The 72,089-nt window shown below is 43.8% G+C and overlaps 1 protein-coding gene across 1 annotated transcript; it reads right to left on the bottom strand.

The window, feature by feature from the left end:
- Positions 1 to 39,887: 39,887 nt before the first annotated feature.
- LOC308317542 (intermediate filament protein ON3-like) lies at positions 39,888 to 43,683 on the bottom strand. The gene is made up of 9 exons (XM_080766629.1): positions 43,282 to 43,683; positions 41,941 to 42,149; positions 41,771 to 41,831; positions 41,552 to 41,647; positions 41,251 to 41,415; positions 40,988 to 41,113; positions 40,641 to 40,861; positions 40,349 to 40,401; positions 39,888 to 40,229 (listed from the first exon to the last, which is right to left on the bottom strand). The coding sequence occupies exons 1-9, from the start codon at positions 43,609 to 43,611 to the stop codon at positions 40,081 to 40,083; spliced, it is 1,410 nt and encodes a 469-aa protein (XP_080622755.1). The 5' UTR covers positions 43,612 to 43,683; the 3' UTR covers positions 39,888 to 40,080.
- Between the last annotated feature and the right edge of the window lie 28,406 nt (positions 43,684 to 72,089).

Raw genomic sequence — 72,089 nt, 5'->3', positions numbered from 1 at the left:
AATGGTATCCGTCTTTTATACTTTACCATTTTGGAATTGCCTTAAATGTCTTGTTTGGATGTGCATGTAACTTGTAACTATCAACGCTAATGCTGCTGCGGCTGCTGTTTGCCTGTGTTTATCAGTTAATTTATGCTCATTTGGGTTGATTTTTTTTTTAAATAAACAGCAGGGAGTCTGTTTTGTTTATAACTAGAAATCCTTTAACTGTTGAATTTAATTGTAACCCCACATGATGCAAACTAATCATTGGTGTTTATTTAGCCCTCAGGACTTTTTGTGTTATCATTTTATGTGACTGCACCTCGTGCTGTTTACATTTCTGCTTAATACAGTATTAAATAAACCAATCATACATTCAGTGTGTATCCAACTCTGTATGTACAACCAAAATTAGCCTTACATTTTTAACAGAGGTATGAATCCCTTTGAAATAAGATTCAATGGGCACATAATCTGTTTCATATAGATAGACAAGTAGGCTATGATGTTTCTCATTTTAGGTCTGCAAGCTTACATATACTTTATTAGCGATTTATATATTTTTAGTGTATTTATTTTATATATAATTTTTTTTGATAGACATCAATCCTCAGTGGATATCCATCATTATACTAAGTTACTGACTTGATCAAAGCTCTTAATTTAAACCATTTACATGTATATCATTATTAATTATTTTGCTCATTTCAGGGTATGGAATTCACAAAATCCCTTGCCCACCTGCCACAAATGCGGTTCAATGATGTTGAAAGGCTTGCTGCTCAATTTTCAGACACACCATCTTCCAAATGGGAAAAGGGGTTCTTCATTGAACAGTATCTGTTTGATTATGAAGGTAAAGTACTTTTTTCTTTGTTAGTAAAACATCAGCACAACATATTCTTTTGATACGTAACGTATTAGCCACATAAATGTGTGTGGACCCCTATCTGAATAGGTTTTGTGCCAGAGACCCTGCAGAGGAAAAGATTTGTGTAAACTTTTGTCATAATTAAAAATTGTTCACTATTGTAAGAGTTGAATTATTCTTTTTTTAAATAGCAGATCTACAAGCTCACCGCACTGAGATGAGGTTTATAGCAGATTTGAATGCTATATTCATTATTTTGGGGACAACCCAGTCAAGGACCCCACTTTGAGAAGTACATAATCTCATTCTGTATCATGAAATATAATAATTCATTAATATGCATGGTTAATCTTGCACACTTCTTCCCAAACAATGAAACACAGTGTCTAACGTAGTTGCTCATGCTGTGACGGTGAGAGGACGAAGTCACCGTTCAATGAGGAAAAATGAGGAGGCTCACTACCTTCAGGTTTCTCAAAATGAATAGTTGTAATGCGGTTCATCCTGCGGTTGCAGTCGGATGGTTTTCCTGCGGTTGCAGATGACTACAGTGTGCAGTTCCCACAAAGTTACATCTACTTCAGTGTGTTTCTCAGTCTGTCAGTGATTTCTGTAGTGAAACTCCAAAAACCTACGTATGTTACAGTGTCAGAGTGACATATCTTTAAAAACAAAATATTGTTTTTTTTGTGGACAAAATGAAAGACTGAGAAAGACTCTGTTTGATCAAAATACATTTGACCATGTTGGCTTAGTGGTCCGGGCACCCTAGGCTCTAAATTAGCCTGACAGTGCATTTGAGTTTGAGTCCTTTTTATACTGCATGTCTCTCTAAAGGCAGAAAATCTCTCTCTCTCTCTCTCTCTCTCTCTCTCTCTCTCTCTCTCTCTCTCTCTCTCTCTCTCTCTCTCTCTCTCTCTCTCTTTCTGTGGACACTGGCATGCATCCACTTGAGATTGAACTGTTTTTATTTTCCTTTGCTGTTTGTAGAAGTGTAAATGTAACGTTTTACAGCAAACACGCTCATTGCTTTTTTCCTATTAACAGATTACACTTCATTCAGAAAAGGTTCCTGTGGAACTGCAGAGCACTTCATGCTCATGTGCTGCTGGGAAGGCATTATGTAACCATATAGTGGCACTTCTCTTTCAAACCGCACACTACAGGTACGTCACAAAGGATAATGGTAAAGTTATTTTTTTTCCTGTAATGCATGTAGGTAGGTTTAATTACGTGGAGAAAAACATTTCCACAATATATTTTGATTTACCTATGTAGTACCTTACGAGCCACATCGGTACCGTTACCTCTGGCCTGTACCAGCTCTCTGGAAACCTGGCACCGGCCGAGGACACAGGTCAGATATTAATGTTTTTTATTAATGTTTTTTATGTTGAACAAGTTCAACAATTCTATTGTTTTGTGTCTTGTCAATTCATTATTCATCTTTATTTTACCACAGGGGATTGCACCAGAGGCAACTAATGAAGGAAGTGGTGGTGCGTAAACCAGTGCCAAAGAAGAAAGATAGGGTCAGGACTGGTGTTAAGTGCACACTGTACCATGCATTTACTGGTATGTATGACCGCTAACCAACATACATTAGATACCCATTTCTTTGGGACTTTATGATTACACTCACAAACAAGTCCTTCTGAACTTCTTAGGTATTATACTGTATCATACGTAGGCAACTAGCGGCACGGGGGCCACATACGGGGCCGTATGTGCCCCTCGGGCCGCCACCGTCACTTAATGTGGCCCACAGGTTAATATCAGAATACTGATATTTTATTGATTTCAGCTGTTATAATTCCAAACATGCAAACATGACCCGATTGAATTACTTCTAGTTATAATTACTTCCTCAGTCTATATTAGTAACTTAATGACTAGTATTACAATGTAATTGTCTTTTTCTATGTCCAATGTTTTGTATTTAGTTCATAAAGTTGACATAAGTATAACTAAATGCATTTGAAATTAAATAAAAATGTGTTGCACTGCGACGCGTTTTGAGCTTGTAGATCGGCAATTTCTGCCAGACAGACCTTGCTATTTGTTAGATATCAAGATCTGTGCCATGATATAGATAGAGGGTATGCGCATGTCAATGGAAAATCGAGTGGCAAAGTGAGTTTAACGTTGTTTAAAGCAATCAGATAGGACTTTTCGGTTTGTATGGGTGGCCAAGGCCAGAAAGTAGTTTTTTGCCACTCGGTAGGCGTTTCTGCATTATTTCCGGGTATGATGTCACATGCATGCCCTCTATATTATTAAAATGGTCATGGTGTGTTTGTGAGTGCTGTTGGCCTTTCTCCTTTAACAGTCTTCATTACGGACCTGTACATGGAGGTGATAAGTGTTGGTGTCTGCTTTATCGTGAAAAGGCAGGTGTCATAATTAAATCAAAATTTGACAGTTCTCCTATTTTTTTCCTGTCAGGGCCTCTTCCAGATCCACACGTCATGGCGAGCGGGGAGAAATTAAAACATCTGCGTCCACAACTGGGAATTTGTAAAGTGCTGCATGATCTAAAGGACTTAAAGATGGTGGACTCAAAGTTTGGCCAAGTGCCATTTGGGTCTGTCCTGTCCTATCAGTGCCCTCCTGAAATTAGTAGAGACATCATTAAACACCCTGATGGTCCCAAGTTTCCACAGTTGCCTGTACAGGGTTACCGTTTCACCAACACATCTCCAATTGCTTTTCAGCCCAGTTATAAGCAACAATGTCACTTGGATAGCTTGCAGGTGTCATGGGATCTGTCTGCTGCTATTGAAGAAGAAACCCGCCAGCAGTCCGAATGCCAGCTGTGGACCGACATACGCAAACCTCGACTTACAGCCAGCAGATTCAGAGAAGCCACCCATGTTCGTGGGGAATCTTCCGCCAAAGCCTTGGCAGCCCGCATTCTCAAAGGAACTCCTCAGACAGCCGCAATGAAAAGAGGTCTGGATCTGGAGCCAGAAACACTGAGGAGATATGCAGACTGCTTTGATGTGTCTGTGACACAATGTGGCATCATAATCCACCCTGATGCACCTCACCTTGGAGCTAGCCCTGATGGTAAAGCCATCGATCCACAGGGAACACCACCATTTGGGCTGGTTGAGGTAAAAAGTTGTGCTGTTGAAGACCAGACACAAGTTAAACACCTCAACACAGTAAACGGAAAGCTGTACCTTAAGAAGAGTCATAAATACTACCATCAAGTTCAGGGTCAGCTAGCCTTAAGTGGTCTTCAGTGGTGTGACTTCATCACAGACACTCTTACTGACTATGCAGTTGAAAGGATTTACAGAGATGAAGAAATTATCCAATCAATAAGAGAGAAACTTGATCATTTTTACTTCAATGTGTACATGGATGTGTTCTTAAGCCGGTAAAAAAGAGATTGATTGATTGAAATATGTATTAACAGTTTGCAGAATTGCAGTACATTGCAAGCACAAACTCAATACAAAGTAGGGATGCGCAGTTTGTAGCCGTCGACAGTACTTGCGTGCTCTGCTTGTGCACTTGTGTGCAACAAGCAAGTAGGCACTCGACAGAGTGCAGTTCTAGTTTTATATATTTACATATGCTTGCAGTTCCGCTTAATGATTATTTGTCTTTTCAGATCTCAGAACTGAAAGGTTTTTCAGACGCATGTTCTGTGTGATGAGCTTTATGTAATGAACACACAAAAGATGTGTAGCTGTCAACCCTTTATTTGAAAAAGAAGAAATTTACAGAGTAAATTCTGTTACAATTATGAAGACAGCATAATACATATAATCTAAACATAATCAAACTAAGTAATTGAAATACACTATGATAATATGTTAGTCCAAACAACACATGTCAACACAGAGACAAGTTACAATTGCACCACTAGTCCGTGGATATTAATGTGACATTGTAATTGCTGAAGAATGTCGGAAAACACTGCTTCTCATATTGTTATATCAATATCAGCAGGTCATTATGCAAGTTGAAAATTGATTAAAATAATTGATAGTCCATCATGTTTAATGCAGTGAGCCGGTGGAATTTTAGATGTGTTTTGGTTTATTGTATTTGCTGTGTTTTATGATTTTGTTTTGTTAAGTGAGATTATTGTCGAGTGATTTTACTTTATTATTTTGCTTATTTTATTTCTGTTTGAACTGCATGATTTGTTATAACTTTATTTTTCCACTGACTGGCTACCATAACTCACTAAGGACCTGCAGCTGAGTGACTGACTTGCACCTGGGAATGGGCGTGGCCAGCAATCATGAGCCCTATATATTGAGGCTGGCAAATGGAACAGGAAGAGAGAAACAGAGGAAGGAGAAGGCTGTGTTGGGAGAAGGAGGAATGGGGGCAGCTCCATGGGCTGGGGCCAGGGCACTCCAGCTGGGGGCCAGCGGTAGCCATGATTGTCGACCACAGATGGGCTGTAAGTGCCATGAGAGCCAGGCCTTCGACACTGTAAGCGCCACGACCGCGGCCCCTGGCTGGTGTGTGCCCGTCTTGGCCTTGCCCATGGGGGGCTGTTCGGAGAACATGAGACACACAGAATGCAGCAGGGGATGGAGAGAGAGACGACCCAGACGGACGAGGCTGGAGAGAGGGAGCAAGTGCTGCTTACGTGTCAGCGTAGGTGGCCGGTTCTGATGCCGGCCGCCGCTGTAAGTAACCTTCTGATGCAGTACTCGCTCACATACCTGTCTACCAGAGACGTTTGATAATAGAAGATGTTGGAACCGTTGTACTGGCCTACCTGTGTATGTGATTACAGGAGCTGTTTGTGAAGTGGAAGAGTGACAAGGATATTCCAGACTATACTCTTCCAGAGAACCTCCCCTCCCTACCTCTGAGCAATTTGCACATGTTTTAATAAGGACGTTTTAAGAGTTGTTTATTTTAGTGTAATAAAAGTATTTGTTTGTTCATTCAATCGGCCTCTGTTTTAAGTTTGCCTTTTATATTTGAAGTTGTCCACGAACCTGTGTTGCCTTGTTTTTATAGTCATAGGACCAGACCTCTCACAAAGGTGGCGTAGTTGGCTACATTTTTAATTTAGTTTTTAAGCTAAGCACCTCTGCACTTTACAATTGTCACTGTAATTTATTGGTAAATTTATAAGTATATATGTTTTTAGTGCATTGGTGTTTTTAGCTCGGACCACACATATAGCTGGACTAAACTGAATAATTTACATTACGTGTCAACATAATGCCTTATTTGAAGAACAATCATTTAACAGCTTTTTCCTCTTTATGACACTGTGTTTTTAGATTGCAATTCTGATTAAAGCCTTTTTCACAAACTGTACACGTAAATGGTTTTTCCCCTGTATGAGTCATGTGTATTTTTAATGCCACATTATGAATACAGCCCTTGCCACAAACTGTACACCTAAAGGGGGTTTCCCCTGTATGAGTCCTCATGTGTACTTTTAGACTACCCTTTTGACTGCAGCCCTTGCCACAAACTGTACATGTAAAGGGCCTTTCCCCTGTATGAGTCATCATGTGTTTTTAGATTACACTTGACACTAAATCAACTGTAGATTTAGTCTACTACAATATTATGATATTTGGTCAACTAAAACTAGACCAACAATAAAACATTCCAGGTGACTAAAATGTGACTAAAACAAATGAAAACTATTCAAGACACTGACTTAAAACTAAAATCAAAATTTGCTGCCAAAAACACTGTGTAGGAGTAGGCTATATGCACTCTACTTATCATACTAAAAAGGATCACATGCAAATTGTTTGGCCCATCCATTCATTCATCAATAGGGTTACACACCCTAACGGTTAGGGTGTGTAACCCTATTGATGAATGAATGGAAGGAGGCTTCAGACTGGTTTGTCCCCTTCGACATCCAGAGGCCCCATGTAGTTGGACATGATGCAACAGATACTCCACAGCTGATTGACTGAACCGGTCATAGCCAGAGGAACGAGTCCATCCCAGATGTGGTACTCCTTCACTCTGCGTATGGCCCTTTCTACCAAAATCCTTGGACGGGCTATCTGCTGGGTCTTACGTGTGTCCTCCGCGCTGAGCTGAGCAGATTTCTTCAGAGGAGGAATGATGAGTGTTGCCCCCACATCAGAGAGCATGTTCTCTATTAGAAATCCCTTGTCTGCCATTACTGCATCTCCAGGTTCAAGTAACTGTAACAGCTGAGATTTACGAGTTATTTCGATGTCTGAGATGGAGCCTGTATACAGTTTGGAAACGAAAGTGACTACCCCACATGGAGAGATTCCAATCAGACCTTTAAAAGTGGTGTGGTTTTTGTAGTTGGAAAACATTTCTGACTGTAGTGACAGGGCGTATGGAGTTTCACAGCGTATTTCTGTGCAGTCTATTATGACTCTGACTTTAGGGCAGTAGATCTTGAACTTGTCAGGCATTGTAGCTTCTACTTGCTGTCTGGTCATCCACAATGGTAGTGAGCCCAGAACAAGAAAAAGGTAGCTAGTCCACGTTAAGATGTTGCAACTAACAGTGGATTGGCTGACCTTGAATATGGTGGACAAAGTTCTCTCATGAAGCCCGGCTGCAACTTGACAGAGGAACATGAAAAACTGATCAAGGAGTGGGAGTTTGCAACGAGGGCTACAGGTAGGTAGATCTTGTGCCGTTCGCTGTGCCTTTGTCCAGTACACTAGTTTTGAAGCCGAGGGCTTAATTGACTCCCAAAACACAGTGAAAACCTCCTTCGAGATTAATCTGGTGTAAAAACGGTAGTCTTCATCTGTAACACAATACTGGTAAATAAGGGGCTGCACATCAACCTTCATCTGAGCAAGCTCCATCTCCAGCATTATGACCTTGAGCTCCAAGTCTCGTATTCTTCCAGAGGCAGTGTCCAGTTTAGCTTAAGAAGAAGGACAAAAAAAGGACACATGATCTATGCATTTTCCAATCTAATTCACTAAAACAGTCTTGGAGCAGACATTAAAGATAAATCACCGGCACACTGTCTTCAGTTGTTCAATAAAGAAAACGTTATTATTAAAAAGTTAACTTTTTGGTCAAGGACTTGTCAGATGTCCTTGACTATAATCTTAAAGATTATAGTTTTGTTTATTGAGTAAGTGAAGACGCCATGCTGTCAATACTTGTATCTTTTCTGTAAGAAGACAGTACATTTTGTATACTAACCAGGAGATGGACGGGCATCATAATCGTGATCTTTGGAGACTGCACCTGCAGTGTACTGCCTCGTTTGTACTGTCCCCAGTTCACCGTCCTCAGTCCTCTGTGATGTTGTCCTCTGTCCACCAGACATGGAATGCTGGAATGTCCCGTCTGCTGGTCTGTTCCTCCATGTCCTCTGTAGTCGGTGCTTCCCCCTGGGGCTAAGGGTCGGCGATATGGAAAATATATGACTATCTTTTCATTCAGGATACATGATATTACCACAATATTTTTTTCATGCGTTTTTTAGGGTTATTATTCAAGTTACTTAACCGTACAACCTACAACAAGGCATAACGTGGAGACATTTTATCACAATACGATATTTATCGCCCACCCCTACCTGGGGCAGACATCTCCGCACAGTCATCCAAGACAGCAGCACACAGGCTCTTCTGTGCTCGCTCGTACACCGACTCCCGTGTTCTTGAACCTATCCCAGTAGTGTAAAAAATAAATCCCAAAACATATCACCAAAGTTTCAGGTTCATGGGTAAATGCACATACATATTTTTTTTTATTTTTTCAAATGAATAGAATTTGGAGTTTAAAAAAAAACCTATATTGTTGAAAGGTTAATTATTATATATTCTGGTGGTAATAATTTCTGTTCAGTAATAAAACAGAAAATACAGTTGCAGGTAGGTAGCGAATTTCAACAAATCGGGAGAGTACCTATTTGTCAACTTAAAATGTCAGGGGACACAGTACAGTAGTGTTACATTAAAAGAGTCCATTTCAGTGGCCATCAGTAAGTATTTAGCTGCAAGTCTCTAAATTGCAGGTACTACGGTAAAGAATAACTACTTGGTCTCGTCTCTTCAGGTGTTAAATAGACTGGGGTTGATGATAGGTTCCTGACAATAACGGGTACTTCACAGATGTTTTAGACATTATGTAAAAGTAGGTGTATCTGGACTAATGAGCATCGATATATAATGATGGTTGTATTAAAAAGTCTTATAAAAAAGGTTTTAATTCTGACTTATCTCCCTTTTATCTACATATTGACAAAATTGATAGGCCTATCCTGATCTGAAAATGGATTTACTGTTTACTAAAGAGCTGGAGAGACAGGTACACAACTGTATAGGTTTACATCGTCATGTGATAATTACCCCAGTCATTCCAGAGGAATCTTGACGGCACTGTTCCTCGTTTAATGCGAGTACGTCCACCACTGGTTTTGCTTGACTTCAGTATGTCCTCTGGATTGAAATGTTCACTGCACACGTGGGTGCTTCCACGAGTAATTATAAAACGTGGTCCCTCATCTCTCTTGATTGCTGTCACCCATTTGGCACGACCATGCCCAACTATGAGCCTCGCGCACGAAGCCACCGTGGGCAAACGCTCACGCACGGACCGCCGTGCCCAACTATGAGCCTCGCGCACAAGGCCACAACCGTGGGCAAACGCTCACGCACCACGCTCAATGCCTTTTGGATAAGTGTTAGATTTTATTCTGCTGCTGTTTAACATTTATGTCCAATAAATAAATGCTATTCCTATGACTAAGTGTTTGACTTTATTATGCTGCATGTTTTTACATTTCTGTCCAGCAAATACATATCATGCGTTGGTGCCATAGACTGAGAGCGATGAGACGCACGGGGGCTGCTGCAGAGCAGAAATGTGCACGGAGCGCACGCTGCGCACAGAATGCTATCCCTTAAAATAAATGTTTCACTGTATTCTAGGCTGTTTTTACATTTCTGCAACAAACTATTCATTCGTGCGTTGGTGCATGATCGCACTCCACTAGGCAACCTGTAGCCTATACATTTAAACATGAACAGCTCGCTGTCGTGTCGACAGCAAATCGTCTATAGTCAATAGTCAGACAGGCTTCAGATGATGAGAACATCCCCAAATTCGACAGTGTGCGCTCCAAACTGGCCAGGAAACGCGCTTCGCTGTTGCCTCCAACCACACCTTGCAGTGTTGATAAACTTTGTATTGAACATGAGTGGGCTGAAACATGGTATGGGTGACTTTCTATCTCACAAAGCAACAGGAAAGACATTTATTTATAGGCCAACAGTTGAATAACCATTTGTTTTATAGTTTGATTTCAATGCATGCAAACCGGGCCTATATCCTACTGTTCTGGCCTGATGTATAGGCCATACCTGTTTTTCTGTTTTTCTGTTAATAAATGTGAGATATAATTTTGCAAATGATGATTGCTACTTATTTTCTAATTTATTGGACATTGGTTTGCGCTAATACACTACTACTAGGCTACTACTACTACTAGCCTAATAATAATAATAATATTTGCATTAACAATATAAACAATAATGCTATAAATTAAGCTAACAATAAACAGTAAAGCGTATCTGCTAGGCTATTTGTTCCAACGGAGTTGACAGGCCTATAATTGGCCTACCGGTATATTGATTGATTGAATACTCGAAAAATATGTGTTGAATACAAGGTCTGCTAAGAGGAATTAACACCCAAGAATTGTTGTCTATACTGTTTTGTCAAGTAGTATTTTGAAGTAAATAAAATGCTCAATATCCTATTTTTGTGTAGGTGCCTTGTTGAAATGTGACAACGGTAATAGAGCATGCACATCCACTCTAGTCCAGGTGCTGAAGGACAAATGGCAGTACAAGGGATAGAAGTGGCGTCTGCAACACTGTCAAGGAATAACTCAGCTCCACTGGTTCATTGATTCAACTTTTTCGATTACTGGGATCTTCTTCAGGAATAGTGTGACAGGGAATGGGTGTCCACCTTTATACAGGAAGGTACAGCTGATTAATTATAACCCATTTAGACCCGAGGATGATTCTACAAATATCTTCTAAATCCTGACAGTTTTCTGAAAAACCTATGTTTCTATGTCAGTGGTTCTCAAACTATTTCAGGTCAAGGAGCCCCAGAATTATATGTAATTGGTCGCCAACCCCCATCTGAAAATATATTGTTCCAGGGACCCTCCCAGAAACAAAGACTTGAGTTAAAAAGAACATCTTTGAAGTATTCAAAGATGTGCGCCACATTTTCATGATTTCTCAAAAATAGCAGATCTACAAGCTCGTAGCTATGAGCTTGTAGATCTGCTTTTTTTCAATAGCTAAAGCATAACATAATGCTTAAAACACCAAAAGGGGTTCCCGCCTAGAATGAGATAAAGATGAGAGGTGACTACTGCCACCTGAGCCCAAACCAATTAATTATCCAATATCACAATAATAATAAACATGACATAAAGGGTAAGACCACTTTTTTAGAGGTTTGGGTTGTTTTCTTACTATTATTATTATTATGGGCAAACTATTCCATTCCATGAGTTTTTTCGCTCCGCTGTGTTGTTTATTACTAGCAATTTAAGAAAAGAATATAGGGTCCATTGACTTCCATAACAGCTCTCAAAGTCACTCTTTTAGGACATGAACCAACGCAACAAAAGCTGATTCTGACAGTTTATGACATCAGGAAAACTCATGCGGTTTTATTTTGTATAAGAAATGTCGACTTTGTCTTGTTTTGACTAATTTGTGTAGAAAGAAGATCCAGTAGCTATGCCTACGCCGACCGAATCACTGCTGTTTGCCTTGAGTAAAAAAACGATCTGATTGGACCAAAACTGTACACCACTTCCTTATTGGAAACGACGGGGCCCGGGGATGTAAATAAATTGATTTGATCTCGTCACTAAAAACATACACAATGAGGGGTACGGTGGCACAGTTGGTAGTGCTGTCGCCTCACAGCTAGAAGGTCCAGGGTTCGATTCCCGCTGGGGACGCTGTGGGCACTGGCGGCGTGTTCCCTCCTCTGCGTCATCAGTGCCCATACCCGAGGCGGGGGTTGGCGATAGGGCCTTTCTGTGTGGAGTTTGCATGTTCTCCCCGTGTCCCCTAGGGTAGATACCCTCACAAAAACATGCTGTAATCCTGGTCTCTAAAACTACCTCCCCCTGGCCAGCCGGGGCGCCTGATGGAGGGGAAAGGAACTGGTCGGAATAACGTGTCCCTTCCACGCGCTACGTCCGGCCGGGGAAATTCCCCTCTGTCAGGTGAAAAGAAGCAGCTTGGACTCCTCATGCATAGAAGGAGGCATGAGGTCAGTCTGCTGCCCCCCCAGGTTGGCAGAGGAAGTGTAGCGCCCAGGATTACATTAGATAATTGGCACTGGGTGATAAGAAAAACTGGGTTACAAAATCGTGGGATAAAAATTAAGAAAAAAAAAAAAAAAACATACACAATGGACTTGTTTGAGGGAGACACTTTAGAAGAAGTGTCTGTGTCTGGGATTGCTCATATATGCGAGGCTGCAGCTGGGTGCATCTCAAACAGCGTGGAGACTTCTGTTTACAAACGAAACCTCACAAGACGTCCCCGCGAGAGTTGGGAACGCCGCAATACTGCTTCAGTCAATCTCCGACTAAAATAGTAACTTTATAAATCTGGGAGGCATACTATGATCCGACGGACCATTGCTCCGAAGGAGCATTGGTCCGAGGTGCGCTGGGGGTCGGGAGAGGGTTGGGGTTAGGTTTAGGTGTGCTGCCCCGGGGGAGGTTAGGGTTAGGGTGAGGGTTTGAGGTAGGTTGTCGATCGGACCAAAGTATAGTAACCTATAAATCTATCTTAAAAGACGAAAATAAAACCGCATGAGTTTTCCTGATGTCATAAACTGTCAGAATCAGCATTTGTTGCGTTGGTTCATGTGCTAAAAGAGTGACTTTGAGAGCGACTTTTTTATTTCTTAAATTGCTAATAAACAACACAACGGCAAAATAACTCATGGAATGGACTATAGTTTGCCCATAATAAGGTAAGAAAACAACCCAAACCTCTCAAAAAGTGGTCTTACCCTTTAAATATATCCATACATTTAAACAAGGTACAGAATGTATACACAGTATTATAAGCACAATAATACACAGACTGAATTCAGTATAGGACACAAATAAATTGTCATGGATAGCAGTATCCTAATTTCAAATTCCAGATTAAAAAAATAACCGAGTCATCTATTAAAGGACCACTTCACCACTTTTCAACCTATCTTCATATTATAGATCCTCACTAATAATCATGATAAAATGGCTCGATTTTTTTAGTCTGTGTCTCATAGGATGGCTGTGGGCAGTTTAGAAACCGTCCTCCAGTGATATCATCATTAGGCAGATTTCTTTTCACGAAAGTGTTTAGATTTTCATTATCGTGGGAACGATGGCTTCCATTTTCGCATTGCAACTTTTCAGGTCTAGAAAGCCTGCAGTTTCTATTGTATTCCCCATTGATGATGTCACTGGAGGACGGTTTCTGAACTACCCAGCCCTCCTATGAGACACAGACCGAGTAGAAAAAAAGTTGCACCGTTTTTCATGATTATTGTGGAGCTATTCACAATGTTTACCTTTATAGGAAGGCTAGCATGCATTCGTTTAGCTCCCCAGGGGAGCTGCTCATACAATGTATAGGCTAGCAGTACTTCTAGCTCCCTAGTTTAAGCCCGCCTCTTAGGAGTGATGAGCCGGAAGCCAGGGCATTTCTGACTCTTTTCTGTGACAACCTACTGAAGAACACATGTGATGAGACCAGGCTTTAGTTTAGGCCTACTGAATAACACATGTGATGAGACCAGGCTTTAGTTTAGGCCTACTGAATAACACATGTGATGAGACCAGACTTTAGTTTAGGCCTACTGAAAAACACATGTGATGAGACCGGGCTTTAGTTTAGGCCTACTGAAGAACACATGTGATGAGACCAGGCTTTAGTTTAGGCCTACTGAATAACACATGTGATGAGACCAGGCTTTAGTTTAGGCCTACTGAATAACACATGTGATGAGACCAGGCTTTAGTTTAGGCCTACTGAATAACACATGTGATGAGACCAGGCTTTAGTTTAGGCCTACTGGAGAACACATGTGATGAGAGTCTATTATATCGCTAGAATTAAGCTCCAAAGCTTTCATATGTTGAACGAGAGGCATATTGAAGTCAGAAATGAAGCGCGTACTGTAGTATATCCATCATATCAAAACCACGGAGAGCACCCTATTAGGAGAGACGAGGCATTCTTTCTGCCGCGCTAACAGCGAATCGAACGGTAAGCTAATATGAAGGCAGAGCGAAGCTACGGGTGCCTGGCTTAGAGTCTGTTGCCTATATCTGTTGTATAATGACTCACTCCCACTGTAGGTCTGCACAAACCTTAAAGACATAGGGGAAATGAAAAATATGTTTTTCACACTTTTAGAGCATATGGTCATTATATGGGCATACCTAACAATCTATCCCAAAACGGCGTCATACCTATGTTCCCTCAGCCCTATGTTCCCTCAGCCCTATGTTCCCTCAGAAGGAGCATTGGTCCGAGGTGCGCTGGGGGTCGGGAGAGGGTGGGTGGTTAGGTTTAGGTGTCTGCCCTGGGGGAGGTTAGGGTTAGGGTGAGGGTTTGAGGTAGGTTGTCGATCGGACCGTCGGCATATTGACGTGGACCCGAGGGAACATAGGGCTGAGGGAACATAGGTACGGTCCCGCCAAAACAATGGGAACATATCAATTTCTGTGTATTTATATCAAAAGTCTATGCTTTTGTTTTCCTGTGTGTAACAAAGTGTATAGTTGACTAAATCAACTGTAGATTTAGTCAACAAAAAATATTATATTTAGTCAACTAAAACTACACCAAATCTAAAACATTTCAGATGACTCAAACTAAATGGAATTGTATTTAAAAGACTGTGACTAAATTAAACTAAATCAATATGTTACACTGGTGTAAATACAAGACACTGCCGCCATCTGGTGGTTGACATCCAACAGTGCATGGTGATGTTTGACAAAGCATCATTCAGAACACCTTGGGAGCATAAACAAAGATTTTTAATATACAAAGGAATTGGAGAAATGGACTACAAATCCTACAAATGGTCTCCTAAGTAGGCGTATTTTTTACAGCCTACTGTTGTGAAAAGGTTTGGCATTGTTATATATTTAGTCAATCAAACTTTATTTTTTCACAGGTGTTGTTAGCACAGTGCACACTAGTGTCAAATGCAAAATGCCACGATTCAGAATCAGCCCAGAATCAACCAAGACCATACATGTGAAACTAACTGATGGCCCGGGGGCCACATGAGGCCCCCACCATCACTTAATGATGGTGTGTGCATGCGTGTGTGTGTTTGTGTGTACACTGTACACACACAAACACACGCGTGCATGCACGCACACACACACACACACACGCAGCAAAGTGACACGCTTCGAGCTTGTAGATCTGCTATACTTTCGATACTTTTTAAGTTGAATTCTGACAGTTTTGGACATGTGAGGTTTTTCCACATGACAGATGACGAGATGATATTTGACAGCAGTCCGGACTATAGATGTATATGAGCTGTATGAACTTCTAAGATGTGTGTCATAAATGTATATGAGCTGTATGAACTTCTAAGATGTGTGTCATACATTGATTGATTCTCTTTATTTCAACCTAATGAAACAACGACGACAGGGAACATAATTATATTGTGTGCAGACATTCCATGTTTTCCTTCATTTGATCATTTTTAGATCCAGCACCGTATTGAAAAACTGTGGGATGTGCATATCTTTTTCCTTCTTCACATACAGTACATTGATTGAGCCTGGGCAGGGGCTTTTGTGGCGGTTCTGGACAACCGTGGGTCCGACCGACTCGGCACCGGGCACTGCACTCCCTGTGGTGGTGTGGAACGTGTGTGTGTGTTGAATTTGAAGTCATGTGGATTTCAGACGTACACACAGAGACGTGGTGTATTTATAGATAGACAAAGCGACAATTCAATATTTCAAATTGACGGGTAGTGTGACGAGGAATTTCCATCATCAAAGCTCATTTGAAGCTCATTGAATACACTAGGTTCGTCTAGACAACCTAACATCCTGTGAGAGCAACAGGACCCTGAGGACAGTCAGCTCTGTTGTCCAGAAGCCTCTTCTCACCTGTACCCCCCCCCCCCCCCCCCTCTTCCTGTGTCTGCTAGCAGATGGTCACGGGCTTGGGTTGACTTCTACGTCCTGCCCCCCCCCCCCCTCCTTCCCCCTCACACCTTCCACTGTCTGTAAGCAAGACTCTTCTTCTGGTCCACCTTGTGGGTGGGACTAAGACTGTATATAAAGTATACCTCTGTGATTGAATTGTTATGCTTACTTGGGAGAGACCGGCCTGTGAGCCAGTAGCGTCCGTGTATGCTGGAGTGCACGTTAAATAAAGATCTACAAAGGGAACTTGGTCTCACGCGTTTAGTGTCAGAAATCCTGCCATATCAAGTGGCAACCCTGGTTGTGATTGTGACTGGCCTGAGAGCTATACCAAACATCACATCAGCCCTGGTTGTGACTGGCCTGAGAGCTATACTAAACATCACATAAGCCCTGGTTGTGACTGGCCTGAGAGCCACTAAACATCACATCAGCCCTGGTTGTGACCGGCTACAGAGCTGCTGCTACTAAACATCACATCGGCACATGACCTTCCATGGTAGGAGGGCCGGATTCTTTCAGCCTTTAAGCCACTGCTATTCCCACCAACTCCCAGACACACACTCACGCACACACGTGTGCACGTGTGTGTGTATACAAGCACGCACGCATGCACAAGCGAATGCGAGCAATGCTTCGTACCCCGAGGATTCTATTGTTACTTCAGGAAACCCCATATTTCATAGGTTTCGTTTTCAGAGCAAACCTCATCCCATCACCTCCTGTCCATCCATGCTGCATGTGAATGATTGACCTGTATCTGTATGCCTCTAAGTTAAAGCTGCAGTCGTGGACTTATTTCAATGAACTAGACCAGCCCGATTCGTCTGACACGCTTCTCTACAGTTACATGTAGTCGGTCTAGTCGATAAAAGGAAAGAAAAACAGTAGCTAAATGGATAGAATTATATAATGTAAAATTATATAATTAAAATATAATTATTTTTTCTGTTGCAACTGTTACACACTTGGATTGAAATGATGATTTTCCAGTGTGCAGGAATTAAAGGTTTATTTATCTGTAAACACACAGACAAAAGGCACACAAGCAACACTGCTCACGTTGTTGCAAACTCTGGTCCTAACTTAGTATATTACAAAGATCACAATATCAGTCAATAAGGTGCATTCAGTTGGTATACATGAAATAGCAGTAATACTCTTGTATTTTGTTTAGTGTACAGAAACCACGAAATGACTTCTCTTGTTATCCAAAATAACGCAAGTTACGAATGTAACTATGGTTATGTGAATTCCTGGATGACTGCCAGTAGGCAGTAAACAATAGTGAATATGCCCTCTCGCACTCCGCGCAGGTCGAGTCTTAATATAAACAAAGTCATGTGTAGGCTGCCCGTGCGTCCCGGTAGGCTATATAAGCACGTGACAGCCCACACCCGGCCTCTTAAGAATCTTCTCGCCCTGAAAGATTCCGAGTGACCGTTATTACTGGCAATTCACATAACCATAGTTACATTCGTAACTTGCGTTATGTTTCATTCCTTACTGACTGCCAGTAGGCAGTAAACAATAGTGGATGACTCATACCAGAAGTGTCACGAGGAATTGAACCTACCTACTAAACTGCCGTAGCAGCCAGTGGCAGGATCGCCAACGTCAGTGAGGATCCGGAGGCCACATCAAGGCGATAGAACCTCGAGAACGTGCAAGGGGCTGTCCAAGACGCCGCCGCACAGACGTCCGCCAGTGACACCCCTCTCATCGCCGCCCAGGACGTGGCAATGCCCCTGGTAGAATGGCAGATGACCTCGGAGAGGGCAGGTTTACCAGATGCTTAATAAGCCTTTTTAATCGCATCCACTACCCAGTGGGATAGCCGCTGTTTAGACAGCGCGCCTCCTCTATTCTTTCCGCCGTAGCACACAAACAGTTGCTCTGAGCGTCTAATATCCCGTGTTGCCTGAATGTACAGTTGCAACGCACGGACTGGACACAGTAAGTGGGCCCTTTCCTCCGCCTCGGATGTAAACGGGGGAGGATGGAATCCCGCCAACTCTATGGCCTGGTTAACATAATCGGGGGGCAGAACCTTAGGCAAAAATGACACATTTGGCCAAAGTGTGACCCCAGTGCCACCAGCCTTCCCCGGAAGGCATGCGGGGCTAATAGAAAGTGCGTGGAGCTCACTCACACGCTTAGCTGTCGTAACCGCTAACAGAAAGGCGGTCTTAATCGATAAAGAGCTCAAGGACATAGGCTCAAAGGGTGCCTTGCTCAATGCCTGCAGGACCAGAGGCAGGTCCCAAGTTGCAGTATGCCTCACCCTAGGGGGGCGTAACCTCTTGGCACCACGCAGAAACTGTGTCACCCAGTAATGCGCACCAACTGACCTGCCCTCAATATGGCTATGATTGAAGGATATAGCGGCCATGTGCACCTTCAAGGTGGAGGCTGCACGGCCGGCATCAAGTAGACACTGTAAATAATAGTATGTGTTGTATAGGGCAAGAGACCGGGTCCAGACCCCTGTCGCTGCACCATGATGAGAAAGCAGCCCAGCAATTCGAGTACACAAACCTTGTGGAAGGGGCCCTTGCATTCCGCAGGGTCTCACATATTGAGGGGCCTAGCTAGCCCACTCAAGAGTGACTGATCCCTTTCAGTGGCCATACCCAAAGCTGAAGGAGGCTCTGCGATGGATGCCAAACCTTCCCGTCCAGCTGGGACAGGAGGTCTATCCTCGCTGGAAGCTGCCATGGATCCCCGTCCAACAGACTGAGGAGCGTTGAATACCATGTTCTCGAGGGCCACCTGGGGGCTACCAAGAGAACTCTGTGATCTGACGATCTCACCCTGTGAAGCACAGGCAACAACAGGGGGATCGGGGGAAATGCATAAAGGAGCGCTCTCGGCCAAGTGCTGGCGAGAGCGTCCATCCCGAGTGGGGCACTGGTCTCTGCCAGGCTGAACCACCGAGGACAATGAGTCGTGCCTTCCAAGGCGAATAGATCTACGTAGGCTACCCCGTGTCGATCCCAAATCAATTGTACCACCTGGGGGTGCAATCTCCACTCCCCAGGGGGCAGTCTCTGACGAGACAGATAGTCTGCCACAGAATTTGCTCTGCCTGGCAGGTGCATAGCCCTCATTGAGGAAAATAGAGGATAAGCCCACGTCCACAGGCGATGGGCTTCCCTCAGGGACTCCAGAGACCTGGTCCCTCCCTGATGGTTGACATGAAACACCACTGAGGTGCTGTCCGTCCGAATGAGCACGTGCTTCCCCCTGAGAAAGGGCAAGAAGTGCTTCAGCGCCAAGGAAACAGTCCGGAGTTCTAACACATTGATATGGCGTCCTCTCCATCGAGAGCACCATAGCCCCTGGACTGTCCTCTTCTGCCATACCGCGCCCCAACCTTGAGGCGAGGCATCTGTTGTCACCACCTCTCGTCTCGCCGGGACCGAGCCGAGAGGGACTCCACTCAGCAGGAATGCATTGTCCCGCCAACGGCGGAGATAACCAAGGCACCTGCGAGTGACTCTGACCTTGACCCCCCTGTGTAGACAGGGGTCCATGTGAAGGCCAATGAACCACCTCTGTAATGGGCGTAGATGTAACAGCCCCAGAGAAGTGATTGCTGAGACTGCAGTCAGCATGTCGAGCAGTCTGAGCCATGTTAGGATGGTCAACCTCGCCCCCAGGCGGAAAGACCGCAGGAGGTTCTGAATTCTCTCCACCCTCTGTGCAGTCGGTCGTGCCTGCATCGATACCGAAGCTAGGGACATGCCGAGGAACGTGGTCTGTTGCGTTGGGAGCAACGAGCTCTTTTTGAGGTTTACGGTCATGCCCAGTGCCTCGATGTGAGCGAGGACTCTGGACGTCACCTGTTCCGCCTCCCTGAACGAGGGGGCGCAAATGAGCCAATCGTCTAGGTAAGGAAGTATCTTCACTCCCGACAGGCATAGCAACGTTAAGGCTGCCCTCATACACCTTGTGAAGATGCGGGGAGCCAGAGACAGGCCGAACGGCAGAACGGCAAACTGGTAGACTTTGCCGTGAAAGGCAAAGCGGAGGTACTTTCTGTGCTCTGGATGTATGGGCACATGAAAGTAGGCATCTTTGAGGTCTATTGTGGTGAACCACTCCCCCTGTGTGATAGCCTGTAGGACGTCGACTGTGTGAAGCATCCGAAATGGAAGGACCTTGAAGTGCACATTTAACCCTCTTAGGTCTAGTATAGGCCTGAGAGACCCATCTTTCTTTGGGATCAGAAAGTAGGTGGAGTAGAACCCCTCGTTCTGTGAACGTGGGTGAACCGTTGTTATTGCTCGTTTGTCCAAGAGCTTGGTCACCTCTTGAGACAAACACTGGGCCTTCACGGGGTCTGTGACTGAAGTCACCCTGACCCGTGAAGGTGGTGGGGGTCGTCGGCGGAATTGCAACCTGTAACCTTGGGACATTGTTGTAACGACCCATGCATCTCTGGCATGGTCTGCCCAGTAATTCAGGTGCTGCTGTGAAAATCTGCCCACCACCGGCCCCAGACCCTCAGGCTGTGCCTGGGGGGTTATTTGGGTACTTGGGGGGGCGCCAGCTATGCCCTCGCCCACGCTGGGGCTGGCGAGGCCGCTGCCCACCTCTGGGCTGATGTTGCCCTCGGCCTGCCGCCAACTGGTCACGTTGCCAGGTCTGCGGCTGAGGATTCAAGTAGCCCAGGCGTCGCGGATCCCGTGCGCCACGTGGCTTAGAGGGTCGACTGGGTGGTGTCATCGAGCCTCTGGCCCGTTGACCCCAGTCCTCTGAAGCCTGCCTTGACTGCTGCCTACGCTGCAGTGCCTCGGTTTCCTCCGGGCCAAACAACTGGCCCGGCACCACCGGAAGCTTCCTGTCTGCAGCTGTCAGACATAGGCGCCTGTGCAAGCCACACCTGGCGTCGTGTCACGACCAAGGTGGACATCAAACGGCCAAGTTCGCTTGTCATTAAGGTGAAGGACTCCAGAGCCACATCATTAAAGTCGCCCAACTCACTCCCTGGCCCACTCTCCAAGATCTTGGACTGGGCGAGGAGGAGCACAGAGAGAGAGAGTTCCCCAAACGGGCCATTGTGGCAGCAGAACCATATGCCTTTGTCAGCAGGTCGTCAGTGACTGCACACTGCGCACTGGGACAGCGGGTTCTTGCCTTCAGTGCCTCATCTGGAGAGAGAACCAGCGCCGCAATGCACTGGTCTACAGGAGGCATGCGAACCAGTCCATGCACTTCTGCCTTGTCCATGGAGGCCAGGGTCCTTGCATCCTTGCCTCGGTGGGCAGATGCACCCGGCTCAGCCCAGCACTCCTTCAGCTGATTTAGGTAGTCAGGCGAGGGTGGGACAGCAAAGGGTGGCATTTTAGTGGCGGCAGCCCGTTTGAAGAACGGGTTACTCGCCCCACGAGCGGCTGACGGGTCGTCCAGCTCAATCTTAGCCAGGGCAGCACGCAGTGTTGAACGCAATGTGCAGGGCCCGATCCCCAGCTCAGTGCTTCCCGAGCTTCTGCGGGAAGTCTCTGAGCCATCCTCAGCCTGCACACTATCCACCTGGAGATCACCCTGATCCAGGGGGTCCCCCCTGGGGACATCATCCTCGTCATGGAACATGGAGTCTGAAGCTCCAATTGACATGGCGTCATCATAGTCATAATCATAATCTAATTCTAGATCATCATCGCCCTCCGGCTCCTGGACCGCCTGCGGCGGAGGAGGCGGTGGCTGCTGGACCGCCTGTGGCGGGGGAGGCAGTGGCCGTACCATTGCCTTAAGGCGCTCTATTTCAGCCCGCAAATCATCCATTTCATGGCGATATGGAGCAGTCGTGACAGTCGCCGTTGACCTCTTCTGGGCCAGGTGACCGCGCTCTGCGCGAGACCCGCGTTTGCGCTTCACCTTCCCATCAGCAGGGACCCCAGAAGGTGGGAGGTTTCCCTTGAACAGGAGGTTCTCCACCTCACACAGCCTAGCCTCTCTCACAGAGAGTGGTAGAGTGCTACAGTTCATACATGCTTTGTCAGTCAGGGCTTCCCTGAAGTGACCGACACCCAAGCATGTCGGACACAATTCATGTCCATCGTCGACTTGGAGCTGAGTGCTACAGGACGTACACGCCATAGCTCAGTAGTCTCAAGCCAGTTGTATAGCCAGGCAATACCAGCGAGAACTGTACAATCACAGAACACGTCAGTAAACCTCCAGCAAACAGAACAGCTAACTGGTCAGGCTAAGATGGCCTGCTGTTAACTTAATGTCAATTAGATACTTAAATGGGTAATCCCAGCGAGGGCTGTGCAGCCACAGAACGCGTGGGAACCTCCAGTAACCAAAGTTATATATATATATATTTTTAACAAATTAAGTTATTTCGATTAATTAATTCATTATTTAGATTAACCATCAACAAAAAATGTCAATCGGACATTCAACTAGGTAATCCCAGGGAGGACTGTGCAGGCACAGAACGTGTGGGAACCTCCAGTAACCAATTTTCTTTTTTTTTCACAAATTAAATTATTTAGATTAATGAATTAATTTTGATTAATCATCAAACTAAAATGTCAGACATTTAACTAGGCAATCCCAGCGAGGACTGTGCAGGCACAGAACGCGTGGGAACCTCCAGTAATCTGAATTTATATCTATTCTTAATCAAATTAAGAATGAAATATTAGTTTAATTATCAAACAAACAATTATAACTATGGTAAATTAGGCGAGTGCTGTGGGAAACCAGCAGCCCACAGCCAACACCCAGTGTGTGGAGGCAGTGTTGCCAACTTAGCGGATTTGGCGCCGTATTTAGCTTCTTTCCAGACCCCCCTAGCGACTGAATTAGTGAAAAGCTTCTGGCGAGAAATCTAGCTACTAGCTATCAAGCTTCTGGTGAATTGGGGACAAATCATGTTGACAGGCGCCAGAGATAAAACCCTCATTTTTCTTAATTTTCCTTCTCAGCCTCAAATCCTAAAGTTGGCAAAACTAAAAGTGGTCGGCGCGTCTGGCTCAGTGGCTTCCTCGGCTCGGTTATGTGCACAGACTGCCACAGTGCTTCCTCCTTTCTTGCTCTGTGAAGCCCAGCACACACCGGGTGCGCAGCGACGCGGCACAGGCGTTGCTGCGCGGCAACGCCTGGAAAATAGAACGGTGGCGTATCGGAAGGGTCAGGCGAGTCGTGAACGCACGTCGGACGCCGCCGGTGTGAGATAGGTTAATTGAAAATAACGGAGGGGGCTGTTTTGACGCGCGGCGTTCGCAGTGTGTGTAGGGCTTGACAGAGCAAGAAAGGAGGAAGCACTGGCAGCTCACTTTAGTCTGCTAGTAAAAATAAAATACACACTCAAATGCATAAAGTATTAACCTTCTAATTCCTGTATGGATCGGAACAAAATAGCATTCTAAACGTTAGTTGAATTGAGGTATGTTTTATTTATTTATTACAATGCGTTTAAACAAGCAGCGAATTTTCAGAGTTCAGACCACAGCACAGAGAGTGCCTCAGTGTCGATTTTTTTTATTTCTGGGCTGGCTCCATATTTTCGTTGCTACTCGCGCGCATATCACACCCCTAGCGACTTTTTGCTACTTTTCGAGGAGCCACTATCTACTTCCGTTACTGGAGAGTTGGCAACACTGTGTGGAGGAAGCCCTTTAACAACACTATGAGTGTTTGTAGCTAGGGATCCTCAAGACAAACAAAGAGAAATGGTGATCATTTGACAACCACAGCCTTGAGAGGACAACAATTTGCGCTCTCGGCAACAGCCACAGGCAGGATGTCAACATCACGACACATACAGTGTCTTAACAACTCTTTGGACTTGCAAATACAGAACTGATGTACAGATTCTAGGAGCTAAACATACCCACGATACTCACGTCAGGTAGCGAGAAGTTCAAAGAGGCCGGGTGTGGGCTGTCACGTGCTTATATAGCCTACCGGGACGCACGGGCAGCCTACACGTCACATGACTTTGTTTATATTAAGACTCGACCTGTGCGGAGCGCGAGAGGGCATATTCACTATTGTTGTACTGCCTACTGGCAGTCAGTAAGGAATGAAACATAATCACATAAAATATCACATTACTATGTCAATAGCAAAACGTTTTCACCTTGTAAACAAACTACTAAAGTGTCTTCAATATAACTCTCACAGTATTATTTAGCTAACTCTCAAAAACGGAAATATATCAGCTGCATTACATTACTCTGGCTACTAGAACCATAATGAAATCATCTTACACAACACACATCCACATCTCATTCATTCCAGGCTACATGTGAGCTTCTTAACCCAACCCAACACGTCATGTTCAGTATATCAAGGTAAGCATTTCTAATGACAACGTATGTGCATTCCACACACACATTTGCTTCACAGATACTCTTCTCCGTTTATACATTCATTTAACATGTTCACTATCACATTTCTACACTTTATCTCATCGTTTCTCACCTGTAAACACACAGACAAAAGGCACACAATAAGCAACATTGCTCACGTTGTTGCAAACTCTGGTCCTAACTGATCAGGACCCCTGCTGTCCAAGTAGTGCTAAGTAGTGCCTTGCACAGAGTGTTTAGCTGCCCAAACGATTGCCCGTCCACAAATGAGCATCACTCATTCATTGTAGTGCAAACCAAGAATGATGAACTGTTTCACAGCTTTAGTAAATGTATAATCATGCAAAATGTCTCAACCACAGTTCACAGTATAATGTAACCAACTAATTAAATGAAATGAAACACAATCATGTATTGGAACAATCAAATTAAATAATATGATGGGGGTATTCCCGTTGCCTGTATTAATCATGTACTTCAGAATCCCAATATAATCATGTATCTCACACAACACACGAACAAGCGTCTTGCCTCTGGATCTGAGAGAATGCAGTGTAAGACAGAGTCCTGCACGGGTCCAATTTTCGATACCCGCACCCGCCCCGCCCGTCAATCATCAGTTCTGCTACCCGCCCGTTACCCGTGATTTATATAAAACTCAAAACCAGATCCGACCCGCCCGTCAAAAAATGGACCCGTTACCCGCCCGTATCACAGGCACCGATAGCTATCATTGACTTTATTTCATCCAACACCGCATGTGGTGGTGGTGGTGGGCGGCGGCAGTGTGTTGCACACGGAACGGAAGACATGTAGTTCATGACTGAGGCTACTGCTGCTTATTATCACAACATAAAGATATATCATGATTTCAACCTAAATGGCATATCATGGCATAATATATATATATCAACAAGGAGAGGATGATATAAAAAAAGATTAGCCTGATGAGTCGACCGTCTTGATCCAAGGCTGTTTCAAACACTCATCAGTCATCAATCATCAGGCTAATCTTTTTAACTTTATTTACACTTAGACAGAGTGGTGCATTAGGCCAACATTACCTGGGTTAGCTTACATCTTGTGTTGAATGTTGGCATTATAAATTATAATCTCTTGGTGTTTCTGTTACAAAACCATATGTCTAGGGGTAAAGGTAATGTAATATATGAGAGAAACGGAAACCAAGGCCTTAATACAAGGATTTATTCAATAGTATAATGAATAAATTATAAGAATCAACAATAGTTTACAAAATAAATGGCTCTTTAACTCGCATGAACATAATAAACGGAATCCAAAACAAAACTAAAGTTATTCCTTTCCGAAGGGAATAACTTGTCTAACAAAAGTTCAGCTTCACAAAATAAAGGAACAAAACAGTTGGCGACATGTAGTAGTAGTACGACGGATGGGGGAAAGACCTTGGAAGTGTTTCCCCAGCGCTGGGCTGGGCATGAATGGGCTATGTAGTGAGAGAGCCGCGGCCGCTAGCTCGCTCACGTGACCGTCAGCCAATCAGGGAGGTTGATCAGACCTCCATGGTCATGGCCAACAGGGTTACCCCAGCCACACAGCTGATGACAATCAGTCTGTCTGAAAACCCATTAGTATCCTCTGCATGGGAGGAGAGTTAGTCTAATACAGGTTCATAACAACTGCTGCACAGATATAGATATATATATATATATTAGAAGACATCTAGGCCTAAGATAATCCACATACATATATATATACTATAACAATATACCACCATATAAATATATATATACTATTAGCAATAAACATATATATATTTATAATCCAAAATAACACTCATAAATCATAACACTCATAATTAATCATAACCACACACGACCATAGTCGTGACACCCCCCTTCCCGAAAAGAAGTTATATCCCCAAATAACTTCTTCTCAAAGAAGAGAGCACCTTAAACCCGGGAAAGGGCATCCGCAAGGACATTGTCCGTCCCCTTCTTGTGGCGAATTTCCACTTCAAAGTCCTGTAGCATCAAGGACCATCTCATCAGTCTCTGATTTGAATTTTGCATTTGCCTTAGGAACACAAGGGGATTATGGTCAGTATAGACAACAATAGGCAACGGGCTTGAGCCAACATATACCTCGAAAAATTGTAATGCAAGTAACAGGGCGAGAGCTTCCTTCTCAACGGTACTATAGTTACCCTGCGCTGAATTAAATTTCTTTGAATAGTAACAGATGGGATGATCGATATCCTGAAGATCCTCCTGGAGCAGGACAGCACCGGCGCCACAGGCGCTGGCATCCACCTCCAGCTTGAACGGTTTGGTGAAGTCGGGCGCAGCCAGGACTGGAGTGCTGCAGAGGAGAGCCTTGCAGGATTCGAACGCTAACTGACAGGCAGGCGACCAGATAAATACTCTTTTGACGCTAGTCAGCGTAGTCAGCGGCGCAGTGACGGCAGCAAAATTTTTGCAAAACCCCCGGTAGTAACCTGCCATGCCCAAAAACCGGCGGAGCTCACGCCTAGTCCTCGGCACAGGATATTCTAGAATAGCCTGGATTTTTGCATTAATAGCACGTACCTGGCCCTGACCAACCTGCTTCCCAAGATACGTTACGGTCGCACAACCAAATTCACATTTTGACAAATTTAATGTCAGGTTAGCCTCTCCTAACCGCTGAAAAATCTGTCTCAAAGTGTGTATATGCTCAAGCCAAGTATCATTATATGCCACAACATCGTCCAAATAAGTCTCTGTATTGTCCACGCCTCTTAGTACATTATTCATTAATCTTTGAAATGTCGCTGGTGCATTTCTTAAGCCAAATGGCATCACTGTATATTGGTATAAACCGTCTGGTGTCACGAATGCACTGATCTCTGATGCACGGGGTGTCAAAGCCACTTGCCAATAACCCTTTAGCAAATCCAATTTAGTTACAAATTTAGCAGACCCCACCCGATCCACGCAATCCAACATCCTCGGGAGCGGATAACTGTCAGCCTGCGTTATATTGTTAACCTTACGAAAATCTGTACAAAACCGCTGGCTCCCGTCAGCCTTAGGCACCAGCAAGCAGGGGCTAGACCACGCACTGCTGCTATGAACAGCCAGCCCGTTCTCTAACAAGTAGTCAACCTCTTTTCGTAGTAAAGCACGCTTGGTTGGATTAACCCGATAGGCATGTTGCTTAATAGGAGGGCAATCCTTCTGTACAATTACGTCATGAGAAAGGGCTGATGTGCATGATGGGTTATCTGAAAACAGATTCACATTATTTTCCATCAAATCAATAATGTCTGCTTGCGCCTGGGGACCCAAATGTTTTAAATACCCCGGTAAATCATTCAATATTTCAGAGTTCTGTAGACGTGACCCAGACGAACCTTTTACACGCAGCCCATCACTCTCAGGGGAATAAAGTGACGGCGCTGCTGCAGAAAGTGAGGCGACAACTGCGGGAATAACAGGAGTATCTGACTCGGTGCGAGCCAGATACGGCTTGAGCATATTCACATGACAAACCCTTGTCTTTTTGCGACGATCGGGCGTCAAAATCACATAATCCGTTTCACTTATTTTTTTGTCAATCACATAAGGACCACTGAATTTGGCCTGGAAGGCTGAGCTTTGCAGTGGGAGCAGCACCAACACCCTCTGACCCACAGCAAACACTCTATGCACAGCCTTCCTGTCAAACCATGCCTTCATTTTACCTTGAGCTTTACTCAGAAAGCTGCTAGCCATCTGTCTGGCCTTGTGCAATCGCTCGCGAAACCCCGCAACAAAATCCAATACATTAGTCACCGGCGAGTTTGCGTTGGCTAATAAGCCCTCTCGAAACGCACGCAACGGCCCGCGCACCGTATGGCCAAACACCAGCTCCGCTGGGCTAAACCCCAGCGACTCCTGTACGCTCTCTCTTACTGCCAGCATAAGATAAGGCAAGCCCTCGTCCCAGGCTTTACCAGTTTCGTGACAGTATTTCTTCATCATCGCTTTCAACGTCTGGTGAAACCGCTCAAGCGCGCCCTGGGACTCAGGATGATAAGCGCTAGAGTGTCTGTGTTCTATGCCAAGGGTGGAAGCAACTTGAGCAAATAATTTTGACATGAAATTTGAGCCCTGGTCACTTTGAAGATACCGGCAAAAACCAAAAGTAGAGAAAAAGCTAGAAAGCGCTTTAATAACTGGTCTCACTTTTAGTGTGCGTAATGGGAACGCTTCTGGGTAGCGCGTTGCACTACACATTACAGTAAGAAGGTATTTGTGACCAGATTTTGTGGTCGGTAATGGACCGACACAGTCAATCATGATGTGCTCAAATGGTTCACCCACAGCAGGGATCGGTTTCAACGGCGCGGGCGGAATAGTCTGGTTTGGCTTCCCCGTCATCTGACACACATGACAAGTGCGGCAGAAGTCAGTAACAGACGCATTCAAACCCGGCCAGAAAAAATAGCGTAGGATGCGGTCATAAGTTTTACGAATGCCCAGGTGGCCAGAAATGTTGTCGTGAGCCAGACTGAGAATCTGGGAACGGAAACCCTGAGGTACCACAACCTGACGCACCACATTCCATTTCAAGTCACCGATAGCCGCTGGAAACCATTTACGCACAAGGAGGCCATCCTCTACACTATATGCACTCGGCCCAGCAGCCTCACCCACTTTGGTAACTGCCTCCCAGCACACAGAGAGAGAGCGATCGTGCTTCTGCGCATGCGCAAATGTTTCCCTATCGATATCAAACCCAAAATCACTTTTAGTAGCCAGCAAGCTTTTCCTAGCCCGCTTACGCGGTGTCTGTGGGGCATCACCCACTGGTCGCTCGGCACACAAGAAAGTGTCACACAACGTAGCCTCGTCATCAAACTTTTTCAATTGTGCGCGAGTCACAGCACAACCCGGAAACACAGTGGGTGGGGCTCCCAGCGCAGGCATAGCTACGTTAGCCACAGGTTTTTCAACCACTTCTAGCGACGCAAACACTTTGTCCCCAGCTATGTCGTTGCCAAGAATCATCCCCACACCTTCAATGGGTAAACTTTCACGTAGCCCGATCTGCACAAGACCAGAAACAAGTGGAGAGCGTAGGTGGATCATATGCAATGGAGCGCGAGAGGATATCATTTCCACGCCCAAAACCAATGCATCGGAACCACAAAAGGTATTCTCCGCAAATGGCAGTACACTCTGTAAAATAAGGGACTGTGAGGCGCCTGTATCACGCAAAATGGTGATAGGAACGCGCTCATTTTCCTTATCAGACAGCGAGACTGAGCCATGCAAAATAAAGGGATCAAAACACTCCTCTACCTCCGCCCGGACAGCCATAGCTGTCTCGGAAGCAGACCGAGGAATAGTATGCACAAACCCCACACCCTTTGGTTTTTTTGAATACACATTTCCATTTCCATTCTCTTTCTGCTGCTTATGTTGTACTTTAGGGCAGCGAGAAACCAAATGGCCCACTTCATGACAGTAAAAACAAGCACGATTGTCAGGCGCTGCACTTGCGCCCCTCGGTGGACTTTTCGGTTGTGACAATTTGTGCTGTTTTTTCTGCATGTTGAACAGACCCTCCCCGCTACGCACCGGAGAAACACCCGAACGGTGCGTCAGATCATATTCATCGGCCCTCACAGAGGCTTTAGCAATTGAGTTAATCTTTTGTTCCTCAAGATAGACAACAATACGATCTGGGATACATGATTTGAAATCTTCCATCACTATCAGCTCAGTAAGCTGCTCAAAAGTGTGTACGTTGCTCGCGTTGCACCATTTCCTAAACAATGTGGCTTTTTCACGGCCAAATTCCACAAACGTTTGAGTAGAGGATTTTTGAGCGGCCCTATATTTTTGCCTATAATGTTCAGGCACCATTTCGAAACCGCTAAGGATAGCCGCCTTTACGACATCATAACATAGGCTCTCATCCACCGTGAGTGCGCTACAGATATCCTGTGCTCTACCTGTCAACTTACATTGGAGTAGCAAACTCCAGAATTCCCTGGGCCACTTAACAGCACCAGCAATTCGTTCAAAAGCACAAAAGTAGTTATCCAACTCACCCTCCTTGAACGCAGGTACCAATGCGATTTGTTTGCTTATGTCGAACGCTGCCACTCCTCTGGAACCTGGGGGTGACCCGTGTCGCTGCTGGGAGGCGGGCGCCCCTGCGGACGCCTCGTCGGGGTAGGTCTGGCCTCGCAGGCGTGCCATGTCGAGCTCATGTCTCTGATGCTGTAGTTTGCACTCCTCGCTCTTCAGCGTTGTTAGTGCTATTTCCAGCTCAAGCTCCCGGAGGCGCAGAACCCCCCCTATGTCCTGAGGACTCCCCCCAGTGCCCCGTGGGTAATCATGTGGGGCCTGAGCAGACGGGTCCCCCGCGGGATCCTCGCCCTGCTCTAACACACCCGTAGTGTCAGACTGATTGGCCCCACTAGAACTCGGTTCTGCGACAATGAGTGATACGTCTCCCCCCTCACTCTCATCTGACAGCATCGTAATGACTCCCTGTGAAAACAACTGCCGTGAGACAGCTGCGAAAATCGCCTCTTTCTTTTTGGTACCGTGCGGTAAAGGAACGTTAAATTGTTTGGCAATACTGTACAATTCCCAATATGAGCACTGTTGTAGCTCCTCAAGCGACAGGACATCCGTACTAGCACCCTGGTCATCAGAGGCCATACCAAATACAGGCCATATACAAAATCCGCTACTCAAACTGGTACGAGCAACATACTCACCATTAATACTCCCCAATCCGTCTACCACCAAAAGCAATACTAGCAAAACAAAAAACATAACCAACTGAACAACTGAATCCTTAATTTGTTTTTTGAAACGGACGGGCTCCCAAATATGTTACAAAACCATATGTCTAGGGGTAAAGGTAATGTAATATATGAGAGAAACGGAAACCAAGGCCTTAATACAAGGATTTATTCAATAGTATAATGAATAAATTATAAGAATCAACAATAGTTTACAAAATAAATGGCTCTTTAACTCGCATGAACATAATAAACGGAATCCAAAACAAAACTAAAGTTATTCCTTTCCGAAGGGAATAACTTGTCTAACAAAAGTTCAGCTTCACAAAATAAAGGAACAAAACAGTTGGCGACATGTAGTAGTAGTACGACGGATGGGGGAAAGACCTTGGAAGTGTTTCCCCAGCGCTGGGCTGGGCATGAATGGGCTATGTAGTGAGAGAGCCGCGGCCGCTAGCTCGCTCACGTGACCGTCAGCCAATCAGGGAGGTTGATCAGACCTCCATGGTCATGGCCAACAGGGTTACCCCAGCCACACAGCTGATGACAATCAGTCTGTCTGAAAACCCATTAGTATCCTCTGCATGGGAGGAGAGTTAGTCTAATACAGGTTCATAACAACTGCTGCACAGATATAGATATATATATATATATTAGAAGACATCTAGGCCTAAGATAATCCACATACATATATATATACTATAACAATATACCACCATATAAATATATATATACTATTAGCAATAAACATATATATATTTATAATCCAAAATAACACTCATAAATCATAACACTCATAATTAATCATAACCACACACGACCATAGTCGTGACAGTTTCATCAGCGCGAACGAAAATATAGGCTACAGTCTGCAGCCTGGTGATAAAAAAATAAACTCCACACGTGAAATGCTACGATAAGGAAGCAAGGATTAGCCGTGATGTCACTGCTATATGCAACAAGGAAGTAGCATGAAGCACAGCAGCAGAAACAGAACGCCATTATGAAGGAATCGGCAGTGATGTGACATCACTGTTGATTCCTTGGGCATGTGACGGATTTAACTTGTCTCCGCTGTTGAGGAGAAACCCCAGCTCAGCTGCTGTTTAACATCGCGCAGTGCGGGTCCACTGATTAAAAAAGGTCACCCGCCCGCGTTGCGTTCCGCCCGCACCCGGACCCGGACCCGTTCATTTATAAAGGTATATATACCCGCCCGTTCCCACCCGTCAAACACGGGTACCCGCGGGGAATCACGGGTATCCGACCCGTTGCAGGACTCTGGTGTAAGATAGAAGATAAAGGCTATGAAGGTGTGTGTGATGTGGAGCTTTCATCAACTCTGGTTAAAAGGCTGATAGGCCCCAGCGAGAATTGAACTCGCGACCCCTGGTTTACAAGACCAGTGCTCTAACCACTGAGCTATGAGGCCCTGTGTGTGACATCAGTTGTGCATCTACTGTCATCTACTATATGTTAAACCTGGTGTCAGTCAATAGAAGGGAGGGACCACACCCAAAGTCACATACCAGCCCAGTGAACCATTGTTCCATGCACAGCTGTCACCGTGTCACAAATTTACACAGGAAGATGATTCATTAATTTTGTGCCGCATCATGTGTCACATTTTAAGTCGGTGTCACGAACGGTTCTCTCGAGTTGCGTGGATTGGAGACACACACACAGAGACTTGGTGCATTTATAGATGAACCGTTTAATCCAATCCAGTAGGCAGCGGTTCTCTTAAACCTTGGATCTCTTAACCTGCGCCTTGGATTGAAATTACTTGCACAAGCAGAGCACGCAAGTAATAATTTCGCCCGGTCTTCGTTCATCGTGACAGCCAACCCGCCATTTGATGTTGAAGAAATACACTCCTCAATGTAAAATTGTTTCTTTAATGACAAAGATGAAGAAGCCCTGCAGTACAAACAAACAAACAAGAAAAACATTAACTAAAATAAGCAGGCTAATTATCACAAGAAAATGTATAAGCAAACAGTTACTCACATAAGAGTGTAAATAAAAGAAAGAGGCAAAAACTATATCATAGTTCCATATATATGCATAACACATACAAACTTACAATTATTAGGTGAAGAACCTCCAACCAGCACAACATGCATCTCTGAATGAACATGAAACTGACAACAAACAAGATGGCTCTCTTCTTCACTCACAGAACAGGAAAGCTAAATATATACTGCCCCTAGTGGACGGCAGACCCTTCATCCCCCCCAGTCCGGTAAGCTAAGAACTGAAATAGATTAAAGGACTCAGTAAAGCGTCCAGCGGCCAGTCTCCGGCTCGTAGTGCCTAGGCGGCTTCCTAGTGCGGCACGGCCGCGCAGACAGGGGCGGAGACGGCGGCGACTGTGACACCTGAAGAGACGTGCCTGGGACGACGCCAGAGGGAACAGTATCGCCCTGGGAACCAAGGGCAGAGGGAACGGGGTCACCCTGTGACCCTAGGCCAGAGGCTGCCCCATCAGACGGTGCCAGAAGGGAGGAGCCCAAACCCGCGTCAAGGGGTCCATCCCCTGACTGCTGAACGACCCCCTGGGGCGTCACCGGGACCGGGCGGACAGGCAGACGCTGGCGATCCAGGGCCATGGTCGGCGGCAGCTGTAGGGCACAAGGGGTGGCTGGGGTGTAGCCACGGAGGAAGCGCCGGTTGCGCAAAGTCAACCGCCCTGATCCATCCACCTTAACCCGAAGGTATAATTACATACTTACTTTGTATTTGGCCTTGAAGTTCTCCCACTTCTTCCTGGCCTGTTGGGGAGCACCTTTTGGGCAAGGCCCATTTTCTCCAGAATGACACTAACAACAACAGAGATTATTAAAAAAAAAACATCGCATGGATGCACCTGGGACGTATCCTCAGTGATGTATCCTGAGGTCAACAGGGGTTCAGGTCTCGCAACATCATACCCCTCACTCAGGCGACCCAGCCGGGAGTGATCAAGTCCCGACTTACATCCCTGTAGCTACCCTCAATCAGTCCCATTAGTGAAAAACCAGGGTCACACAATCCGTTGGAACTACTCCAGAACTACTCTGCCAGGGCTGGGAGGTACACTTCTGGCACATGGAGGGACTAGGATCTGTGGGTTGTCTCCTGTCCGGGCCCCTCCTACGTCTCACCAGGTCCACTCCTGCTCTCACCAGAGCGAGGACCTGTGCGTTGAACCAGAGTCCCAGCACCAGACAGTTCATTCAGGAGTGGTGGGCAATGGTTCTGCAGTAGCTACCCTCAATCAGTCCCATTAGGAAAAAACCAGGGACACACAATCCGTTGGAACTACTCCAGAACTACTCTGCCAGGGCTGGGAGGTACACTTCAATACACCACATTAACACAATAGAGACTGTAAGGGCCAAATGGCCACAAACGCATTTATGTAACCTTGGGGTGGCGCTGGTGTTTACATAAGCGTCAAGTTTACGGACATGGTTAGGGAGGATTGACAATTGACATTGGCAAATGGCTTTGACCGCAGGTACGTCAGCACTTTCAAATGCTGTGCAGCGAAATGTTTGTCAGTTTCATTCTGAAATATCCATTCTGTCTGTAATTTATTCTAATCATGGTTTGTATCTGAAAACGCAGATCTGATGCTGTACTCACTGAATGGTGGAATAAATATGTTAAACGCATGAAGAGCTGCATGTGTGTGTTATTGATGCTGAGACACACACAGTGAACCAACACAACAGTACAGCATTAGTATAGCGCGTCAACCAGGTCCAGCTACGGATCAATCACACACAGTGAACCAACACAACTGTACGGCATTAGTATAGTGCGTCAACCAGGTCCAGCTACGGATCAATCACACACAGTGCACCAACACAACTGTACGTGTTATGGACCTTCGTCTAGGGTGAAGGGACATGACATAATTTGCGAGGAGAAAGGGTTGAAAATAACTTTAGTATATTTGTAGTAGCTCTTTTTTGTTCGTTAGCAGAGTCAATTTTACATTTCTTGTTCTGAGGTTCACAATTCTCATATTGGCTCCAAGGTGCAGGTTCTATTCTAATAAAACTAATCTAACTAAAAATCAAAAGCTTACCCCTGCCTAAAGGCCCTAACAGAATGTTAAACAAAAGACAATTCTAAATCCCTAACTAACCAAAAAATACAATAACTTGAAAAAGAAAATTACCTGGCACGGCACCCCTACATGGTGGAGTAAGAACCGGGATTCTTATTTAGCAATGACAACTAATAGGCTACAGACTTATAGGCAAAACAAAGATTACTTTTAACTGGGCTAACCACAACAAATCATAGCTGGTGTAACTTACGGCATAATGAAACAGAACAATTAACTAAGGACAAAATGAAACAATAAGGCAGGCACAAGAGAGGACTAGAGGGATCGAGTCTCTGCTGCTGATATGCTGTCGTCCCCTGGTGAAGTCCAAGTTCAACTGAGCTTTTAAAGAGACAGGAAGAGTGCCCAGCCAACAGGAAACTGGTGTTGTCGGGGAGAACCAATAAGGAACAGAGGGGCAGGTCCAATCAGGGACCTGTCACTCAGAGCCATGTCTGTCAATTCACTTGAGTACTGTAGCAAAAGGAAATACAACTTGTCACATGCCATAAAACATAATAACAAATTACAAACTTATAATTATTATACTAATTTAATAGACACCATAAATAATTATTATACTTAAACAAATAACAAATAATCACAAGGACCGTGGTCCGTAACAGTACGGCATTAGTATAGCGCGTCAACCAGGTCCAGCTACGGATCAATTCTGAGAGATCCGTATGAGACGGAGGCTCAATTAGAGACAATACATAATTTAACACGGAGATGCAACCGCAAGAAGGTTAAAGTATTAAGTGCATTATTATACTATACATGGAATAAAGCTAAATAAAATCTCAATAATCTCAATGTAATGATGTTTTAGGCAGACCAGCTGAAGAAATCATGGCATTTCTGAGACCGTTCATGTTTCTGGAATATGCTTCTAAACTTGTATTCTATTGCTAGTTTGACCACTTTCACCTTAAAATAACATGAATTAATAAATGACTGAGTGTTGTGGCGACTGAGAACTTTAATCCATGTACTATAATATACTTCAATAAAAATAACACGGCCCCCTCACGTATAGGACAATAGCACTGAGTCACCAGAACCATGGACGGGTGTTTTTAATGAATCTAACGTTGTTTTAAAACGGAGTTCAAATTTACAATGGGTTTGTAAAAGAAACTGTCTGATAAAATTCATATCAAATATGTAAGTACTGAATCAAGAAACTTAACAACTGTCCACGGTTTTCACAAAAAAACCCTGAGTAGATGTTAAAATGACCCAAATAAATTGAAATATCCCTTTTAGGTAATCTTTACACAAAAATGGGTTATCACAGTCCAATGTTGACATTATGGTAGCATACTACAAATGGGCCATTTTCTACTCACGTCCAAGCTGCAGTTGCAGTGTATTTCTGGCCGGTGAACAGGTCCTCATGGTCCCTCCTGAGCTCGATGAACCTCTTGTTTGAAGAGGTGGTCCCTAAAAATAAAGTACATAAATATAGTATACCCATCTAGTCCTAGTCTATAGCAGTGCTTCCCAAACCTTTTCATGTCAAGGACCCCCAAAATGATACTCATTATCCTGCGGACCCCCATTAGAAAAGATATGCCAGGGACAGACCCCCCATAAAAATGTTTTTACAGCTCTAGCAGTGATTTTCAAACAGTTTAATTTCAAGGGACCCCCAGTTTGATCTGAATTAGGCTATGAACACCCATTTAATGGCCTTTCTATCTCTGGGACCCCAATGTATATTGTAAAATCAAAGTTAATTTAACTCTGAGTGTACAAATGGAACCGGGATCAACTAAGAGATTGTACCATTTGTACAATCTATCTCTGAGTTACAGACACAAGGGTCCATTTGGTTCTTAACTATATGTAACCAAGTGGAGTCGCTAAGTACTCCTAATGTCACAGTAATACTACGCCACTCCCAATTACAGGGTGGGAGACCCGGAATACACAAGGTAAGTGTTCAGTTTGAGTGAACAATAACTGTCGGTTGCTTCATGGAATATAACTTTATTCTGAGAAAGTACACAGTATTGACATCTCCTTTAAAACGTATATTCACTATTTACAGAGATACCAATAGGGGGTTATCAAGTCGTCCACTACACAGATAAGGAATCGGTTCAATTGCACCAGGATACACTCATTTCCTAGGTCCATAAACACAAGGTTAAGCACTGCAAAATAAGCACATCTGAGCCAAATATGGTTGGCATTAAAACACTGCAAATTAATAATTAAGGCTAAAAGCCCAAAAGAACACTGCACTGTAAAAGGGACAGTAGTCCTCGAGTGAAACTATGCAATATAATCCTGAAACCAATATATCCGTCGTTGGCGGTTAACTAGTTAACTCTTTGGTTAAAGTAGTAAAAGTGAGGACCCGTGTTAAAACGTCACTTGGGCTATATGATATCATCCAACCAAATAAAGTATAAAAACTATAGCAGCATAGACTTGAATTCAAAACAAAAAAAGCTAAAAAGAACAGCGGTTCACAGTATGAGGCCCAATCTGTAATGGAACATAAACCTTGATTTGCCTCACAATTGACAATATAGCTAAAGTGCTTTCCTGGTTGTACTCAGAATCAGATTCTGAATACAACACTGATGTAGCCAAACAATCATATAGCAATTAATAAAGTGCATTAAATGTACTTTGCACTGCTGCTTATGCTAATTAGCACATACCCTGTTAAGATGGTCAGGGACTCCAGGTGGTTGATACAACAGTGTGTTTGCTCGGTCGGGACACCGTCTGTGTAATATAAACATATAATGAGTACTCACATTTTATTCATAAGACAAAGACTGCTATACTGTCGCAATATGGGCGCAAGCCTACCTCTAGACTCGGGTGTGCAGTCTTACACACGCACACAACGGACACACGTTAGTCAGGCTCTTGTCACTGTGTATTGGCTCTTTCGCCGTCTGTGCAACAAACATATCATGAGGACTCGCACTCATAAAAGCAAAACTGCTATACTGTTGCAATACGGACGCAAGCCTACCTCAAGACTGTTGTGTACACACACGGACACACACATAAGCCAGGCTCTCGTTCGCCGCTTGCCTCTGCGTCTAACAACGAGACAAGGGTTTGCATAAATAACTGGAAGACAGTTCCACATGAATTAATGGCTTGTTTGTGCTGTTGCAATATGAAGCAAGCCTACCTTGGTTTCTCTGAACTATACACACAGCCTGACAGGGCTGTCGCTAACTCAGAGCTCCACAGTTTCTGACAAAGAAAAATAAACATAAATAAACGGGAGGTTGTTGACATATCAACCTAGGGACAGGTAATCCTATATTAGTAAACACAAGAGCTTACCTCGATGCTACGAGCACAAACAAACGCCACTCAACAGCCTGACTGGAACAGGAACAACCTGGGTAAAACACCGCCTATTCCCTATGCCTGGCCAGCTACCTTATATGCTGAGCTGAGGGGGGTGGTGCTATGACACCTATTGGTTCAGTCCCACTGACTACATTTCTCTTTCTTTACTCTCACCCATAATAAGGATCAATTTGTGTCAAGCTTGTGCATGGTCTTCCTTTGTTAGAATTGATAACGTTTGAAGGGAATCAATCATGATTGACCATACCGTGTCACTGTCATTGAACACATTATGGAGGGGCCCCTGGGGTTTGTGGTACACTTATGTAGGCCTACATTGGTGTGGGGTAAAGTTTGTTGGCCTTCGGGGGGCCCCTGGTGGCAAGGGCCTGATTTGCCTGCTGGGAATGAATGCATCTGGTCTGACTGGTCATAGTCATCCTCTTGTTTTCCATATAATAGATTTGATTTATTAGTAAAAGTAAAAGGAGGAAGAGGAGGATGAGGAAGAGGAGGATAATAGTATTCTTTTGTATTTCCTACTATAAGACCAAGTTCAATAGGCCAACTAGCCAATTTGAGGAGATTTCAAAATACCATACACTTATTCAAAAACATTTTCAGACAGACATTTTAGATCTCAGATTTATTTATTTAGTCAATTGCTGCAACAAAATAAATCTGGTTGCACATAGTTTCAGCGAACAGAAAAAGCAAAACCAAGAATTGTACAAAACATTTTACAGAACACTGCATTATGGTACATTTTGGAACATCAGTAACTAACTGCCAAACAGAAAATAAAATAACAAATACATATGAATAGCTACTTTAAAAGAAGCTTTTGTTGTGGAGGGGAAAGGAACTGGTTGGAATAACGTGTTCCTTCCACGCGCTACGTCCAACCAGGGAAATTCCCCCCCGTCAGGTGTAAAGGAGCAACTTGGACACTCAGGCATGAAGGAAGCATGAGTTAAGTCCGTTGCTCTCCCCTTGTCCCCCATATATGGTGACTAGGTTGGTGGAGGGTGTGTAGAGCCCAGGATCACATTAGATGATTGACACAGGGGTGAAAATGGGTTACAAAATCGTGGGATAAAAAATATATTAAAGAAAATGCATAGCATAAAGTCAGTCGTCCTATAGGAGCCTGATGGCTGGTGTATCACATACACATAATACTGTACCGATTGTCCTATAGGAGCCTGATGTCTGGTGTATTACATACACATTTAGTATGTACTGTTACTGTACCACAAAAAATCCAATATCTATGGACTGTGGGTATGGGTGTGTGTGGTCATGCACGCACACAAGAGAGAGAGAAGAGTGCTTGTGTGTGTGTGTGTGTGTGTGTGTGTGTGTGTGTGTGATACATTTCAAAGAAAAAAAAAATCTTAGGATCACTAGATGTTCAACCTTTCTTTCACTGGAACGGTTTAGAGTGTGGGATTAGCACCATGAAAAAGGGAACCGATTTTTGCACTTGTTAGGGTTTTACATGTAGCACCTGGAGCTGGACTGGGTTGACATTGAAGATTTGGTGATGCCACCCCCCATTCCATAGCCACTTCCACTTCCACTTCCGTAGCCTCCACCATAGCCGAATCCACCACCACCACCGCCAGAGCTAGAGTTGGAGAAACCTGTGGATTAAGAAAAGAGCGGTCAGCCAGTTTCATAGTTGTTTTCGTTAAAGGCTGTTTAATGTTCACGTTTCTTTTTTAATTCTCTGTTGATGATTGGTGACAATGATAGAGCTTACCTGAAGAGCTCTGTTGCACATGAATGGTGGCAGACGCTGGACCCGCATTGAGCCTGTTGATAGGAGCCGATAGGTGTAAGCATAGTATTTCATTCAGGAGTATACATGTAGCTAAAGTACTTCAGGAAGATTAAAAAGGATAATAAACTCTCTCTCTCCGTTATGTGTTTCAGTTGTTTCTGTTGTATTGTGCAAAAATCTTCCCGAGACTGTTTTTTGCAGTGTGAGGCAGAGCTTTCCTAAACGTATACGGCCGTAAATGGTGCAAAGTGTAAAAATTCCAACCACCCACCTTGACTCCTCTCCTTCCAGCAGTTTCCTGTAGGTGGCGATCTCAATGTCCAGGGCCAGCTTGACGTTCATCAGCTCCTGGTACTCGCGCACCTGGCGGGCCATGTCCTGCTTGGCTTTCTGCAAAGCATCCTCCAGGTCCTTGATGTGGAGCTTGGCGTCCCTCACTGCCAGCTCACCACGCTCCTCAGCCTCAGCGATCTGAGCCTCAAGGTTACCCCTCTGTCGCACACAAATGACAGTGGAATTAACCACCCGCTACCTCTACCAATGAGTTCACTGAGGTTCACACTGATTCCATTCATCATAGATGATAGATCATATAGAGGTTCTGTAGTGCATGCCTACCTGTCCCTTGACCGATTCGATCTCATTCTGAAGACGGGCGATCATGCGGTTCAGCTCTGCGATCTCAGATTTGGTTTGCCGCAGGTCATCGCCATACTGTCCAGCGGTTGTCTGAATTTCCTCAACCTGGCATAGACAAATAAAGAATACATGGAAAGCATTTTAAATAAAAAGCAAAAACAAGAAAGAAATGAAACAAAACAGAAAAAACGTAGTGTCTTAATAGTGTTAAAACGATTTATTTTTTTGTGTCCTTTGCTCACCTTGGTTTTGTACCACTGTTCTGCATCAGCTTTGCTACGGTTGGCGATGTCCTCATACTGAGCGCGCACTTCAGCCACGATGGAGTCCATGTCAAGGTTTCGGCTGTTGTCCATCTCCACAATGACTGAGGTGTCCTTAATTTGACCTTGAAGCTCACGCAGCTCCTACACAGCCAATTGATGTTTTACAATGTCATCAATTTGTACTGCAGTTGCATGGGCAGTGGTGTCTCACGTTCAACAATAGAAATAGAACTAGAAAACAACACATATGTCTATAGTTTTATATACAAGTACTTACAGCTTCGTAGACAGCCCTGAGGAAGTTGATCTCATCTTGAAGAGCATCAACCTTGGACTCCAATTCAACCTTGTTCATGTATGCGCCATCAACATCCTGGTAAGATAATTATTGACAAAGTTATAAAAAGGTGTTATGTAAGTAACCATGTAGCTTAGTTTCATGCATGCACTGCATTAGGAAATGGCAGGAGGGTCTTGCTCCATTCCTCATCCTTACCTTCTTCAGCAGCACAAACTCGTTCTCCACTGATGCACGTTTGTTGATTTCATCTTCATACCTATTAAAAACACAAGGGACCCACTTAGCATGCACATTCTCTGGCCATTAAAATATATATATAAGAATATCAATATATATATTCACAATATCACGCCATCAAGTCTCACTTGTTCTTGAAGTCTTCAACCAGGCCCTGCATGTTTCTCAGCTCTCCCTCCAGCTTCATTTTCTCATTGCCCAGCCCGTCCAGCTGTCTGCGCAGGTTGTTGATGTAGGCCTCAAACATGCTGTCGATGTTGGAGCGGGAGGTGGTCTGTCCCTGCAGCAGGTTCCATTTGGTCTCCAGCATTTTGTTCTGCTGCTCCAGGAAGCGTACCTGAGAGAGTAGAGAGAGACATTGTCACATCTGTCACAGTGTCGTCTACTACTACGACTGGCAAATACTGTCATTCGAAAATAAAAGTTTGGTAGGTTGAAGCAGTAAAGGCAGAGGAATGAACTGAGTAGATGTGTGGCGTTGTTTTTAGTATGATGTGTTTTTACACAAACTTCATTTCCGTTTCTTTAAGTTTATGGCCTTGAACTTCAATGGAGATGAAGGGCGTGTGAGATGGTGGTATGCTGCTGTGTTAAGTTTGAACAAGCATAGCAGGAACACAAAAAGACCACACCTTTACCTACATGGCTTCCTAGATAGCATCATTGGGATGGGCTTTCTGGACAGCCACACCCTGTCCACAACCATATAATTTCATAACCTATCCAGACTGTGTATGCCATGGAAAAGTGTGCGTATAGCTTTAAGAATTTCACCTATCTCCCCTTATTGGGGAAAAACACACCTTCACAAGTCCAAACAAGGCCCGCAGGGTAACTTTTTTTTTTTTTTTTTACGTAAGGGTGGGGTACAATGTGTCAAATTACAATTCTCAAATGGATGATGATTAGAAACGGCTTTTGAAAGGTTTATAAGCTTTAATTACTCCCAGAGGTAGTAATTAATTAATGGATGCACCACCTGAGAGATAGTTTTCACAGGTCCCTTGCTTATCTTGTTTTTCTTTTCAAGCTCAGATTCCTGAGGGTTATGTCATGTTTCTGAGAGCTCAGTCAGCATGTTCACATGATGTACAGTCTTCCCCAAAGGAATGTCTTACAGGAGAGTTGACCAATGCCAAATGCAATGATTTTGTCATGTGACACAATATTTTGCAATATATGATATAAATAGATTATCTTGTGCAACATCAAACACTTCCACTTGCACTACACGTGCTATGTAATTGGGGCATTATTGCAAAGTATTTTTTAGCTCAGAAGAATGTTATAACACTGGAAGGGAGAACAGAGTGAACATTGCCTTTTGGCAGGTGACATGACAAAACATTTGACTAAAAGGTGCATGTAATCCAGATGGAGCACATGCACATCTGAGTTACTGGCGTGGAGGGTTAAGATATGGAACATAGCTAAGTAAAAGTATCACACAAGAATTCATTTGAACTGACCTTGTCGATGAAGGAGGCGAAGCGGTTGTTCAGGCCCTTGATCTGGTCCTTCTCATGGGTGCGGACTGCCGAGATGTTGGGGTCGATCTCCAGGTTCAGTGGGGCCAGCAGGCTTTGGTTGCATGTGACAGCTGTGATAGGTACTATACCCATACCGCCACCCATACCGCCATAGGCACCACCGAAGCCCATTCTGCCGCTGGAAGCGTAGCTGCCTCCACCAACAGATCCTATACCCACAGAGCTGCGCATACTTGAGGTGCGACCGCCGCTTGGTCCAGCATAGGACTGGGCATAGCGGGTGGTGGTGGTTGATCTCCTGCTGCTCATGGCTGGTTCTAGGATTGTTGAGGCTGAGTGTGCTTCAAAAGGAGAGTCGAGATCCTCTGAGTGTAGCACTGCTGACGCCGGCTGCTTTTATTGTTGCACAGAGCTGGGAGGAGGGTGGGGTGGGGCTTCCACCTGGGAGAAAAACATTTTAACCACTTCATCCTGCATTCACTTTCTCTCCCTTTCACCCCTACAGTCCCTCCACTCGGCCCGCCCCAGGCTACGGCTGGCAGGAGTGGCTAGGCCTGTAAAACAGGTAGTGAGCACTTGTCAAGAGATAAGTTTTGACACACCCTGCCTTAGGTCTGGCTGAAGGCGTAGAAAAGTTGAATGAAAATATTTCGAATGGTTAAACTAAACCTGATATAGTACACTAGTACAGTATTAAACTGGGTGAAATGGGCACCTTGTAATTTGCTTGTCGCAATAAAGGTAGCAAGAATCATATTGCAGGCAGCCAAAGAGGTTTCCATACAATGACATATGCTTCATGCATATTATGTGCGCATTTTTAATATTTGCAATAACAAATTAACAACTTGTTTTGGGCTAGATTTGAACACCAATCCCAAGATTATATTTCCTTCAGCTAGTAAAGGACAGACATACCGTAGTAGACCTACATTCATCACTACATTTCTTATATAACTCATTCATATCTACGTTATTTATATCCTGGTGTGGAACTTTACTGATTATCAGAAAATATGTAATTCTGTAGGGTAAAATATTGACTGCATAAACCATGATGCCATCATGCTATCTTATTGATCCAGCCCAGGCAAGTCAGAGCATCTTTCTCATAAAGGCATTGTGGGTAACTTAGCCCCAAATGTTCACCCTCTGTATCTACCTTTATCGTCCTTGCTGTGGCATCTTTTCAAGTAAACACTCTAAGAAAACACTTCAATCAAATGTGAATGAATCACAACCATGAATTTGGAACAAAAGATGGGTGAGGTCACAGCAGCTAATCACAGTGAGAACAGAATAGTGAGGTTTACAGTTTTTGTTGCTTGGATGCATTTCTTGAAACTCTAACCTGCATTCTATTTACAGTGTCTGAAGAAAAATACAGAACAATTTCACAATGCATGGTGCGAAAAATACAGAACAATTTCACAATGCATGGTGCGAAAAATACAGAACAATTTCACAACGCATGGTGTCAGAATGCACACTAAACGCTGTCATATTGTAGATTATAGATCTTTAACATTGTAGTCAACCCCCCCCCTCAATTGACTACATACATCCCATTCACATTGATAGTATTACAGAAACTACTACTGTATGAACAATGAACACTGTGTTTTTACATAATAAAGGCCAAACATGAATGTTATTGGAGTGATACCACAGGTGCAAATTGTGAACACAATGCTCACAAACAAACAAACAAAGAAATAAGCTGGGTTTCAGTGCAATGTTTTAATTGGAGCAAATGCATGTGTCAATCGGGGGCCGTGTGTCCAAGTGCATGGTGGTGGTACAGGGATAGGGGTAGGGGATAAGGGTAGGGATAGTAATTTGTAGTGAGAGAGGAGAAAATGGAGAGTAGAGTAAACCTTGACTGTTGTGTTCTCTCCAGGGGGGTCGAATCGGTCAATTGGATGTGTAGCAGTGAAAAACATACAAAAGAGATACGTAATGAACACGTAATATACATAATCCCGGTATATATAATAATATAATTTGTAACTCTTTTCGTCATAGGTTCTCTTTTTAATAATATAATTTTAACTTTTATAGGCCTAGGTTCTTTTGCATGGGTGGTATAGTGCTTTTACTGTTTGGGGGATTGCATGTTTTGGGAATGAAGTTAGGTTTTCAGGAAATGCATCCAAGTGACTGCGAAAGTAAGTGAAATAATAAGCAGAGGAAATTGCGAGTGTAAATCAGTAGATTACATTTTTATTATTATAATACAGTAGATGGCATTGCAGAATGCAGACAATATTGTAAATCAAACAGTACAGTCCATGCCAGTGCTCGTTACTTATTATTCCCCATTATGGATGCAATTCCTTTTAGATTGAGTTCATAGTTATTTCAGATTTTGATTACAGTATGTATGTTTGGCCTAGGAGGGGCTCCTCCAGCCTCTCAGATATGATCAAATGTTTACATGACTGTAAAAGTGACACCCGGAGCACTGCAGTAGTGGGGTACCATGTACAGTAGATATTTATATATCTGGCATGATCATCAAGCATCACTGACACATGTCTGTGAATGTAAATGGTAGAGATGTATAACCCATTTTGACCTGAGATCGGATTCTAAAAATGTCTGTTTGAAAATGACAGTTTTCTGAAAAAGCTATGTTTCTATGTCGGTCGTTCTTCGATTTTTCAAAAATAGCAGACCTACAAGCTCGTAGATCTATGAGCTTGTAGATCTGCTATTATTCAATAGCTAAAGCATAACATAATGCTAACACCAAAAGGGGTTCCCACCCAAAATGGGATAATATTGTTGATTAATACTCAGTCCTCTATAACAGGAATGTATGTACTATTATGTCTGTAAATATACTGTATACGTGTGCAAAGAGTCAAAGGTAGAGACATCCATCAACGAGAGAACATTAGAGGACATGTTCAATATCTCTTATAAATTGATTGCTGATGTGCAAGACAAGTATAACGCTGAATTGGGGATTGCCGAATCTTGAATTCATGGATCTAGAATCTAGACTGTCCATCTGGCCTGTGTTAAGGCCTTTTCAGACGTTGTCCCCATGGATCAACGACAGGTCTGCTCCAGGTCTGCTCAAGAGGGGCGTGGCGTATTAAAAGAAAAGCTCAACTCAATCCAGTTCTAGTCAGTTGCGCAGGTGAAATTAATTCCTCAGTCGCAATGTGTAAAATGTGGGTGGAGATACATGACTTTGCCTGGTGGATGCCTGCCACGGATCTATCTAAAACATGGCTTTATCCATCACTTTTCACCCTGCTCCAGTGTTGCCAGATTGGGCGGTTTTCCGCACAATTGGGCTACTTTAAAACTCTTTGTGCGGAAAAAATAGCCTTGGGCGGCCACATCAAATTTGGGCTGGTTTTTAACATGTCGGCGGGTTATTTTGTTTGGGGCGGGTGCGCAATATTAAGCCTGGTATGAGTGGTTTCCTTCAATGCTGGGACCGAGGTTAGGTTTCTATCTACTGCACAGAGCTCAATCCTGTCTAAATAAAACCCGCCTACCGTATCACACACACCAACCATGCACTGTTTCTGTATCCGCTCAAGAAACCGGGGCCCCGGTTTATTTCACCCAATAACAACTCTGGCATAGTAGGATGGGCGGGGGGTGGCCTCTCCCGTCCAATTACGGGTGCGCCCGGCGTGGCCGTTTCGGGAATTTGGGAGGAGTCACCTATTTCCTTATCAATGCGGGAGGCTTAGATAGATAAGGCGGGAGGTCGGTCGTCAGGAGGAGGAGGAGGACAGCAGGTTTTTCAAAGTTGTACCTTTACTGTATAAGCAGTATAGTATTATTCCGTCCGTCAGTCCGTGTCAAAGTCGCAATGCCCAAGTGGGGAAAATATAAAAAGTTGTACAGGAAGGAATGGGAGTCGGACCCAGAGCTAAAGGCGTGGATTGCCCCTGTCCAGGATGATCCTGCCAAAGCAAGATGTAAATATTGCAACGCCATTATAAGAGCTCATTATAATGACCTGAAAGAGCATGGCCAGACAAAGAAGCACCAGGCCTGGTGTGCGCCCAGTGTCAAAGCCTTCACTGTACCAGTCAATGCTGGTCCATCAGGTACCATCAAAGATGACCAGAAACGGCGTGAGCTTAAGATTGCGACATACGTTGCATGCCACACATCCATTAATGCTGTGGACGACCTGTCAGATATCTGGCATGATGAAACGGGAGAATTCAAAATGCACAGAATCAAGTGCACAGCAGTAATTAGGTCTGTCCTGGCACCACACTTCAGAGAAGAGTTGATTGCTGACATCGGTGAGTCCCCATACTCTCTCTATCTAGATGAAACTACAGACGTATCCGTGACGAAACTCCTGTGTATATGTGTCAAGTACAGGTCGCTGACACAGGCCAAATTCATCAGCACATACCTGGGACTTGTTGAAATTATCGACGCTAATGCGGTAGGAATATCAGATGCAGTCATCAAGTTTCTGATAGAATCTGGCCTTGACATCAAAAACATGGTCGGGATTGCTACTGATGGAGCAAGTGTCATGGTCGGAAAAAAATCACTTTACTGAAACAAAAGCAGCCCAATCTGCAGCTGATTCGCTGCATATGCCACTCATTGGACATAGTTGCAAACAAAGCCATGCAACTTCTTCCAAGCAACCTTGACTATATGATAAAAGAGACATATAACTGGTTTGCACACTCATCGAAGCGCCAGTGTGCAGTGTTGTACCCGAACGCGTTCAAAGAACGATCGTTCACGAACTCGTTCATATTTAGGGTGAACGTGAAGTGAACGTACTGTATTTCTGTTTGATGAACGTCATTGTGAACACGTTCATTTCTGGCGTGTGTGAACGTCACTTTTTCACGTTCAACTTTCGTTCAAGAGTGAGTGTTTCAATAGAGCCTTCCAGGCGAAATCCCCGGCACTAAAACACACCCTAAACATGCCTTAATATTTAGCGGAAAACCCATCAATAAGTCCCTATCCGACACAAATTAACTAATCTTTCTCAGCCGTCACTGGAGCGCGCATCTAGCTACTGGCACTGCATGATGATCATGCACGCTGACAGACAGCAGACACTGTCCCAACTCCTAACACAAACACTGAGGGAACTTGTTGTTGTACACACATAATGTGCCACGAAAAATAGCTTCCAATAGCTTAGTTGGTTATTATCGCTTCGAGGAGGTACGTGTCCATAATATCGCCACGAACGGCCAACAAAAGACATCTCTCTTCCACAGTGAATGAAGCGCAGTGATGCCTGATTTATTCTTCGCCGTACAATGTGTTCCGTGCTGAAAATAGCTGATATACAAGCTCACAACTCGTCGCGTCCGGACACGTTGTGAGCTTGTAGATCAGCCAACCCCAGCATGCGGAGATGCAGGCTCTGAGAACGTTCAGAAATATTTGCCTTCACAATAAAAGCATGCAAAAGCCCATATAGAGAAGGAAAAATAATTCGGTGGCATTTCACATTGCAAAAGAGCAATTTTTGTAAAATGTAAAAAATATATAAAAATTAAAGCAAAAAAAGAACGAAAAAGAACTATAATAGTTCATTTTTCAAACTATGAACGGAACTAGTTCATTTAAAAAATGTTGAACTGTGAACTGAACTAGTTCCTAAAAAAAAGAACTTTCCCAACACTGCCAGTGTGATTACAGAAACGTGTACGAGACACTGTATGACGGAGAGACTCCACTGAAATGTATTTCACCCAGCAAGACACGTTGGTTAGTTGTTTCAGATTGCATAGAACGCATCGTAGCGCAAGAAGATGCACTGAAGCTGCACTTCAGCTTGGTATCCACCGCCGAACACTGCTATACAGCCAGGCTGTTGAATGAAATGTACAGTGACCCCAAAAACATTCTTTACATGCACTTTCTCCGCCCTGTGTTGGTAGAAATAAGAACGGTGAATAAAATCTTCCAGTTGGAAACAGGAGACTCATTGGGTGTGTTTAGGGATCTTGACAGGCTGTATATGTCTACACTGAGGAGAGTGGTAAAGCCCAGTGCATTATGCATGAATGAAAAGCGTCTCCTGGAACTCGACCTGCAATCATCCGCCATCTACCTCTCACCCCAGGATGCAGACATGGGTACAACATTCACACAGATGATGGAAAGAAGCAATCTGCCCGGTAATGTGAAGGACATAATCCTCTCTCTGTGTTTTGATTTCCTAAAAGAACTCCTGGTACAGTATCAAATGCGCCTGCCAGGATCAATGGAAATGCTGCGTAAACTGGAGTTGTTTTGCCCCAAAACTGTGATGTCCACACTAGACAGACCCAGAGTTAAAGACTTGCCCACAGAGTTCTTTTCATGTCATATCGACACATTAGAGCGCCAGTGGAGAAATGTGGCATCAGCAGGTTTCTCAAGTGATCAACCCGTTGACAAGTTTTGGCTGGACATTGAAGCATTCAAAGATGCAGGAGGAAACCAGTGTTTCCAAGAAATGGCGCTGGGTGTCATCAAAATGCTGAGTCTGCCCATATCTAATGCTCATGTTGAGAGAGCATTTTCCCTTGTGGCACTAATAAAGGATGACACAAGAAATCGCATGGGACTACCGCTCCTAAACAGCATCATGCTTGTGCGCACTGGACTGGGCAGGACTGGACTGACGTCCGGTAATTTCAAACCTCCCCGGCGGCTGTTGGGGAGATTTGATTCATCAATGTATTAGCCAGATGACCTGGCTTGCAGTAACTGTAAATAGTTTTAAGTTCGTGTAATAGTTATAAGTTCCCCAAGTTTGGGTGGTTTAAAACACAACAAAATAACCAAGGAAAAAAAAAGAAAACGGAAAAAAAGAAGAAATCTTCAACTTCAACGACATTGATTTGCATTCTGCATAAAGGTAAGATCATTTTGATGTAACAGTATACTGTGTGTGTGTGTGTGTGTGTGTGTACTGTGTGTGTGTGTGTGTGTGTGTGTGTTGAGCGCTCAAGCCGCTGTGCCGAGAGAGATAATGTGTGTGTGTGTGTGTGTGTGTGTGTGTGTGTGTGTGTGTGTGTTGAGCGCTCGAGCCGCTGTGCAGAGTGTGTGTGTGTGGTGTGTGTGTGTTGAGCGCTCGAGCCGCTGTGCCGAGAGAGATATAATGTGTCTGTGTTTGTGTTGAGTGCTCGAGCCGCTGTGCAGAGAGAGAGAGGGATGTTTTAAAGATGTTGAATTGTAAATTTGTATCTCACATTTCATGGCAGTATTTCATTGTGGCTACACCAGTGCATGTTGCTATTTTGGGTTGGCTGACTGACAGTTTTTTTCTGCACACTATGCTTAGTTTATCTATGTTATCTTTGGTTATTTGGTGGAGATATGAAGCTTTGTATGCATCACACTATATGCACAGTGTTTCTGCTGCATATGTAATGGTTTTGTGCCGTTACATGGGGTTGGCCGATTTGGGCTGGTTTTTATTTAATTGGGCGGGTTTTAAGATGTGCTTGGGCTGGAAACTGTCATTCTGATCTGGCAACCCTGATAGAGACCACAGAACCTTTCAAGCCTGTTTTCTCAACTCTCTGTTTTCTGCAAGACATTATAAGCCAAAACTGGTGGTTCAAACGGAACAACCAATATCTCTATTAAAAAAGCAGTCCCTCAGTCAACTTTTGTCACAATAGAGCACAATAGGATATGAGACTTTGAGGATTTGACATGTATTTGTTCTTAGGCCTTGACCAGTCCTGTACAGAAACTGTCTTCTATACTAAAGTGGAAACTTTAGATTACATTACAACTTAACACATGCAATAATAAAAGTACAGGGGGCTGTATATACTTTTAAAAGACAATATGTGAAGGCTTGTGTACTATGTATAAAGACTGTGCAATCATGGGGTGGGTGGCAGTTTGAGTATTGGGAAACAAACAGGCCTAGCTGTTTTTAGTTTTGTGTGTGTCTGTGACCATTTCAGCCAGTAACACGCATTATCAAATCAAGTAGGACTAACATTGTCCCAAGCTAAATTAAGACACTGGGATGTAAACCACAGTATGAGCAGTTGTTTCTTCACCAGAGCTGGTTCTACTTGGTTCTGATGTTACTGAAATAATGTGGAGAAATCCTCTTAATGGCTCTGCTACAGTAACAATTAATTCATATCCACTTATTCAATAAGTTAAGATTAGTTAAGATTGTACATGTTTATCCATATACTCAGTGTATACATAATATCCATACCATATAGTTTGATAACATCAGTCTCCAGTAGTTTAAGTCCCAATGGAGAGTGTTTGGTAGAAAATAGGTCATTTTTGGATCAACTACTGTACTACTTTTTAAGGTTTATTATAAACCAGCAGTTTTTATGCACCACATGTGGAAGAACCAGAAAACAGTAGGTACAGTATGCCATCACATAAAGACTTCTGTTTCCCACTGCCTTTGATTGAGATTTTATCTTAGGCTATATTTGCACGTCATTCAACCAGGTCACTAAAAATGTTTTGTTTTGTGTTGTGTGAACCAGAGGAGTATTACACAGTACAGGGGTTCAAGGCAGAAGATGAAAACCTCTTCTTGGATGAGACCTGCTTACTGGCAGAAGTGCTCTCCTCCCTAAGTTTCATTATTAAAGGATAATACTTATGTTACTGAAATGGGTATGGAGAAGTGGGAAGATCTCTGTTACTGAACAAACAATATAACAATGATTACTAGAGCTATTTTAACAAAACATATCCCAAGTTACAGCACCTTTAACATTTCACAAAGGATAATAATATTAAGTTATGTGTGATAAACCTATTTCTGTAGTTCTGTTGAAACTCAGAGTCAAAGAGGTGTAAAATGGTCTCAGTTCATCCATAATGTGATCATTAACAGGTGATCTGTCCAATGACAGACAGCCAGTGACCATTAACATGTTGTATCTCTGCATTTGAATGCATTGTCTATAGTGAATGAAGCATTTGAAAAAACATTGAATAAAAGTGCAGTCATCACAACCCTATTGAAACTAATTCAGTGCCCCTCATTCCCTCAGAGCAACACAACCTGAACAATGACTTAAAGACTTAAAGTTGTCCAGGTTTACACAAATACAGCTGTTATTGTGTCTCTGTTGTTAAAAACAATGTAATGATGGATATAGCATATAATTATTATATAGGTGACGACTTGATCATGAATTAATAATGCCTTACACTATAGACACATGGCCTACACATTACACAAAAAAGTTTGACAACACACAATTACTAAGGATTTTGTATGTGGATTTACTGCAGTAATTATTTATAAGTTCATATATATTTAAATTTGTACTAATTTACTAAGAATATTGTATGTGGATTTACCGTCACATATAGTTCTTATAAGTTACACAATTATATAGGTTTCACTTTACAAAAACTTACTATGGCTCTTATATGTGCTTTGACTGTTATATATAGTTCCTATAAATGACAAAATTATATAAGTTTCACTTTACAAAAACTTACTATGGCTCTTATATGTGCTTTGACTGTTTTATATAGTTCCTATAAATGACAAAATTATATAAGTTTCACTTTACAAAAGCTTACTATGGCTCTTATGTGCTTTGACTGTTTTATATAGTTCCTATAAATGACAAAATTATATAAGTTTAACTTTACAAAAAAATACTATGGATCTTATATCTGCTTTGACTGTCATATATATTAACTACAAGTTTCATGTAAAACATATACAAATTTAGTTATTTATTTTCCATATGGGTACAAGAGTTAAAGATCTATAAAGGGTCCATTTGGTTGCCAACTCTCCCGGACCACTGGTTGAAAACCACTGATGTAACCAAACCTGAATCCACTCAAAATTAGTACTGTAGACCACACTTCACCTGTAGTTGTAACTGCTGTACTCAAAGTCTATGAGCATGAGCCTCTATGGATCCTTGTCTTCCAGAAGCAGGATATTGCCTTTGGAAGCAAATAAAACAAGTGAAAACACGTTTTTTTTGTCACACCAGCAGCCTGTTGCATCAGCTGCAAGTTATCTTAAGTTAGGGAGCCTAAATCCACATAATTATGTAGTTAGTTTGATACTACAGCTGTGTCTTTCTTTGGTTACACAGATAGTTTGTAATAATAATAAACCTTATTTATATAGCACCTTTCATGTCATAAAATGCAACAAAAAGTGCTTTACAGGGCAAAAAAGAGAGAAAAACAAAAATGTTAAATAGCATTCAAACAATAGCTAATTAATAATAATCAAATTATAACACTATTCTGGTCAGGGTTATATCCATGGTGAGCACTCATCATCATCATCATCATCATCATCATCATCAGTAATTTACTACTCTTAGAGAATCAAGTACTTCTTGTGTTGGCAATCATTGCATTTATTGTTTTTCTTTTATGTAACATTTTGTAAACAGGTCATGGATAATCACACAGGGAGGTCTTGAAGAGAAAAAAATAACGTCTTTTGGTGGGCTGACGCAAAACAAACAGTCGGCATAACTCAATGATGATCATCCTCCAATCATCCAAATGACGCACCATGACATTACTTATTTTATGGAGGACTTTACTACGGACTCTGTGTAAATTTAAGTTGTTACCTATATTGAAAATTTATTTCAGATGGTGCAACCCTTAAACCATTAGTAGCGCATAAATTCCATCCTAAATTAGAAATTACGATCAAACTAGGCTACATTTGAGCACAGCTGGTGCAACCCGTGCTCCTTCAGCGCTTTTTTATGAGTAATACATCTGTCAAAAGTTGGTGGAAAAACATAAACATAAATTACATTAATATATAGATAGATAGCCTACCTTATAAAAGGTATGAAAAGCAAGACATTTATTTTAACAATATGAGGCATCAACGTACGACAGTCTCGTACAGTATTAAGTGTTGACATTTAGCATGTGCTTGAGCAGTCCTCAGCTTGGACTCAAACTCAAAGTAAGTCAAAGGTGATTGATTGATTTCTTTTTTGCCCTTGCCTGAATATGCTCTACACATGTACAGGAAACTGAGTTCCAAGAAATGTGTCAGCAAAGCCAAGAGGGCAGAAGAACCAGCCCAAATTGGCAGTGCGAGTATGAGCACAACGCCTGATAGGACGAGAGAGACTCTTACCTTCCTGAACATCATTGTGACAAAATACCACTGGAGATGGGGTTGCTGCCAGCAACTCGCTGAGCAAACAGAGGAGTGGGGGTTTGGGGAGGGGTGGGGTGAAGGGGTAGTTAAAAGGAGGATAAGAGAACAGATAGTGAGTGACAGTGAAACTCAACATTATTGTATGTTCAGAGGACAGGTATTTGGGGGCACAGACAGTAGGCCTACCTGTTATTCAGTATGAAAAATCACTGTAGTACTTGATTAGTGTGAATACTATATATCATATCGAGAGTCAAGAGTTACCCACAGGGGAATTACCAACAGTTTGAGCACCCTATCCAGTCTAACAAGAGACATGATATACTTGTTTGCCAGTTAGAAATGTGTGTCAGTGGAATATTGCTGACAAAACCCACATCAGGAAATACCACAACCACAGGGAGGTTTTGTCAGTGTCCGCTGCCGTTTACCCCATTCAAATACGTAGAGACAAATGACTTACTTGTATGGCAATTAGTGTTATCAGCAGTATGAGCTAAGTGAGACTCTTCGTAAATTCCGTGCGTAATTTGCGTAAACATGGAGCTGTGTGTGATTCCGAGTGGGGACTTTCTTCATCTCTGTTTAAATATAAACTATAACATGGTATTATATGCATGACAATGGTAGGCTTATAATAATAATACAACTTTATTTGCTAGCACCTTTCATGACATGAAATGCAGCTCAAAGTGCTTTACAGAGCAATGGAGAAAAAAATAAAAGCAAGCAGTAAAGTATGATGATCTGAACACTATGTGAGTAGCCTACATATAAACCATTGTCATTCATCAGTGACAAACACACACACACACACACACACACACACACAAATATAATGTAACACTCGATTTTACTGTGTAGTTTATGAATTGGACACATTGATGAAGTTATGTTAACACAGCACATTTTTAACTTAAATTGTATTTTGTATAATTTATAGGTGATCAAAGTTCATTGGACCTGCTGCAGGAGAATGAGAGCGCTGGGAGCGCCAGCCAACGGTGGGCAATTCCGGGTGCCAAGTACCGGAAAAAAAAGAAAGCAGAGACACACAACAGTGTTTTGGAGGGCTTCGTGGAGCACAAGAAGCGCATGGATGAGGCTGACCAAAAAAGGCAAGAAACCAAGAAAATGTAATTTTCCAAAACGTACTCCAAATGCAGCAACAGGCCGATGAGCGCCGATTTCAACTCATGAGGGAACAGCAGCAGGCGAGCACGCTAATGTTCACACAAATGATGGGGACAATGTTGAGGGCTATACGCAACCACCGGCACTGACTGGTCCGACCCCACCGGTACCGCAGTGGACGCCCACAGTCCCAGTCATGCCCTCACCAGCCTGGCCCGTATTCAACCCCCACAACAACACATCCATGACCCACAACCTGCACACTTTCAACAACCCTGCAACCATCAGCTTCCCCATCCCCACCATCACATCAGCATCCATGGCCCCCCTCTACAGCCTACATGCACACATGTCCCGCCCCCACAACATACCTGCACCCATACCACAGAGCAACACACCAGTATTCTACCCACGCAACCAACCGGCACCCATATGACCCAGACTCACACCCCCAACATGGAACCTGAGGGAACTGTGATCCTGATCTTCTGTAGAAGAATCCCATCCTTCCGTGCGCTGTCCACCTCATCTTCATTGGACATCTTCATTCAACTCTTGGCTGGTTGGTATGGCATCCAGAGCGTCGTACCACTGGAACGTTTAACTCATAGCGCGCCACTCTGTGGCACTACGAGCTTGTAGGTCTGCAATTTTTTTTAAACCGTGAATCTTTTTTTTTTTGTGATAAGAATTAGGCCTACCCTTTATTTTGCATTATATCCGATTCCACATGAAATGCTCGTTCTGTTTCATAATCTTGTTTTTTTTTTTTTTTTTCCCACTGAGGGGATGCTCCTATGTTTGAAAATGCAATGCATTAGTTTTTTATTTTAATTTCAAATTCCTACTTTTTGATGTATACTGAATTTGAGTTTAGCACAACACATTTACATCATTACAGTGAAGGTCAGGGAGGTGTGTATATATGTATTTATATTTATTTATAAATATTTATGTATTTATTTATTTATTTATATGTATTTATAAATATTTATGCATTTATTTATATATGTATTTATTTATTTAATATGTATTTATAAATATTTATGCATTTATTTATATATGTATGTATTTATATGTATTTATAAATATTTATATATGTATAGCCTGACATACTTTTTTTTTCTAATGTCAGAATTCAGTGTAGGCTACCAGCCTCTGGAGTTTTCTCTGGCATTTGTTGTGTGCATTAAAACTCTCTATTGTAAACAGTATAACGTTGTTTCAAAATAATAAACATCTCAGTAGGAATACGTTTGATTTTATTTTAACAATGAACAATGCTGTTCTAATAGATGTGCCATTTTCAAAACAATCTTGTTGGGAAAAAGAAAGTACAGAAAAAGAAAAAAAAACAAGCACAAAGTGGACATGGCAACAATAGACCCTGCATGGTCAAAACAGTGTTTGTGCTATAGTTTAACCCATTCTGGGCGGGAACCCCTCTTGGGGTTCTGTACAGTGTACAGCAGCCTGTTCAAAAAAAAAAAAAAAAAAGATTCTACTAAAATATAATATTACTAAAATAATATACTAAAATATTAAGTATTTCAGAACCTAGGTCAGGATTTAGAAGGCATTTTTAGAATCGGCCACAGTCCATAAATGAGTTACGGCAATTGTGCAAAATATGCACACAGTGCATTTCTAATGGAATTCCCCTGATCTGCTGGCCCAGCTTGTCCATTGTCTGGATCCTCCTGTTCCTCCAAGTCATCATCGAAATCTTCATTATGCGTTTCACAAAAGTTGTGCAAAACAACACATGCTGTGATAATGTGACTGATCAAAGAAATATGAGTGTCACATCTTTTCATCATACATCTCCATCTAGCCTTTAGCCGACCGAAGGCTCTCTCAACAGTCATCCTTGCCTGACTGAGCCGATGGGTGAATGCCGTCTGCTCCGGTGTTACACCTCTGCCCTCTGGGTACGGCTTCATCAGCCAAGGAAGAAGGGGATAGGCAGCATCCCCGAGAATGAGAAGGGGCACATCCTCACCTTCAAATGTCTCAGTCCAGCCTGGAAACAATGTGCCGTTCTCTCCACGACGACGTAGTGACGAATTGGCAAAGAGCTCTGGCATCATGGACCCTACCTGGCCAACCAACATTGATGTCCCAGAACTTCATTTTGTGGTCTACAACCCCCTGCAGCAGGACTGAGTAGAAGCCTTTCCTGTTGTAGTAGTCAACAGGGTCATCAACTGGCGCAATGATTGGAATGTGGGTCCCATCTATTGCCCCCACAACTTGAGGGAACCTCCATTTATCTCGGTTGTTTTGGACTATGACTCTCAACTCTGCGTCAGATGGGGTCTTGATGTAGTCAGGCTTCATTACCCTATTTATGGACGTGACAACTTCTTGAGTGATGACACAGGCAGTGGATTCTCCAACAGCAAACAGGTTACTGATGGTTCTGTACTCAAGATTTGTTGTCAACCTATAGAGACATATTGCCACCCGTAGCTCAACAGGGACAGGGCGTCTGTATCTGGTGTCCTCACGTGTCAAGCTGGGACGTAGGATGTCACACAGGTGCAGGAAGGAACTAAAAAGAAAACATTGTATTTGTAACACAATTTAAAAGTTTACAAACAATGGTTTAAAAACAATAGCATAACAAATTGCAAGAGCAGAAAAACTACAACATTATAAGACCATAGCCTACTTGAGAGTAAAAAGTACTTGTTCACTCAATTGGAGAAACAGCGAGATCAATTCGTGGCGGTGGCGACTCGCCACGACCTATTTTTTTACGCTATGGCGTATTCTTCATTTTCCGCCGTGGCGAGTACAGAATCCGCCGTGGCGAGTACAGAATCCGCCGTGGCGGTGACTCGCCACGACCTATTTTTTTACGCCATGGCGTATTCTTCATTTTCCGCCGTGGCGAGTACAGAATCCGCCATTGTTTTTTTTTTTTTTGCGTGCCGTGGTGCAGGTTTTATTGTCCTAGTAATACTATTCTCGGAATTATTTCATCCTCTTCTAGCGTAATGGTTAGTGCTCTCGCCCCTATAGTCAAGGCACTGTGCCGACGCAGGTTCGATTCTTGCAAAAAGCAAAGTTTTTTTTTTTAAAGTTTTTTTTTTACCCGTACATACAGTGTGTGTGCGTGCGTGCGTATACAGTGTGCGTGCGTGTATGCGTGCGTGTGTGTGTGTGTGTGCGTGCGTGCTTCATCGTATTTATTATTATTATTATTATTATTAATATGCAGGTAATAATAATAAATACGATGAAGCACGCACGCACGCACGCACACACACACTGTATACGCACGCATCCGCCGTGGCGAGTACAGAATCCGCCATTGTTTATTTTTTTTTTGCGTGCCGTGGTGCAGGTTTTATTGTCCTAGTAGTACTATTCTCGGAATTATTTCATCCTCTTCTAGCGTAATGGTTAGCGCTCTCGCCCCTATAGTCAAGGCACTGTGCCGACGCAGGTTCGATTCTTGCAAAAAGCAAAGTTTTTTTTTTTTAAGTTTTTTTTTTACCCGTACATACAGTGTGTGTGCGTGCGTGCGTATACAGTGTGCGTGCGTGTATGCGTGCGTATACAGTGTGTGTGTGTGTGTGTGCGTGCGTGCTTCATCGTATTTATTATTATTACCTGCATATTAATAATAATAATAATAATAATAAATACGATGAAGCACGCACGCACACACACACACACACACTGTATACGCACGCATACACGCACGCACACTGTATACGCACGCACGCACACACACTGTATGTACGGGTAAAAAAAAAACTTTAAAAAAAAAAACTTTGCTTTTTGCAAGAATCGAACCTGCGTCGGCACAGTGCCTTGACTATAGGGGCGAGAGCGCTAACCATTACGCTAGAAGAGGATGAAATAATTCCGAGAATAGTACTACTAGGACAATAAAACCTGCACCACGGTACGCAAAAAAAAAATAAACAATGGCGGATTCTGTACTCGCCACGGCGGATTCTGTACTCGCCACGGCGGAAAATGAAGAATACGCCATGGCGTAAAAAAATAGGTCGTGGCGAGTCTCCGCCACGGCGGATTCTGTACTCGCCACGGCGGATTCTGTACTCGCCACGGCGGAAAATGAAGAATACGCCATGGCGTAAAAAAATAGGTCGTGGCGAGTCTCCACCACCACGAATTGATCTCGCTCCACTCCGACTCATCCTGAAGGTGCGCCTCCAGATCCTGTTACCCCAGCAGTCACTCACATTTTGCCAGAAATTGGTGGGACGTGGATGCACCCACAGACTCCTGTAAAGACAACATATTTATCTTAACAACATAGTTAAATAAACAGCTCAGTAATATCAAGGGGGGGGGGGGTATTTTTTTTTAATCTGCAGTAGGATAGAACAGGTAGGAGTACAGATGCGTTTGCACGTGTTGCGCACAGCGTGTTTGGATGATAACAGCTACACATGGGCATGGCGCGCGGATTCGCGAGCCTGTGCGTGTGTGCTGGCCTGGGCCATATGTGCCCTCTCCCTACGCTCATTCTGTAGCTCCGAGCACTGCGGGAATCTAATGTCGGGGATGGATCGGCACACCACGTGCTTATACTGCCTGGGACTTGACCATGCTGAGGAAGCGGTGAGTCTCCCAGGAAAATGCCCTATGTGCGTGCAAACTACCCACCACATGAAGCAAAGACGCCGAAAGCGAGCCTGCCAATACTTCCTCTCCACAATTGACGACCTCCTCTACGAGGAAGGGGACTACGACGAGGAAGAGTACGACGCTAGAGACGACCCCCCCGTTGTTCCCCCGCCGCCGGGTCCGACCGTCCACTCGGACGTCTACTCTAGACTGGGGGCTAGGCCGCGCGTCAACAGCTGCGGCGCCTCCACGAGCGCGGCTGCTTCCTCCCCCCCCCTCCGACACGGAGGGCCGCGCCTGGAGCGGGCTAATGGACGAACAGGGTCTCGTCGATAACCAAGGAGGCTCCGATTATGAAGGTGAGGAGGATCACTTCAACTGGGACGGATACGATGGCGATCAGCTCGACAAGGCGGAGCAGGCTCAGATAGCCCCCGTCCCGTACGACAACGACGACGACGTGGCCGCACTCATGGAGATCGCACAAGGCCTCCCACTCGCCGCAGCTCAGGCGGCCCCGATAGCGGATTGCAGATTGTAGCGGCGCCCGTCGAAGTAGCCCCGGTACCCGACCTACTCCCCCGGGACGAGACGGAGCTGCTCGCAGTATACATGACGGCAGCACTCAGATGCGGACGACCATGGCCAGCACCAGCCGCGCCCACTAACCCAGCACAGGCTCTACTGTGGCAAGGCGTGAAGGTGGTCGCCGCCAAAACGCCGGAGAAACATGTGCTACCCTACGCGGAGGGGGTGAGGGAATTCCTCACTCTCACGTGGGCGCGCCCAAACGCCGCTGATCCACCCAGAAGCAGGAGTGCCTTCTCGGTTGATACAACAGACCCCAAGGTAGCGGGACTGGACGGCATACCCGAGGCCGAGCATTTGCTGGCTGGGTACCTAGTCAACCCGACACGACCCCAGTACGGACTGTAGGAAAAGACCCTGTTTTCCCAGATCCGAAAGATAGAGCGGCCTCAGCCTCGATTAGACGAATCTACAATCACCTCACCTCCATAGCAAAAGCCCTGAACGCCGAAGCACTCCTACAGGGCTCTCTCACCGTGCTGCTGGAGTTGGCAGGAGACGCCCCCACAGCTGAACAGCAGGCAGAGGTGAGACGTCTGAACGACGAGGCCAAGCTCATGACTGTTATGATCAACTGTATTCTACGTATTGGACCCTCGTCTGGTTCTGGTGTGTGACGACCCGGTTGGCATTTCCATGGTTCGGCGGCGGAAAGACAGACAGGCCGGCCCGGGAGAAGATTAACATGACACAAGACTTGGTCACATCAAAACGTTCACAAGGTTTATTCCACTTACAGCAGCATATATAGTTTGGATACTTCATGTCCTAATGACGTCACAGACTAGACATCACAATCATTGCCTGCCAGCAGCGGCCTTCAGCTCTAACACAGCTCCACTCTTATGTTACCATTCAGGCAGGCAGTACACCATACATACAAGTACATATCCGAACACAGTACCAAGTATCAGAACACTATAATACAACAATGACCAGAAACGCTGTCGAGTCCCTGGGTCGGGCCATGACTCTGTGTCTCATGCAAGAACGCACACGGTGGGCGGACATTTATCCCACAACAGGAACACTCCGCGCCACCCTCCTGGACCGACCGGTAACACCGATCGATAACACGACTCCGAGGGTTTTTAACGCCCCCACGGACCTGTTCCAGGGAGCCATGGCGGAGCTCATTGCTACCGGGGAAAGCAGCAAGAGAAACGCAGAGGGGCTGCGTCACCTACAAGAACCACCCAGACACGCTGCCCCTCCACACCGTCCGCCAACAGGAGGCTCAGCCCGTCCACCGGCCGAACGAGGCCACTCAAGGGTGTCCTGGAGGTACCGGGCAGAGCGGGGACAGACCCGTGGTCAGCCCGCGATAGAGCGGCAGCTGGCCGCGCTCACAGCCAGCCACGAGAGCGAGAGTACATCCCTCGGGGAGCTCCCCGTGGAAGAGGCGCCTACCGCGGGCGAGGACGTGGCCGCGCTAGATAGCGTGAGGAACTTTTTCCCGGGGGGAATCAGAGGACCGTTCCCCCCATGCCCGGAGGTTCGAGCTCGGCTCCGTTTGTAAAGGCCACGGGCCCCACATCGGAGCCAGAGGTAAAGAGAGCGAGAATGTCAAACACAAAGAGAGAGAAAGAAACTGTGAACATTCCGCCGAAAAATGTTGTTGCTGTTGTTACTCTGAAACATACAAATGCACTTTTGTACAAAAAATGTTCGATAAATGTACAACCTTATTTTGTAATAAAACGTTTGATTACATCAATGCCTCATATGTTACCACAGAACAAAATAAAACAACAAACTCGAACCCATACGGGCATTATGAGCCCACCGCAGCGGGAGCCACTAGGCCTCTCAACAGCGGTGGGACAGTGCTTAGGCACGAGCATTATGAGCCCGCTGCGGAGAGGACCAATAGGCCTCTCAAAAGCGGCGAGACGGTGCTCTGGCCCTGTAGCAAGCATCAAGCTAGCTACGGGCTGGAAACGCCACGGCCGCAAACTCTCCTCACCAGCCCGATTAGGCGAAGAGAGAATCCCACTACAGGGGTACCGCGTGCGTTACGTCCCCAAGCCACTAGGGAGTGCTGTCACTCCACGAATATCACAGCCCATACTGGAGAATCCTCTAACACAGTGCTTCCATCAATGGGAGCAGTGTGGTGCGTCCCCTTGGGTATTACGCACAGTAAAGACGGGGTACAAACTACAGTTTGCACAGCCGCCTCCCAAGTTTGGGAAAATAATACTCTCTCAAGTGAGGGGACAGGCAGCAGAAGTACTTCGGACCGAGATTCTCAAATTACTAGCCAAGAGGGCTGTCAGAGAGGTTCTTCTAGACCAACAAAACGACGGCTTCTACAGCCGCTATTTTTTGGTCAAAAAGAAGGGGGGGGGGGCTACGACCAATACTGGATCTCAAAGCCCTCAACAAATACCTCAGAATTTTCAAATTCAAAATGCTGACGGCAGCGACTCTACTACGTTCTCTGCACCAGGGCGACTGGTACACCAGTATCGATCTCAAAGATGCTTATTTCCATATCCCGATTTATCCACCACACAGGAAATTCCTGTGTTTTGGATTCGAAGGGAGGATATACGAATATATGGTTCTCCCATTCGGGATGTCACTATCCCCCAGGGTATTCGTGAAATGTACTCAAGCGGCATTAGCCCCTCTGTGTCACCGAGGGGCTCGCATTGTCTCTTACAGTACATAGACGATCTCCTGCTGTGCGCAAGTTCACCAGCGGAGGCGCTGATCTGCACGAAAATCGTGATGGATCAGTTGTCCTCCCTGGGTTTTACTATAAATCATGCAAAAAGCACGATGACGCCTACCCAATCGATAGATTACATAGGCATAGCACTGAACTCCCTCTCCTTCTCGGCCAGACTGAGCCAGGAGAGGGTGGAATCGTTTCTCAAATGCACGGCGCTATTCAAAATAGGACACAGGGTGCCGTTCAGCGTGTGTCTGCGGATGGCAGGACTCATGGCGTCTGCCATCTCGCTAATACGTCTAGGCAGGCTATATATGAGACCGTTCCAAGAATGGATGCGGTCTCTACGTATCCCTACAGTGTACAACACTACTACGATGTGTTATATCAACAAACAGGTCGGACTCAAGTCCAAGACCCTGCATCTACTAGCCCACAGACTAATCATGTGGTGCGACACACACCTCCTCTCGGTCAGAGCATGTCACGTACTGGGGCTCCTGAATGCAGGAGCGGACCTGCTATCCACCCGGAGGTGGCAGACCAGTTATGGGACAGGTTCGGCAGGGCCAAAGTGGACCTGTTTGCATCAGCAGGGAACACGAAGTGTCATCTGTTCTTCTCCATCAAGGGGAGCTCGTCACTGGGGCTAGATGCACTAGCTCACGAGTGGCCGCGGGACCTGCTCTATGCCTTCCCTCCCCTGTCACTAATACGGCCCACCTTGGACAGAGTGAGAACTCAGGGCCTGAAGGTGGTTCTCATAGCCCCAGCCTGGGGGTCATGGAGGTCAGAGATAGCCTCCCTACTATACGACCAGGCGTGGCAGCTTCTGCTACGGAAAGATCTGCTCACACAGGCAGGGTACGAGATATTTCACCCTTGCCCTTCTATTGGCTCTCACTACAGCTAAAAGAGTTAGTGATCTGCAGGCGCTCTCAGTGAGCCCTGATTGCACTATCTTGATAGAATGCGGGTCACAGTAAAACCAAACCCGACCTTCATACCCAAGAATTCAAGCCTGGCTAGTGTTCCGGTAGATCTAAGGTAATTTCACCCACCTCCATTTAGGGGGGAGGAGGATGAGAGGTTGCACTGTCTATGCCCAGTACGAGCCCTGCGGACGTACATGAATAGGGTGGCTCAATTCAGGAAGGGTAGCCAGCTGTTTGTGGCCTGGGCTGCCAGCGCAAAGGGAAAACCGGTCACTAAGGTACGGTTGTCCCAATGGATCGTGGAGGCCATACAGATGGCTTACTCCACGGCTGGGGTGGTGCCACCGGTGGGGTTGAGGGCACACTCCACTAGAGGTATCTCGGCATCCTGGGCGCTCTATAAGGGTATTTCGATACAGGATGTCTTTTTTTTTTTTACTTAAATTTTTATTGTTTTACAAGACAGAAAAAACAAACTTACAATACATATAACATCACAGACGTACAAAAAATAAAAAACAGAAAAATAAAAAATACAACAGGCATCGACATTGCGTTTATAAAAAGTTACTTTATCTTTCCAGGCATTCCCAGTTGTCTCTCATTCCCCTATACCCTTAAATATTGTCCATTTATACCATTTGTCCTCCATCTTTTCTTCTTGTAGCCTCAGACTGTGTGTTAGTTTTTCCATAAAATGAATCTCCTGAATCAAGTCCTCCCACTGTTCCTGTGTTGGAGGTTCCATCTGTCCCCATTTTCTTGTGATAGCTTTTTTTGCTGCCGCCAATAAAATGTTTATCAAATATCTATCCTCTCCTCGTATCTGACCCCCCATCAGGTTTCCTAAATACAAAACATCACACTTCATAGGCACCTCGTATCCCAATATCTTTTGTATCTGCTCATGTATCATTTTCCAAAACACATCCATTTTGGGACATTTCCAAAAAACATGTGAGTGATCTACATTTGCATCCCCACAACCTCTCCAACATTGTATCTGTTGCTTCAACTGTTTACTCTTGATTTTTGGTGTTGTAAAAAATCTGCATAGGTTTTTCCAAGAGAATTCCCTCCATATCCGTGAATTGGTAGTTGACTGATGCATTCTCCACATATGTGTCCAATCTTTTTCTGTAATTTCTATGTTTAGTTCTGCTTCCCATTTATTTTTTATGTATTCCGTTGAATGACTGCCACTCATCAGAGTTGTATATATTGCTGATATAATTCGAATCTTTTTCCCCTTGTATATATTTTTGATGATTTGGACAATACCATTCACTTCTATGGAGGGCCTCCCTTTGACTTCCTTAGTGTAATAATCCCTTAGTTGCAAATACCTGAAGAAATCATGTTTATCCAACATGTATTTAACACTCAAGTCTGTGAAACTCTCCAATGCCCCACTTTTCTCCAAAACACACCATGCCGTCATTCCTCTATTACTCCATATTTTAAATTCCTTATCATACCCTGCAGGTTTAAATGAACTATCAAATGCCATCCATTTTAAAATCTTTATATCCTCTTCTAACTTATATATTTTTACTATTTTAAACCAGATCTCCAGTGTAAACAGTGTGATTGGATCCATACAATGTTTTATTTTCTTAAACTTTTCCTTGTCTCCTATAATATTCTGAATGGGATGTTTGTTGAATTCCTTTTCCATATCTTTCCATTTTGCTATATAATCTGGTTTACACCAACATCCTACATATCGTAATTGGGCCGAATAATAGTACATTTTTAGGTTGGGAAGACTCATGCCCCCTTTTTCCTTTGGGAGTTGAAGTGTTTGAAATCTGACCCTTGGCCTCTGCCCTGCCCACACAAACCTAGAGATCATTCTGTCCCATGTAATAAATTGCCCTTGTGGGACCTCTACAGGTAAGGATTGGAATAGAAAGAGCAGTCTGGATAATACATTTATTTTAATTGCCTCCAACCTTGAGTTCAGGTCTAGTGGCAAAGTAGCCCATCTTTCAATGTCTTTTTTTATCTCCTGATTTAATTTTTCGTAGTTGGCTTTATATAGTGTGGACAAACTTTTTGTTATGTTTATACCCAAATATTTAATACTTTTTTGTTCCCAATTAAAATTGAAGGCTCCCCTTATAGTTGCATTTGGAGTATAGTTTAAAGCCAAAATCTGTGTTTTGGCTATATTGATCTTGTAGCCTGATAAACGACCAAATTCTTCTAATACTTTGCTTAAAATGGGGAGTGAGTCATTTGGTTTCTGGAGGAAGGCAATTACATCATCGGCAAAAAGTCCTATCTTGTGTTCGCTACCGTTTACCGTCACCCCTTGTATACCTTCATTATCCCTCACGGCTTGTGCTAAGGGTTCAATAAAAAACGCGAACAACGTAGGCGAAAGACAGCATCCTTGCCTAGTCGATCGTTGTAGGTTGAATTTCCCAGATAAACTCCCATTCACTTTAATTCTAGCCGTAGGTTGTTGGTATAATGTTTTTACACATTGTAATGCTTTCTTATTGAATCCAAATCTTGTCAATACCGTGTAAAGGAAACTCCAATTGACCCTATCATAGGCAGCCTCTGCATCAACACTCACTAGTAGAGTGCTTGTTTTAGTCCTCTGTGCTTGATCTACAATGTGTATAGTTCTCCTTACATTGTCATGAGTTTGGCGGCTGATTATGAAGCCCGTCTGATCCTCGTCCAAAAGCTCGTTGGCTATGTTCGCTAACCTTCTAGATATAATTTTGGTGTAGATTTTGTAGTCCACATTCAAAATGGATATGGGTCTATAGCTCCCACATTGTTCTTTATCCCTTCCTGGCTTTGGTATCACTGAGATTATTGCTTCGGACCAAGATGGTGGTATTTTATGTTTGTTTAGGGTCCAATTAAAGGATGCTACCAACATGGGTATCAACTCTTCTCTGAACATTTTGTACCACTCCACAGGAAACCCATCACTTCCTGGTGATTTATTATTTTTAAAGGAACTAATTGCCTCCATAATGTCGTCTGCTGTAATATTAGCTGTTATTATACGGTTCTGTATTGCCCCTATGCTTGGCAGGTCCAGCTGATCTAAATACATTTTCATTTCTTCTTCCTCTGCCTGTTCGGGTTGTGTATAGAGGTCCTCATAGTATCGTTTAAAAACTCTCTCTATTTTCTCTGGTTCCGTTGCTAATTCCTTGGTTTTAGGGTCTCTAATTTTGCTAATATTGCTCAATGTCTGCTGCTTACGCATACGTTTAGCCAATAATTTAGTGGCTCTTGCCCCGGCCTCATAATAATTTTGTTTTACATATTTACTTTTCCTTTCAATTTCGTCTAATTGGGCATCCTTTATTTTAATTTTCAAGTCTTTAATATTTTTGTATATTTCCTCATTTTTTGTTATCTGGTATTCCTGTTCCAATGTCCTTAAATCTTCATTATTTTTCTTATAAGTTACTAGTTTAGCCTTCTTCATTAATGCAGTCTCCACTATCAATTTACCTCTCATGACAGCTTTCATAGCATCCCATATTATAGTCGGATCCACTTCCCCATTGTTATTTTCTTCAAGGTATGTATTCAAATCTGATCTGACTTTCTCTTTCCTCACTTCACTGTTCAACATACCCATATTAAGTCTCCACGCTGTCTGCCTCTTCCTATTATTTAAACCAATTTTCAAAAACAGTGGGTTGTGGTCTGATAGATCTGCCCCTATCTCACATTCCTCAACTCTGTAACTATCACCCTTATTCACAAAAAATTGGTCGATCCTAGAATGGATTTTATGTGCAGCCGAGTAATGGGTGAAGTCCATATCTGTTGGGTGGAGTCTTCTCCATATATCTACCAGCCCCATCTCACTCAATGATGTGTTTACAAACTTAGCTAAATGTGTCTTGCTTCTTTTCTTACTTGTTGTATCTTTTTTATCACATAAAACCACATTTGTATCCCCTCCCGCAATCAAAATACCCTTTGTTTCCACAGCTATAACGTCAAACATGTCTTTAAAAAACTTCTTGTCACTTTCTGGTGGTGCATATATATTTACTAAAGTTACCGGTTCATTATCTATTCTCCCCTTCACAATAATGTACCTCCCTTCTTTATCCTTAATCTCCTTTTCAAAATCAAAGTTGACTGTATTAGCTATTAGTATTATAACTCCTCTTCTTTTCCCATTTTTGTATGAACTATAATATGAGTTCCTATAACCAAACCTTTTTAGTTTATCATGCTCCGTTTTGTTTAGATGAGTTTCTTGTAGAAAGAAAACCTGCATTTTTTCTTTTTTCAATTTTGTCATGACCCTTTTTCTTTTTACTGGCGAAATCAACCCGTTTACATTCAGTGACATTATCCCCAACTTATTAGACATAGTTATTCCTTATATATATATATATTATATTTGTTTCTTGTCTAGTTACATTACAGTATTTGTATCCGCTTGTCGATAAACCAAAAACACAAAACACACACATAGCTTCCAAACACGATGTAAAACATCCGTGACCCTTAAACCCTCATAAGGGGGTGAGGGGACAGTCCCCGTCTTACACGAGGGCCCCTCTCTAGACAAACTAGTACTAATCTCAACCTGTGAGTTTCCCCAGTGCCTAGCCATTCCCTACCTAATTAAGCAAACCCTTCCAGTTGGTACATTTAAATGTAAAAAAATATATTAGTGAAGCCCTAGTTAGCATATTCACTACAAAGTAAGTAAGTAAGTAAATTTTATTTATAAAGCACTTTTCAAAACAACAGTTTACAAAGTGCTGTACAACAAGGTAAAAAAAAACAATCAATTAAAAGCGACAAATCACAGCTCAAAATACAAACGAAATAAATATGTTTTCAGTGACTTCTTAAAAATGTCAACAGACTCTGCATTCTTTATAAAAAGGGGGAGGGCATTCCACAGTGTGGGAGCAGCTACGGCAAATGCCCGGTTGCCCTTGGTTACGCGTTTAGTCGCCGGAATTTTCAGTAGGCCCTTGTCTGAGGACCGGAGTGATCTTGTATTTTGTTTTTGAAGCAGAAGGTCTGAGATGTAGGGTGGGGCCAGCCCATGTAACGCCTTATAAGTTGTTAAAATGATTTTGAAATTGATTCTGGATTTAATGGGTAACCAGTGAAGTGAAGCGAGGACCGGTGTGATGTGTGATCTGCGATTGGTGTTTGTAAGAATCCTGGCGGCTGTGTTCTGAATTAATTGTAGTTGATGAATAGATGATGCGGAGAGGGAAGTATATAGTCCATTACAGTAGTCGAGTCGGGAAGAGATGAAAGCATGAATTAATTTTTCTAAGTCTTGAGTGGAGAGGAATGGTTTTATTTTAGAGATATTACGTAAGTGGAAAAAACAGGACTGGGTGACCTTCTTTACATGAAATTTGAAATTCATGTGGCTGTCAAAGAAGACACCCAAGTTTCTAGCAGAGTCTGTAATATTAGAAGCCAAAGGGCCCAGGGATAGCCGAATGGCATTAGCGATGCTTTCGGGGCCGATGATGAGGATCTCTGTTTTACTGGGGTTAAGCTGCAGAAAATTTTGAGCCATCCAGGTGTTGATAGCTGTTAAACAGTCAAGTAATATAGTGAGTTTGCTAATGTCTGTGTGCTTGAAGGAAATGTATAGCTGGGTGTCATCGGCATAACAATGGTATGAGACACCATCAAAGGTATTTATGAGGGTACCTAGGGGTAACATATAGAGTGAAAAAAGGATAGGACCTAAGATGGACCCCTGGGGGACCCCACATGTCAAGGGAGCAGAGGAGGAGGTGTAATTGTTCAGGGCGACAGCCACACTTCTCCCTGACAAATAGGAGGCAAACCAGTCTAATGCCAACCCGGTTAAGCCCACCCACCGCTGTAGCCGTTCGAGCAGCAGCGAGTGGTCGATCGTGTCAAATGCTGCACTGAGATCTAGGAGCAGCAGCACCGAACATTCTCCGGCATCTGCTCTCATGAGAATATCACTGGAGACTCTGAGTAGTGCTGTTTCAGTGCTATGCTTTTGACGGAAGCCAGATTGAAATTTAGTGGCAGAGAGATTATTTAAATGACGAGAGGAGGTTAAACGAGTGATGGGTTGGGTCTCAGCAATAGAATCAATGTTAAAAATAATATATTTGTGATCAGAAAGGAAAAACTCACCTACACTTAGGATATTGAGGTTCAGGCCTAGTGAAAAAACAAGGTCAAGTGTATGGCCTTGATTGTGAGTCGGCCCAGAAACATGCTGACTTAGATTGAGTGATTGTGTCATGCTCATGAACTCAGTAGCTGAGTTGTCATTGAGATTGTCAATATGAAAATTAAAATCACCAATCAGTGACAAATTATCCACTTTCACAACAACCGATGCTAGAAAATCTGAAAATTCAATTAAAAACTCATTTTTAGGGCCTGGTGGACGGTAACACAGTAAAACATAGAGGGATTTTGTGGAGCCAATTCTAATTAAGAGTGCTTCGAAGGTTTTGAAAGTGTCAATGTCCACAGAGCGACAGGTAAACCGCTTAGAGAATACAGCAGCTATGCCGCCTCCACGGCCGGAGGTCCTAGGGGAGTTAATGATGTTACAGGAAGTGGGACAGAGCTTGTTTACTGTGACATTATCATTTTCTTTTTCTTTCAGCCACGTCTCTGTTAAAAACAGAAAATCAAGGTGGTGAGAGTTAAAAAAGTCTCGTACAACAAAAGGCTTATTGCAAACTGACCTTACATTTATTAAGGCCATTTTAAGTGGAACAGACTTAGTGGGAGGAGCTAAGGGGAGGCAAGGAATGAGACTAAGGTTAGATGGAATGACTGTGCGTGGAGTGGGACTTAAATATAATGAAGTGGGTCTAGTCGTGATGAGAACGGTGATGGGCAGGGGGCAGGAGAGGGATGTGTAGTCAGGGGTCAAGAGGTCAGATGGGACGGAAAGGGAGAGAGTAATATCAGCATGATTTTCAAGATGGGGCTCGTTATTGCAAGGTATGGAGACTATAGTGGAATCATGCTGTGATAGGCATCATTTCTTGAAGGCCACATGGCGGATGAAATTCATGGTGAGCTGTCTGATTCCTGTAGTATTTGGGTGAAGACCATCCGGTTTGTATAGGTTTTTTCTAGTCCAGAAAGTATCGAAATTGTCAATGAAGCCATGACCCGTTGCAGTACAAAAAGCTCTTAGCCATTCCTGCAGACTGTGAAGCCTGCTAAAGTGCTCGGCGCTCTTGCATGGGGCAGGGATGGGACCAGAGAAGACACAAGTTTTGTTGAGGCACTCGATGTTGGTGGCAATTGCTTCTAAGTCTAGTCTGTGTTTGGCCGATTGCCGTTCCAGGACATTGTTCGTTCCGATGTGCACAAAAACAGTATGGGCCGAGGGGTAGAGGTCGATGATAATGGGTGCTAATTTAGAGACATCTGTAATTCTACCGCCCGGGAGACAAAAGGTGATGCCGCCTGGGATTACAATGTCTCTTGTGGTTGAATCGCCAATTATAATGAGCTCTGGGTTATTGTCCTTAAATAACAAGCCCTTATAGACAATAAGTTTTGGCCAGGCAAGTAACGGGTTAATGATCAGGGGGGGTGGGGGGGGCACAGGAGCTGGTTCCAGGTCAGGGATTTCCATGACTGACCCAGTGGAGGAGAGGAGTGAGTATATGGATGATTCAGGGACAGGGGTACCCCTGTTACTGGTGGTGACGTCATCGCATTTCAC

Source organism: Protomyctophum bolini (assembly GCF_963924005.1).
Source record: "Protomyctophum bolini genome assembly, chromosome: 6".
Lineage (NCBI taxonomy): Eukaryota > Metazoa > Chordata > Actinopteri > Myctophiformes > Myctophidae > Protomyctophum > Protomyctophum bolini.
Note: the sequence above shows the minus strand (reverse complement) of the source record. Positions and strands in the feature narration are given on the sequence as shown.

What these genes read in the sequence shown, in the direction of transcription:
- LOC308317542 (XM_080766629.1), bottom strand. Translation starts at nt 43,611, where the DNA reads ATGAGCAGCAGGAGATCAACCACCACCACCCGCTATGCCCAGTCCTAT. An exon ending in AGTTTGTGCTGCTGAAGAAG is followed by an intron (nt 41,648 to 41,770) that starts GTAAGGATGAGG and finishes TTATCTTACCAG; the next exon opens with GATGTTGATGGCGCATACAT. An exon ending in TGTGCAACAGAGCTCTTCAG is followed by an intron (nt 40,230 to 40,348) that starts GTAAGCTCTATC and finishes CTTAATCCACAG; the next exon opens with GTTTCTCCAACTCTAGCTCT.